General features: G+C 34.3%; 8 protein-coding genes across 9 annotated transcripts in view; 5 read left to right on the top strand and 3 right to left on the bottom strand.

The window, feature by feature from the left end:
* LOC145609231 (uncharacterized) overlaps positions 1–8,347 on the top strand; it is an 11,220-nt gene extending 2,873 nt beyond the window's left edge. Inside the window, exons 3-10 of the mRNA XM_081664769.1 lie at positions 208–396; positions 998–1,090; positions 1,211–1,393; positions 1,523–1,625; positions 1,735–1,920; positions 3,642–5,728; positions 6,797–7,353; positions 7,666–8,347. Of these exons, the coding sequence (XP_081520895.1) occupies positions 208–396; positions 998–1,090; positions 1,211–1,393; positions 1,523–1,625; positions 1,735–1,920; positions 3,642–5,728; positions 6,797–7,353; positions 7,666–7,681 (3,414 nt within the window). The 3' untranslated portion in view covers positions 7,682–8,347. The remainder of the gene's footprint in view (positions 1–207; positions 397–997; positions 1,091–1,210; positions 1,394–1,522; positions 1,626–1,734; positions 1,921–3,641; positions 5,729–6,796; positions 7,354–7,665) is intronic.
* Positions 8,348–13,660: 5,313 nt separating this feature from the next.
* LOC145608224 (putative trehalose-phosphate phosphatase 7) lies at positions 13,661–15,669 on the bottom strand. The gene is made up of 9 exons (XM_081663838.1): positions 15,487–15,669; positions 15,251–15,391; positions 15,067–15,138; positions 14,820–14,945; positions 14,667–14,720; positions 14,442–14,543; positions 14,253–14,330; positions 14,008–14,148; positions 13,661–13,928 (listed from the first exon to the last, which is right to left on the bottom strand). The coding sequence occupies exons 1-9, from the start codon at positions 15,667–15,669 to the stop codon at positions 13,791–13,793; spliced, it is 1,035 nt and encodes a 344-aa protein (XP_081519964.1). The 3' UTR covers positions 13,661–13,790.
* A 10,908-nt stretch (positions 15,670–26,577) lies between these two features.
* On the bottom strand, positions 26,578–35,089 carry LOC145608760 (uncharacterized). Its single transcript, XM_081664362.1, has 3 exons — positions 34,965–35,089; positions 30,354–30,460; positions 26,578–29,523 (listed from the first exon to the last, which is right to left on the bottom strand). The coding sequence occupies exon 3, from the start codon at positions 29,374–29,376 to the stop codon at positions 27,013–27,015; it is 2,364 nt and encodes a 787-aa protein (XP_081520488.1). The 5' UTR covers positions 29,377–29,523; positions 30,354–30,460; positions 34,965–35,089; the 3' UTR covers positions 26,578–27,012.
* A 2,404-nt stretch (positions 35,090–37,493) lies between these two features.
* LOC145608770 (uncharacterized) lies at positions 37,494–42,895 on the top strand. 2 transcript variants are annotated; one of them, XM_081664372.1, is made up of 9 exons: positions 37,494–37,640; positions 38,286–38,338; positions 38,946–39,095; positions 39,208–39,313; positions 39,446–39,628; positions 39,873–40,020; positions 40,841–41,073; positions 41,342–41,434; positions 42,181–42,895. In XM_081664372.1, exons 2-9 carry the CDS (start codon positions 38,327–38,329, stop codon positions 42,249–42,251), a joined length of 996 nt encoding a protein of 331 aa, XP_081520498.1. In that variant the 5' UTR covers positions 37,494–37,640; positions 38,286–38,326; the 3' UTR covers positions 42,252–42,895. The 2 variants fall into 2 exon arrangements, with proteins under 2 accessions (XP_081520498.1, XP_081520497.1); XM_081664371.1 differs by having other exon boundaries at positions 37,495–37,640; positions 38,943–39,095.
* A 3,966-nt stretch (positions 42,896–46,861) lies between these two features.
* Positions 46,862–47,626, top strand: LOC145607505 (valencene synthase-like). The gene is made up of 2 exons (XM_081663135.1): positions 46,862–46,960; positions 47,339–47,626. The coding sequence occupies exons 1-2, from the start codon at positions 46,862–46,864 to the stop codon at positions 47,624–47,626; spliced, it is 387 nt and encodes a 128-aa protein (XP_081519261.1).
* Positions 47,627–47,899: 273 nt separating this feature from the next.
* LOC145607504 (putative sesquiterpene synthase) lies at positions 47,900–49,548 on the top strand. Its single transcript, XM_081663134.1, has 5 exons — positions 47,900–48,155; positions 48,251–48,463; positions 48,624–48,762; positions 48,851–49,105; positions 49,243–49,548. The coding sequence occupies exons 1-5, from the start codon at positions 47,944–47,946 to the stop codon at positions 49,546–49,548; spliced, it is 1,125 nt and encodes a 374-aa protein (XP_081519260.1). The 5' UTR covers positions 47,900–47,943.
* Positions 49,549–50,532: 984 nt separating this feature from the next.
* LOC145606810 (putative protein phosphatase 2C member 13, mitochondrial) lies at positions 50,533–60,563 on the bottom strand. Its single transcript, XM_081662640.1, has 9 exons — positions 60,043–60,563; positions 59,375–59,691; positions 57,716–57,843; positions 55,871–55,969; positions 55,307–55,465; positions 54,416–54,502; positions 52,610–52,701; positions 51,779–51,853; positions 50,533–51,360 (listed from the first exon to the last, which is right to left on the bottom strand). Exons 2-9 carry the CDS (start codon positions 59,641–59,643, stop codon positions 50,896–50,898), a joined length of 1,374 nt encoding a protein of 457 aa, XP_081518766.1. The 5' UTR covers positions 59,644–59,691; positions 60,043–60,563; the 3' UTR covers positions 50,533–50,895.
* A 3,169-nt stretch (positions 60,564–63,732) lies between these two features.
* Positions 63,733–70,486, top strand: LOC145606633 (cyclic nucleotide-gated ion channel 1-like). The gene is made up of 8 exons (XM_081662440.1): positions 63,733–63,914; positions 64,857–64,989; positions 65,774–66,326; positions 67,221–67,433; positions 68,142–68,428; positions 68,551–68,662; positions 68,891–69,127; positions 69,522–70,486. Exons 2-8 carry the CDS (start codon positions 64,961–64,963, stop codon positions 70,221–70,223), a joined length of 2,133 nt encoding a protein of 710 aa, XP_081518566.1. The 5' UTR covers positions 63,733–63,914; positions 64,857–64,960; the 3' UTR covers positions 70,224–70,486.
* The last annotated feature ends 439 nt before the right edge of the window (positions 70,487–70,925 follow it).

The raw sequence follows: 70,925 nt of genomic DNA, 5'->3' as shown, positions 1-70,925 counted from the left end.
TTTTTTCTTCAGTGAAAATATAAATCATGATGCTAGCATGTCGACAATTTCGTATTTTAGAAACTGAGTGAATCATGAACCTGTTGATTGTGATCGAATGATTGTTTACAGCATCGGTATATGCTTAAGTCCTTGATTCTGTACGTACTGCAACAGAAAATTTAAACTTACTATCCTTCTCATCTTGGATCTATGACTTATTGGCAGGTGTTTATCTTTGGTTCCGTACCTCTTAAGACTTACCTACCGGATGGGGATATTGATTTATCTGCTTTTTCTGAAGACCCTAACTTGAAAGATAGTTGGGCTAATAGCGTTCTAGATTTGTTGCGAAGGGAAGAAAAGAATGAGCATGCTGAGTTTCAGGTGAAAGAGGTTCAGTACATTCAAGCTGAGGTAGTTTCTTAGTTTCTTCCGTGTCAAATTTACTTTGTGTTGCTTTGTAGTCTTTTATATACTCGTATATATTACTGAGTGCACTTATAATCCTGTGGCTAAGGTTTTCACATATAGTTGGTAGACTGTAGAGACAAAATCTATGCTGTTTTTGCAGGGACCACTTCATTGTAATTTTTATTTTTTATTTTTTTGGATTGTCAATTTTTGGTCTTTGTCTTGGTTGAACATTCACTTTCTCTTTCTAGCTTTGTGATGTCTTTGATTGAAGAGACACTCCAAATTGTCCTGTACTGGTCTTTAGTCTTGTTGATAAGTTACAGGCTCTAAACGATGTGTGTTAGACAATCTGGACGATCCTTTCTAACTATTAGATTATGTTGGATGAGGGTTGCAACTTGCAAGTCTTTTCTACTGTCATATTAGTAAAATCTAATAATAAAAATATTTACCTAAGTCAATGAACATACAATTCTGGATTTATAGGATGAGATTTTGGTACTTCAATGTAAATGTTGCTATTAAATTTAAATTTGAAAACTCCGTGTTTTTGGCTAATGTTATCAACTAGTATAATACCTTACCTTCGCACATATTGCAGGTTAAGTTAATAAAGTGCCTTGTAGATAACATTGTGGTGGACATATCTTTCAACCAGATTGGCGGTTTGTGTACACTTTGTTTTCTTGAAGAGGTGTGCTTCTATATCCTGGTTATATTGATATATGATGGTAATATGTATGGCTCATATTATTTCTTGATTAATCTAATTAAATGAAATGGCCATTGGTAACCGACTTATTTTGGATTTTAGGTTGACAACTTGATTAACCAAGAGCATTTATTTAAGCGAAGTATCATATTAATCAAGGCCTGGTGTTACTACGAGAGCCGTATACTCGGGGCTCATCATGGACTTATATCGACTTATGCTCTGGAAACCTTGGTTTTGTATATATTTCATGTTTTTAACAATTCCTTTGTTGGGCCACTTGAGGTATGTTTATGCTATTGCCTATGATTTTTCGTATCCTAGATGTATGAATATTTTTCTATATTCCTTAGTCATTTTGTTTTACTTTCATACAGGATTTTTTTTTTAATATACAGTGTTTTCCATGTGTAGGTCCTCTATCGTTTTGTGGAGTTCTTTAGTAAATTTGATTGGGCCAACTTTTGTATTAGCCTCAGGGGTCCAGTACCGATTTGTTCGCTTCCCAGTATCACAGGTAGTTATCATTGCTGCAGAAATTGGTTTTTTATTTTTTATTTTTTTATTTTTTATTTTTATTTTTTTTTTAAGGGTCTGATGTCCAGTCTATGTTTGAATGCTTGCAGCTGATCCTCCTCGAAAGGATGATGCAGAGTTATTGCTGAACGAAATGTTTCTTAATGCTTGTAATAGAGCATATTCTGTCTACGGTGGAGGTCAAGATAACCAAGAGCAACCTTTCATTTCCAAACATTTTAATGTTGTTGATCCCCTGCGTATGAACAACAACCTTGGCCGCAGCGTGAGTAAAGGTATCTGACTAACATAGTGCACTCTCCTTGCCAAACAATTTTTTTTCCTCATGGTTGACTATCTGTTTTGAAATCTGATGCCTCACTAATATCTACTTTAACCATCACATTTTCTATGTACACATTTAGACATGGTTTCTGCTTAATTGTTACATAAGGCTGCTGTAGGTAGTAAGTGACCAATAAGAAGCGTAAGATTGATTTGTGGGCTTCTAGAATTTGAGCTTCCCAAAGGAATGACGAGGGAATTCTCTTTTGATGACAATGTTTATATGTTCCTCTTAATTCCCAATCAGTTAAAACTATCTACTTTATGTTCTTTCTAAAAAAACTTTATTAGTCCAAATATTAATTAGATGATTAGTTTGCCAACTTGCTGATTCAGTATTTTCCAAGTCGTAAGGGATTATTATGTATACCCTTAATGGCTTAATGGCTGATACAGAGCAGATATTTCCAAAGCAAGGCCTTGATGCACCAATTTAAGGTCAGCTGACAGCTGATACGACCGATATAAGACATATAGTGATCATTATTTGGCTTGTCGCACAATATTACAACAAACACTTCTTCGATGCATGATTGTTATTGCAATCACAACCCCAATATTTAAACTGTGAGTGGTACAAACCATGGAAGGAAAAGCTGATTTTAGTGTGTCAACTAAATAAAACACTAATGCCTGAAAAGATCTCCTTGGAACCAAGTGAAGTAAGAGAAAGTACTCTATCCCACATAAAGTCACAGCATGTACACCTACCACAAAAAATTATAATATTATGCTATAGCCACAACTTTTACAATAATATTTAGGTAAGTTGGTCTCTAAAAAAAGCCTTTTCCCATTGTCTTTCCTGAACTTATATATTGAAGCAAGAAATGCTTGTTCATAATATGTTTAAAGCTGAAGACTTAATGAGTTTTGTTAGAGCAGAAAAATATTCATCTGCTGAGGACTTGAGGGAATTATGTGCATGAACACCTTGGAGTCAATTTTCACTAATGTTGGAATCAAGAACTTCGTGGGACTTGTAGTGCTTATCCCTGTCCTTACGCCTAAAGCTAAGCACTTTGTAATTGTAGGTAATTATGGACTTGCAGTAGCATTGTTTGTTCGTTCGTTCTTGACATTTGGTTGATGTACAAACCCTATAATATTATGAACAATTGGCTTAGACTAAAATTATGTAGTACGTACTTTGAATGATGAAGCTTTATATATTGGAATTCATCACTATAAGAGTTCTACAGAATAATGGAGGGTCATTTTAGGCTAATATAATAAGATGATGATATGATGAGATAATTTACTGGCTAAAGGCATTAAAGGAGAGGAATTGAAATCGAGCATAAATATAACCAATGTATTGACAGTTTGACACACTGACACTTATATTGGTGTGTCTGAGGGGTTTTTTTTTTTTTTTTTTTTTTTTTTTTTGGTTAAAACAAGTGTGGAGTGTATGCTTCGTCAAAATAAACCAAAGATTGAATTGACTGAGCTCTCTATGTGTGTTTCAGTGTTTGTGTTTTAGGTTTTGACAAGCCTGATAGTGTTGTTCATTTTCATATTTGAATTCGTCTGTTATACATTCCTTGGTATTTTCCTTATTTCTGTTTCTTGATCACGAGTCTGTCGTTTGGTATTTATCTTGTGGTGAAGAGGATTATCTAACGAGCAATTTTATGCACTTATCATTCTATCTCTATTATATGTACAGGCAACTTTTATAGAATTCGCAGTGCCTTCAGTTTTGGGGCCCAACAGCTGACTAGAATACTCGAGTGCCAGGAAGAGAATATAGTTGCTGTAGTGAACCAGTTCTTTGTGAACACATGGGATAGACATGGGAAACGTGTCCGTCCCGACATACCCGTAATTGATGCGTTTCACTCGCCACTGGGCAACTCCAACCATGGTGGAAATCGCAGAAAGCATATACTTGTTGATAATTTAACAGAGAACTTGAGTCAGTATCCACAGGTTGATGAATATCAAAGCTCTATTGATTTTTTGATGCAGCCTAGTATCCTTCCTGTGAATCAGATAGCTGAGGCCATTGATGTGCACAAAGATTTGCATCCTCCTGGACAGAAGGATTATGAGAAAGAATCAAGAATTCACATGTCTTCTGATTGGGATCAATATTATACTCAGAGGAAAAATCCTACTAAGAAGCAACTGAATGAAAGAGAAAGAATTTGCTTGGCGAATATCTTGCAAAATAAAGGGCATGCCACACCACAGTTTGCTAGGACATCTTCTAGTCCTGAACTGACTAGCTTGTCTAATGAAGCTGCATCTCTACGCAAGCATAAGGCCACCGAAAAGGTAAATGAGGTTGCCAGCTCAAGATTTGAGTACAACAGAAGAATGAGAGACTCTGGCGTGAAGGATAATCCTGTCGTGAATTGTTATGTAAGGAGACCCGCTAGTTCTGCAAAACCTGTAGTTTCTTCAGGTAATGATCCAAATCAGAGACTCCAGGAGGGACAAGACTTTATAAACTTGATGTCTTCTTCTGGGGTTCAGAAACATGGTGGGCCTGTGAATCTAGCTTCTCATCAGTTTGTTTCAATCCCACCTCCTTTTCCTGGAACCATACCCCAAAAATATGCTGGTACAATGTCATTAAATTTTGTGCCTCTTCATTCTGATGGTACCTCTGTAGCACCTTCTTATCGCCAATTAATTCCTGTTGGAATCACACCTGATGAAGAAGTTAGGGGGGTTTTTAATAGTGGTTCAGCATCACTAGAAGTCAATCATCTGGATGATGACCATGATTTCTGGACAAACAGTAAAGCTGATTTGATGAGGGAGGGTGATCATGAAAGCAAGGAGTTTTCTGTTGCTAGTTCTAGATTATCACCTACTTCTCCTGCTAATTCCTATAAGACAAAGGCAACTTCAGACAGTTCTTGGGATGGAAAACCCTCCAGACTAAACAATACAGTGAGATACCCAGGGACAAAGAAGGCAAATTCTTCAAAAAATCCCTCTTCGGTAGTTAAATGCCAATGGCTAATTGAGGAAGGATCTGTTGATCTTACTTATGATGATGATGCTGATGATAAATCTGCTTCCTCATCTGTTACTTCCTCACACATGGAGGTTCATCAGTTACCTGGGTATGGGCAAGCTCATATGAACTATCCAAATTCAATGTTTCCCTTTTCTCCTTTTTTGGTACGGCCTGGTCCACAGCAGGGTATTAGTCACAATCATCCAGTCTTACCAGTTGCCTTTTATCCCGCTGGACTACCTGTGCCTTTTGTCACTATGGTACCTGTATACAATATAAGTGCTGAAACAGGAACCTCTGCAGCACCTGCCAGTCGTGATGATACGGATAGGGAGAAGTCTACCTTCTCCTTGACCCAGTCTAGCCATAGCTCAGATTCAGCTAATGGGCTAGAGCGGTTGAGCCATAGTAATTGCAATGGTTCAACAAAAAGGATTACATCCAGAGAAGATTCTGATGAGTGTGGACCTGACATATTCAACAGCGACTTTGCTAGCCACTGGAAGAATCTTCAGTATGCGCGTTTCTGTCAAAACCCACAATTTCAGCATCCTTTTGTCCATCCTCCCTCTGTTTATGTACCACCAGTACAACTTCAGGGGAATATCCCATTTGATGCTCCTCGATCACCATATTCTGGGAATTCAAGTATCTTTTCTCATCCAGTGCCCATTTCAGAAGCACAGCAGTCAGGTCCCATTAAGCCTGCTAGTGTCTCAAGGCAATATGGTGGAGAATTTCCTAAACACCGCAATGGAACTGGAACTTATTTCCCAAATCCAGTAAGACTCTTTCCAATTAACACTCTATAGGAGCTTTTTATTGTTTTTGACTTTTTGCTGCCTATATTAATGGTTACAATGCACTTCCATGTTCTGATTTAATACTTGCCTTTTTTGCATCTCATGTTTAGAACATGACTGAAATATTTTGCTTTCTTTAATCAAATTGGATTGTCGTATTATTGTGGTGTGTTGGCAGCTTTCTGTTTGGTGGTAATTAAGAGCTCATTATGTCCTTTTCTTATATAATAATCTTTTAACAAGCTTTATCCATCATTTAAAGTTTATTCAGATGATACATGATAGCCTCTCTTTGTTCTGTCTATAATCTTTGACTCCTTGGCCATCAGAAGTCGTTCTTTGATTTGTAAGGAGTGGATAAAGTTACATCTGGGCCATATCAGACCGTGCCTGATACTTGGATAATTATCTTGTTTCCCTATATGTCATAGACCAGATTTTCCGCTCCAAGATTAACACAAATAGCAGTAATTTAAGGCTTAAAGCTTGAGTAATTAAATGCTAATGATTTTGGGAATACAAATTAAGAAGGATAACTATAACTTTAGGCTATAAATCTCAAGGTAGCTTGAGGCTACTACTCTCATGAAGAACTCACTGAACCCACTTAATTTCTGGATAGTCTAATTGCTAAGTTTACTAACATATTTATACTCAAACATCTAAGACTAAGGATGGATTCATGTGACTAATTAGCCAAAATGGCAAAACCATAGTTAGACAATGTAGAAGCTTGATGCTTGCTTTCCTCAAGTTCTTAATGAGTTTTGACATCTTGTTCTTTGTTGTGGTTGACTCAAGTTTCCTCCTTTTCTGCTGCTGCTGTTCCTTGTGCTTCAATTGCCGCATCTTGACCATTGACTTCCTGGTGATCCATCACACTATATTAGCCATAAGAACATGTTACTTCACAACTTGCATCATTTTGCATGTGGTTATTATTTATACTGTCTGTCACTACTCTGTCTTGTACTGTCAGACTTTTAGTGTAGAAGACTATGAGTTTTTACTTTTGCATAATTTGTTTCAATCCATGAAAATTTTCAGAACGTTCTCAGAGATCCTCCCCAATATTCTAACCCCAGACAGTATCAAGGAGACTCCAAACATGACAGGAATGAGCACCATGGGGAGAGGGAAGCAAATTGGAATTCCAGCTCGAAGCCACGATTTTCTGGTCGTGCTCAACCCCGATACCGAAATGACAAGCCAAACTCAAAGATAGACCGGTCAGTTACTAGCTATTCCCAAACTGATAGACCTTGTGATACCTTCCGGAAAAATTCATTGTATCGCTTCCCAAAAGATCCAGCTACTTCAAAATCTTCATGGAATGGCTGTTATGATACTGATTATTCGGTGTATCAGACGTGTTCTGAATACCATAATGAGGTTTCTCAATCTGGAGATGGTCGTCCCCCCTTTGTTATGCTATATCCTTATCCTCAGACCATTGCTTATGATTCCCAGAGCGAACGCCAGTTTGGTTCTGCTGGACGAGAGCAAATTGTAGGAACAGAAGAGGTACAAGAGCAACTGCAAAATTACGAGGGAGATACAGGACCTCCTTCACCAGACTATGCATCTCCCCCAAGGTTCCCGCGGTAAACTGCTTACTCTGCTTGCCCTTCTAAATATTTATTTTGATTATTCCAGAATTGACATGGATAGAAGTGATGTTGCATGTACACTGTACATTGCTATTTTTTCTCCTCGTGAAGTGTATCGCCAATGGTATATGTTACTTGACGTATCTGCTTCTATCTTTGACTCTTAATGTGATAGTCAAACTTGAGGATTGTTGATGACTCCATCCCACCAAATAGTCTACAGTATACCGTGCATATTAATCCTTAGCAGCACGGCTATCCTTGGAATAGTATCTGGCTTGGTGACATCTTTTTCTGAACTTGCAGAGCTGACGGACTTTAAATTTTTGGCCTGAATATTGAGGCGAAGACATGGGTTCTCTTGCTTGGGCATTTCTTATGCCAGTTAAAAGCATATTTTGGAGACCTGCATCCACAGCCTTTTGCGCCAAACATACTAAGAAGATCTTGGATGTTAGTTGCAGTTCCTGCGTATTCCATCAGAGGGCCAATCTCTACTTGAGCTTTGCACCTAAGTCGCTTAAAAAAGAGCGCCTCTGATCAACATTGATGGAGGGATCGATTTGGACATAATTGATGTATCATCATTTTGTGTTTCCCCTGAGGATTCTTCGGAACTGGAGAATTCAGGAGTCGGGTGTCTGGTCTCAAATTCGAAGAGCTTCCATCCTAGTATAGAACAAGGCCTTCGGGAGAAACATGATTCAATTAGTAGTGGAAGTGTTGTTTGCCTATTGAAATGGGCTACTTCCAGCTGTAATTTTATGTAATCTCTAAGCAATTAGCCACTATTGTAATGAAAAATGCTCCAATCAGAGCTTTCAGCTACTTACTCTCAAAGCTACTTTGTTGCAAGTCATTAAATTAGTGGCTACTGTATTTGGCTGCGGTACTACACCTCTCCTATATCTGTCTTGCCTAAAAACCTAGTGAAATTTAGTTAAATTTCAAATATATTAATCCCTCCGTACCTTTTTTTTTCTTATCATTTGGAATCTTGGCACTATTTATAAGTTGAGAAAATCTTCTATAATATTCTCAATATATAAAACTACACATAGTCCTATCGAGTTTTATTTTATTCATTTTTATATTTATAGTAATTTATTAATATATAATTGTTACTCGTTTATATATAAAACTATATATATTCTTGATATGTAACTATAGATATTTATGGTCAAAAATTGTATTGGTAGTGCAATGAAAATAGATAAAACATCTACACTACTGGTAATATATTAAAAGGTGTTATGAAAACTAGTAAATTGACCGTTTTAAGGCAAATTGTATGGTTTCACCCACCAAATTGAACTCCAGGAGGATATTAGAGACCATAGTTAACATCTTGACAGTTTTTATTTCCGGGCGGAAAAAGGTCAAAAGATTCCAAAATTGAAGGCTATTATTCACGTTTTTTTTAAGAAATTTTTGAAGTTACGGGGCCCGGTGGCAAAAAGTCTTGAGATCCTAGGGGATACATCTTAGGGCCATATAATGACGTTTGGAACCATATATGACCATTATATGTTGTCAAAAATGTCCGTGGTAGGCTTGAGTTCACGAAATCGGTGCAAGTATGAAAACGGGTAATTTGACCGTTTTAAGGCAAATTGGATGGTTCCACCACCCAATTATACTCTCGGAGGGTAATAGGGAGTAGGGACCATGGTTAACATCTCGGTAATTTTTATTTTCGGGCAAAAAAGGTCAAAAAAATTCAAAAATTGAAGACTATTATCCACGTTTTTTGAGAAATTTTTGAGGTTACGGGGCCCGGTGGCGAAAAGTCTTGAGATCCTAGGGGATACATCTCAAGGTCATATAATGCCATTTGGAACCATATATGACCATTATATGTTGTCATAACTGTCCGTGGTAGGCTAGAGTTCACGAAATCGGTGCAAGTACGAAAACGGGTAAATTGAATGTTTTAAGGAAAATTGGATGGTTCCACCCACCCAATTGGAATCTTGGAGGGTATTAGAGACCATGATTAACATCTCGAAATTTTTTATTTCCCGGCGAAAAAAGGTCAAAAAATTCAAAAATTGAAGGCTATTATCAATGTTTTTTTGAAATTTTTTTGAGGTTACGGGGCCTGGTGGCGAAAAGTCTTGGGATCCTAAGGTATACATCTAAGGGTCATATAATGCCGTTTGGAATCATATATGACCATTATATGTTGTCAAAAATGTCCGTGGTAGGCTTGAGTTCACGAAATCGGTGCAAGTATGAAAACGGGTAATTTGATCGTTTTAAGGAAAATTGGATGGTTCCACTCAACCAATTAGACTCCCGGAGGGTATAAGGGACCATGGTTAACATCTCGGCCATTTTTATTTCTGGGCGAAAAAAGTAAAAAAAGTTCCAAAATTGAAGGCTATTATCCACGCTTTTTGAGAAATTTTTGAGGTTACAGGGCACGGTGGCGATAAGTCTTGAGATCCTAGAGGATATATCTCATGGTCATATAATGTCGTTTGGAACCATATATGACCATTATATACTGTCATAATTGTCCGTGGTAGGCTTGAGTTCATGAAATCGATGCAAGTGTGAAAACGGATAATTTGACCAAGGCAAATTGGAAGGTTCCACCCAACCAATTAGACTCCTGAAGGGTATTAGGGACCATGATTAACATCTCGGCAATTTTTACTTTCGGGTGAAAAAAGTCAAAAAAATTCCAAAATTGAAGGCTATTATCCACGCTTTTTGAGAAATTTTTGAGGTTGCGGGGCTCGGTGGCGAAAAGTCTTGAGATCCTATAGGATACATCTCATCTCAGGGTCATATAATGACGTTTGGAACCATATATGACCGTTATTTGTTGTCATAACTGTCTGTGGTAGGCTTGAGTTCACGAAACGGGTGCAAGTACTGAAACGGGTAAATTGATTGATTTAAGGCAAATTGGATGGTTCCACCTACCCAATTGGACTCCTGGAGGGTATTAGGGACCATAGTTAACATCTCGCCAGTTTTTTTTTTCGGGCGAAAAAAGGTCAAAAAATTCCAAAATTGAAGGCTATTATCCACGCTTTTTGAGTAATTTTTGAGGTTACGGGGCCCGGTGGCGAAAAGTCTTGAGATCTTAGACGATACATCTTAGGGTCATATAATGACGTTTGGAACCATTTATGATCATTATATGTTGTCAAAAATGTCCGTGGTAGGCTTGAGTTCACGAAATCGGTGCAAATTTGGAACGGGTAAATTGACCGTTTTTAGGCATATTGGATGGTTCCACCCACCAAATTGGACTGCCGGAGGGTATTAGGCACCATGATAAACATCTTGCAATTTTTTAATTTCAGGCGAAAAAAGGTCAAAAAAATTCAAAAATTGAATGCTATTATCCACGTTTTTTTAGGTTACGGGGACTGGTGGCGAAAAGTCTTGAGATCTTAGAGGATACATATTAGGGTCATATAATGTCGTTTGGAACCATATATGACCATTATATCTTGTCAAAAATGTTCGTGGTAAGCTTGAGTTCACGAAATCGGTGCAAGTATGAAAACGGGTAATTTGACCGTTTTAAGTCATATTGGATGGTTCCACTCAACCAATTAGACTCCCGGAGGGTATTAGGGACCATGGTTAACATCTCGGCAATTTTTATTTCCGGGTGACAAAAGTCAAAAAATTCCAAAATTGAAGGCTATTATCCATGCTTTTTGAGAAATTTTTGAGGTTACGGGGCCCGGTGGTGAAAAGTCTTGAGATCCTACCCTAGAGGACACATCTTAGGATCATATAATTTCGTTTGTAATCACATATGACCATTATATGTTGTCATAAATGTCCGTGGTAAGCTTGAGTTCACGAAATATGTGCAAGTACGAAAACGGGTAAATTGATTGTTTTAAGGTAAATTGGATGGTTCCACCCACTCAATTGAACTCGTGGAGGGTATTAGGGACCATGGTTAAAATCTCAGCAATTTTTATTTCCGGGCGAAAAAAGGTAAAAAAAATTCCAAAATTGAAGGCTATTATCCACGCTTTTTGAGAAATTTTTGAGGTTACGGGGCCCGGTGGCGAAAAGTCTTGAGATCCTAGGGGATATATCTCAGGGTCATATATTTTCGTTTGGAACCATATATGACCCTTATATGTTGTAAAAAATGTCTGTGGTAGGCTTGAGTTCACGAAATCGATGCAAGTTGCGGACGTGTAAATACACCGTTTAAAGGCATATTGGATGGTTGCACCCACCCAAATAGACTCCCGGGGTGTATTAGGGTCCATGGTAAGCATCTCGACAATTTTTATTTCCGGGCGAAAAAAGGTCTAAAAATTCCAAAATTGAAGGCTATTATTATCCACGTTATTATTTGAGAATTTTTTGATGTTACGGGGTCCGGTGGCAAAAAGTCTTGAGATCTTAGAGGATACATATTAGGGTCATATAATGTCGTTTGGAACCATATATGACCATTATATCTTGTCAAAAATGTTCGTGGTAAGCTTGAGTTCACGAAATAGGTGCAAGTACAAAAACGGGTAAATTGATTGTTTTAAGGCAAATTGGATGGTTTCACCCACCCAATTGGACTCCTGGAGCGTAATAGGGACCATGTATAACATCTCGGCAATTTTTATTTCCGGGCGAAAAAAGGTCTAAAAATTCCAAAATTGAAGGCTATTATCCACGCTTTTTGAGAAATTTTTGAGGTTACGGGGCCCGATGGAGAAAATTCTTGAGACCCTAGGGGATACATCTCAGGGTCGTATAATTCCGTTTGAAACCATATATGACCATTATATGTTGTCATAACTGTCCGTGGTAGGCTTGAGTTCACAAAATCGGTGCAAGTTGCGGATGTGTAAATTGACCATTTAAAGGCATATTGAATGGTTGCACCCACCCAAATAGACTACCGGGGTGTATTAGGGTCCATGGTAATCATCTCGACAATTTTTATTTCCGAGTCAAAATAAGTAAAAAATTGTGCAAAATTGAAGACTATAATACACTATTTCAGATCAATTTTTGACATTTTTTCGAAAAATGAACTGAATGTGTTGAATGACTTTTGGGATCATATAAGGAGGTTTGAAACCATAAGACACCGATATAGATGTCTATAAAGTAACAAGAATGAGCTTTTACTCTCTTTTGAAATTCATGAAATATAGTGATGTCATATAAGTGTAATAATGTGATGTGACTTGACTATAGTGATGTCATATATTTATAATGATGTCATACCCATAGACGGAGCCATATTTAAGATAATGGGGTCAATTGACCCCACTTATTAACTCACTCTTATAAAAGTTTGCTACATTATTCAATTATATTAAGAAGAAAAAGCAATTATATTACTTATCTTGGTGAAACAATCTACGAGTTCGATCGAAAAATATAAGATACCCAAAGTTGATTAAATATAAGTCAATTAATGTGCGAATACTATATGTGTAAAATACTAAAATTAATACACGCGCGCGCGCTCACATACATATATGTAATATTCCAAAATATAGTATAATAAACATACTTAAGTTTAATTAGAATTTAGTACCAGTATATATTAATTTATTTGAACTATTTTAACTCCTACAACAATTAGTGTATTATTAACTTATTTGAACTCACTTAAATATATTACGAAATATTATATTTACGAAATTAGCGTATTATTAATTTACTACCAGTATATATATTAATTTATTTAAACTCACTTAAATATATTACAAAATACTATATTTACAACTAAAATTCACTTATGTTTTTTTTTTTATTTTTTACTAAGTATACATTTTTTTAGTTGTAAATATAATACTTTGTAATATATTTATTATTAAATAAAGAAAACACTAATTGTGTAATATTAACCTACTATGTGAACTTTTTTTTTTTTCTTTGTTTGTAAGGTATAGTATGTAGTATGGTTGTATTTTGGAGGTGAGAATTAGACAGGTCTTGGCCGCGGATTAGGTGTGTGGTGAGAGGAGGAAAGTGAGGATTACGTGGGTATGGATATTCAAGTGGAGGTGGTGGCAGAGATGAAATTTGACCCACAATAGAGATGAGGATGGCGATGAAGATGTTAGGTGGGGATGGGATGTGAAAGCCAACATCCGTAAACAATGTTATAATTGCCAAGGTAGTAAATGACAAGTTTTCCTCACTTGTAATCATACTGATCAAAAGTCTTGGTGCAAGTAAACTTTGTTCATTCTATGTCAAGAAAACATAGTTTGATGATACAAAAGACTGAAAGAGTGCCGAATTGTCAGCAAAATATCAAAACTTCTAACTTACTAACTAATAGCCCTGTCCTCTATCTTGCACTACTTCTCTAACTTACTTATTCCCTTTAAAGCTATATACAAACTACATATTTCCATAAACAATCACTTGGCCGTCATAAAAAAACTCACTAGCTCAAGTGCTTCCTCTTACTATATAACTTACTAATTTTTTTTCCATTTTGCTAATCTTAGTAGGAATGTTAGTACTTCAGAAGGATCACGCAGAGAATACAACGCCTTTGTCTCCTTAGGATTTTGTGACACTAGAATTGGAAATCCCTGTCCTCTTTTCTGTAATACCTGCAAGAACATTTTGTTACAGTCACGCTGTATTTATCAGCCTATAAAAATTCAAAATGTCGAATGTCAAGGCAAATACCTCGAATGCATCTTCATCTGTTCTATCATCTCCTATGTAGATAGGAAGGACATCACTTGATTCAGCTAGGCCTAGAGTGTCAAGTAAGTATTCCAAAGCGTTACCCTTATTCCATTTTATAGATGGACGTACTTCCCAAACCTGTAAAAGACGCCTTGCATTAGTCTTAAAATCAATTCAAGTGCACAGAACAAATTGAATTCAGTTTATTCAGATGTTCTGAAGTTGAATAGCCTTCATCTTACCATTTTACCAGTAGTAGCATGAAAGCGAGCATGCTTTTTCACAACTTCCTTCACGGTCTTTTTTACATCAGAATGAACCTGCAATTCCCAGACAGTATATCCTTCAGATGAATTTGATGGTACATTTTGTTTAATTATTGTAAAAATTTTGCAGAATTATAATTAGCTCTTATCTACTGCATGAATTACCTTCTCTTCAGCTCTTCGATAGTGAACGGAGATACAGAATCTGTTGTGTTCTACTGTCACCCCTTTCAAATCCTTTGTTGCCTTTTCGAGCTCATCATATATCTATTATGACAATCAAACAAAAGATTCCATTCAAATATTATGTCATGAAAATATAACATCCTGCATAATGAGTATGTCCTATGTTTGTCAGATTTCTTTACAAGAGCCTAGTCATTAGCTTACCTTTTCGATTTCAGGCAGGAATTCTTGAGCAGGTTGAAAGATTACAGAGTTGTCCTGCATTAGTCCATAAGAGAGGTCAATTTATGGCACATTTATTGTATCGAATACCAATTATGTATATTGAATAGAAGAGGAGGCAGAGCTACAACAAACCTTTTCGACACCAACTGGAGGCTGGTAATTGTAGTCACCGGACTTATGCTTCCTTGGCGGAGCCATGATATCCATACCATGGCTCCCGGCATAATATACTTCATCTAACTTAACAAAGCCATGCACCTAACAGAATGTTAAAAGACTTGTATTAGCAAAGCTCACACTCTATAGATGTTTTAGGCACCAGAACATACATTGTATAAAAACAGGGAAAATGATGAAACTAATAAACAGATGAACTTACCTTATCTCGGCTTCTTCCACTGATAATTGCTGTTGGAAAGAACCCTGCAACTTCACGTAATGCTGCTCTCATCTGCACGATAAACACGATGCATCCATATCAGAAAATTTTCAGTAAGATATCTCATAATCTCACTAAGTAAAAAGCCTAATGCATGCTGCATAGGAAGATTATAATCGTTTACCGCATCAGACATGAAGGCTAACTCAGGATCATTAACAATGGGGGAGAGTGTCCCGTCATAGTCTAAAAACATAACGATCTTCTTTCCCTTCGCAGTGTTCATCAGTTCCTCAAATGAGTTCAATGCCGAGGGATGATCAATCTACAAAAACAATGAGGCAGATTATAATACATATAACACCTTACTACAGAAAATGAGAATGATTCAGAACAAAACTTTCTGGATTTTCTACTTACCAACCAGTCTTCATATGTTTCTTCAGCATTTGGTGTTATTGCTTTCTGTTCACATGGTTCAGGTGTCACCATGCTACTCCTTTCATTCCGTACATTCGATGCAAATCCATGAGATTGTGAACTCGAGGGATGTTTGAAAATCCCAATTGCATTGAAGAACTTGTTCAGCTTGTTTCTCATCATCTAATATCATACATCAATTGAAAAAAAAATGTCAGGATTAAGCAAGTCTTTCATCTAGGAAAGGTTACAAGCCCAAAAATTCGATAATGTCAGGCTATATATATTGAAACATAAAAGGCAGAGTAACACCACGCAATTGTTACCTTAAACGAACTTGCTAGCTGATTATTAACACTAGAAGGTACAAGTGTTGTACTTTTTGCTCTATGAAAATCACACCTGCAGCTGAATTTGCAGTTGATGTAAGAATTTTGAATAAAAATGAAAATCTAAAAAGAACAAATACTCTTATTCACCAATCACATGAAGTCATGAAGTTTAAAGACAAATTTATGGATTATCAAGTCACAAACTGACAAGCAAGCTGGCCTAGTAATATTTTATTCTCATTTTCCTAAAAAATTTGGGATCATGAAAGCTCTGTTAGCTTTAATTAATGTTTAGGCTCCTAAGTTTAACAAAAAAAAAAATGTGTTCTCTGGCACTTCTGTCGAAAACAAACCTTAGAAAAGGAAAGATTACTGCATAACACACCAATTTTTAATCAATCGTACGTACTAGCACCATAAAGAAAATCTAGTGTAGGTACAATCGAGAATAATAGACCTTCAAACCAATAGTACTTGAGTAAAACATAATGTTGTTCGCCTAGTCAGATAATCGAGTAAACACAGTATATATCACACTATCACCTACATTAGACTAAACTACCTTGCAGAATTTATGTTTGCAGATAGGATGATTAAGGAATATGGACCAAAACATGCATTGGATAAGTGACTGAATCAAATCATATGTTGTTGTTTTCTGTTTTTTGGTTCGAGGAGGCAAAAGGCTAATGGATCATTCAACCTCCAACTTAGGAAACAAAACTCCTAGCCACTAAACATTGTTTGATTTCGAGTCCTTTTGGTTTTATATTGTGTACGTACCTAAAGCATGGTTCCAATATTGATAATCATTGAGATTATTACTTAAATCACTTACAGTGTGTTTGGATAACATTAGAGGAAGGAAAAGAAGGGGAGGGAGGAGAAGAGGAGGGGAGGGAAAGGGAGGGGAGAGAAGAATGGTGAGTTTTCCTTCCAAATCTCTCCATTGTTGGAGGGATCATTTTCCTACAATTTAATCCCTCCATTTCTCTCCCCTCCAATTCCCTCCCTTCCTCATTTGTTATCCAAATGAAAGATATCACATCACTCCATTTCCCTCCCCTTCTTTTCCTTCCATTTCCTTCTATCCAAACACACCGTTATTCGAGTGATAAGAGACAGAAGTTATTTTAAAACAAGTTTAACAACCTCTGGATTGGCTTTTCAAAATCATGAAAAGCCTTTATAATAAAGAATCATGAAAAGGCAAGAAGCATGTATTCCCCTATCTGCAAAAAGAGTACAATCTCTAATCCTAGTAAAAAATCTCAGTTATACAGAATCTTAAATGGATATGCAGTCCAAATCATTGGGAAATCGATCATGGTGAAAAGCCGAGTAATCAGCTTCAACTGCCAAATAAATTACTCGATTCATCTGACATTACGAATAAATTAACATAAACTGACAGCATTTGCACTTCAGAAACTGATATCATCTGACAGCGCAGACAGTGTAAGTAAAAATTAATGATTTAGATCCACCTTGGGTTTCTAGACTCCAAAATCACAGAAACTCACACATATGGAAACAGATTATCACCTGCGCCGCTTATTATATAGTATAAGCTAATCAATTAAAACTCTACCCCAACTAACCATAAGTTTAAGTATTGGCAGAAAACCTTAAATGAGAAAACAAAACATGGACATGTGATCACACATGGTGAGTTATATATATCAACAGCTCTGTGATTCGCGTATATCATATTCATAATAACAGATTTGGGCACAACTAACAAGAAGTTTCAACGAAAGTGAACAGATTTCCCAAGCTTAAAATATATGCACACATATATGACAGCTTAATAAGTCGCCTTCAGACTATGGAAAATGTGGCATCAGCTATTATGGATGCTAATGCATTATCAATAAGTTAGTTAAGAAATACAGCACCTAAGAACTGACCTCATGACAGCAATGCATACTGACTAAAACTATTCTCCACATAAAACTCAGGATAACAAGTCAACGAAACGTACTCTTCTTGATAATAAAATTCAAGCTGATTTAGAGATGTCTGCCTTAGATTTTTTGTTCATTATAGTTGATTTAACTTATCATTGCAAACGTTTCTATCCATATAGTTTTCGTCTATGACAACTAGCACATCAACTAACGCTCCATACTATAACACCATGGTCCCCCCCAATGGACTCAAAATACCAAAGCAGACTTATAATTCGCGCATACATGATGATCAACAAACAGAATATCAGCTCGATGTAATAGATGCTATTAATATCTCAATCCAAAAACAGGTACAACAGGGTGTGAAAAAGATGTTGCAATGTAATTTAAAAAAAAAACTTATAGAATAAACAACAATTATGAAAGTTGGAACAAAAAAGTAGTTGGATCAATATCATAATATATCATGAAAAAACAAAGCTTGAGATACATGAACCTGGAAGCTGGCACAAAGTTTCTCATCTAAGTCAAGAAATAAATAAATAAATGGCTTACAAGTTACAAGTGTTTATGATGATAACAACTAAATCTTGTCTGACCCAATGGCGGATTTGCTCAAGGAGAAGCTAACAATATAATACATATAGATGATTTTCATTTTGGACTCAGAACACGGAAACATTTCATATAATAGTCGAGTCTAACTCTTGGACAGTACACATACCTATGCCTAACACAAGTACCTTAGCTCGAGTAACATAATTGCCAAATAAATCTAGAACAATAGTGAAGGGTGATGAAATACCTATTGAAGCAGAGTTGCAAATGTGTAGTGAAGTATTTGATTTTTGTTGCTCTTCTTCAAGGAGGAGATAACAGATAACTAGCTAGTTATCCGTACAATATTCCCTAAGTAATCAAGAAATAAAGATTAGCTATATAAAAAACAAGGTTATAACATTAATCATCAAATTAAGAAAGCTTAATATACAATCATTAAGCATTAAAACCTTAGAGTTGGACTGGTTTTGACAGAAACCAAAAGTTAGGCATTTTCTAAAAAAAAGTTTAATGATATGACCACTAATTTATTTCTATATTAATAGGGAAATACCAGATATATATTGGAATTTAGCTTATAATTTCATGCAATTTATTCATAAAATTCCAAACTTTAACCAAAAACCATGAGCACAACCAAGTCTAGATATACCTAATTAAGGAAACTAAACATTGGCAGAAATTGTATTATTAGTAGGAACTATCTAGCAAGAAAATGGGTATTTAAGCAAAATTAAAATCATCATTACACTAATATAGAATATAAATATGAAGATTAATGAGATTGATTTTATATAATGGGTTTTTACAACTTTAATTTCACTATATCATCAAATAGTTTGCTTTCTCTCATTCCTAAAAATGGTCGTGTTTCTATTATAATATGTCCCGAAATAATAAGTCATTTCAGACTTTCGTAGTTTAGTAAACTTTAGCTTAAAACTATAAGTGGCATGATAATCTTGTAAAATTTTAAGTAGAGAAAGTATCTCAATTCAACTCCTTAGGAATGATATACTTTCATATACAACTTTCTTTAATGAAAATGTAGCTTAATTATCAATTAAGAGGGACAAAAAGAGAAATAAACATAAATGTTGTTTAACACAAAAATAGTCTATTTAGGCTTTTATGCGTACTACTGCCTATTAGTTGTGTTTGTCAATTAGCTAACTTGTCTTGTTTGGTTGGCTGGTAGTACTAGTTAAAGGACTAAAATTAAGTGTTACCAAACAAATCCATCATCCATTCCACTGAGATCAATTAATATTTATGTTACTCGAACTCTTACATTTACATTCATCAATCTAACATGAGTATGCATACTTCAACATGTTAATTCAAAGCATAGAATTTTTCACAGATTAACAAAATCAAACTAACACTTTGACATGTACCAGTATCTGATATGAGTTGTCGAGTCCAATTGGCACTTGTTCTAGAAGAAGTAGGACATAACCAAAAGGAAAATTTGCCAAGAATAATACCACCTTTCAGCCATCTTCCAATAACGGAACCACCTTTCGTTTATTTCAAAATAATACCACCTTTGATGCCAATCTTCTATAAATGGAACAAAAAACCGGTGACTTGTTTTACAAGTTGCAATTGACACGTGTCATATTTTTGATTGGCCAAGATTTTTTAAAAATATTTTTCTTTAATAATAATGATTATAAACTTTAAAAAAAAAAAAAAAAAAAAAAAAAAAAAAACTGAAATTTTTTTTTAAAAAAAAATCCTCCCTACCCAACCCCTACTGGTCGGCGATCCACTGGACCACCTCCCCCACCAAACCACTGCCCACCGAAAACCACCCGCTCCTCTACCCCTTTCCATTTCCGACCACCTCTCTTCTTCCGTTTTTCCGATTTTGGCCCCCCTTCCCCTTTCCCTTTTCGTTTTCGACCCCTCCCTTCCCCGTTTTCGATTCCCCTTCCCCTTTTCCGATTTCAGCCACCCTCCCTTCCATTCTCTAATTTCAGGCCTCCCTTCACTTTCCCTTTCCGATTTCACCCCCTCATCCCCTTTCCCTTTCCGATTTCGGTCCCCTTCCCCTTCACGCAATCATAATTTCCGGTAGGTAGGATTTTGGGAGGTGGTTTTGTAGTTTCCGGTAAATAAAGGTTTCGGGGAGGTTGCTTTCGGGAAGGGGAACCGGAATTGGGGAAGGGAAGGGGAGGAGGAGCCAGAAAGTAGGACGAACGAGGGCTGGAAACAGGGGATGGTGGTTTCCGGTGAAAGGAGGTGGCTGGGTAAGGGAACCGATTTTATTAAAAAAAAAATCAAGATTTTTTTTTAAAAAAAATTCATTTATAAAATCAAAATTGTAAAAAAATAAAGAAGCCAATAAAATTATGACACGTGTCACTCGTGACCTATTTAACAGGTTACCAACAGGTCACGTTCCATTTATAGAAGAACCATGTGAAAGGTGGTATTATTTTGAAATAAACGAAAGGTGGTTTCATTATTGGAAGACGGCTGAAAGGTGGTATTATTTTTGGCAAATTTTCCTAACCAAAAAGGGCAAGAATCCAATAGACAAAGTAATAAGCCCTTTTTAACTATCTAGTACAGGAAAGAGTAACTATCAACAATGTCAATTAACTACTAACATTGCCAACCACAGACTCCAAAAGACCAAAAAGCATAAACCAAAACTCCCATTGTCACTTAAACTTGCTAATCTTAAACACCCCACCAAAAATGGACCCCACTTTTTTAGACCCATTAAAACATGAATAAAAACAACAAAGGGCCCCATGCCACGTATGAACCATCACACGTGTATCCTATGTAGCCTATTTTACCACCTTTTTTAACTTTCTAGTCAAATCCAAATAGTCAAAGTATAATAAAATATTATGTCATGTTATATTTTCTACCCTTGATAATTAAAAGGTAGTTAAACATGGGTTACTTGCTCTCTAATGAAAACAACGCAAGATAAGAGAGTAATAAGACAGAGGAGTCACGTGTCGATGACATAAAGGATGGTTTAAGAAGTTGGTTAATTAGGATAATAGGATTAATGTAAATTCGACACATATATAAGCTTACCCTCTTTTAAAGGATGTAAATTGAAACCCTTAAATCATGCATCAATAATCTTATCATCGGTTAATGTGGTTTGAACTAAGAATACAGAATAAACGTGACAACTAAGTTGGAAAAGAAGTAGTAATATTTTATCTTATTAATTTTATTTTTTTTTTTTAATATAAAAAGGTCAACAATAGTGTGTGAGACAAGGATTATCTTAGGGATCTTTTGAGTTATGACCAATTTGTCTATGAGCCTATGAATTAAGGGCAAGGGCAACTTTTGGAGACATAATAAGATATTTAAAAGAGATAAATTAATCTAGAATATAATAGATCACATCAAACTAACTATATAGAATAAGGTACTAATCAAGAAATACGCTTTTACTTTTGAAAATAATATACAATAAATGTTGAAATTCACTTAAAAAATTAAAGAATTGTAAGAGATACAAGTAAAAAAAGTTTTGAAAAAGACTGATACAAGTAGCATTAATAACATATAGAGTAATATATTTGACTTATCATTTATTTTAGACTTGTAATTAAAAATTAAAATATTCAATCCACAATTTATGGAGTAATATTTTTGAGATATTTTGATTGGATTATTATCAAGATCAATGAATTTTCACGCCTAACTAATTTTATAGAGCATTTAAAACGAAATTTGCAATTAATACGGAGTATCATTTTAAAGATCTTTTGATTAGGTAAATTTTTTTTAGGAGTTGTAATTCCAAAAATAATTTAATAATTTATTATTAGCAGTTCAACTATTATATATCCATCACTCATCAATAGTAAAGGACTAAAGGGATCAATAATGCATCATCAGTTTCTACTTATTCTAATTTAATGACCACATAATTCCTTTGACATTAAAATTAAATAATAATTTAATACAATTATTGTACTATGACAAATAATTTATAGTGAAATTTAATACACTCGTACAATAATAATTTAATACACTCGTACCTTAATATGACAAATAATCTCATAACAATAAGAAACTTCCCTATTCATAAAATAATTTATAGTGAAATTTTAGTTTTTACCTAATACCCATATTTAAGCCTCATAAACGGAGTGCATTCTTAGTCACTAAGAAATCGAACTATAACTCTCTCTATCATCTCGAACTCCATAAATTAAACATAATAATTCACATAAGTACAATTCAAAGAAATGTAAAATCTTTCAATTAAATTCTTCTAAAAAAGTTTGAAAAAACAAAAAAATCATAGGATGAATAAATCAAGTACAAAGAACTTTGACTGAGGCAAAAGTCAAACAATATAAATTGGGACCCTTTAAGACTTACAGTCAACATGACACCCCAAAATCCGCCACGTGTACGGCACAACAACCTCTATACTTTTTCCGAAGAATCCGAAATCTACTTAATTTTATCGTACCTCAACTGAAGTAACGGCCAAACAAACACTACTCTCACTATCCTACGTCAATTTCACGCGCTACACTTTCTCAATTTTTATCAATTTTAATAGGATCGTGACTGTCACGTGACAGAAATTCGCGTTAAAATGGTTATTAATGAACTAAAACGAACCTCAACCGTTTTCTCGTTGGGTTCTTTCGCCGTAATTCACGATAAAAAAATTCAAAATTTTTTTAAAAAAGAATTTCATTAATTGGTCGGCGGTTAAAAACCAACGAGAAAAGTTTCGCGGTACGATACACCACCATCACCACCGTAATTAGTTTTTACGGTGGTGTTTGTTATCGCACGGCGAAACATGGGTTTAGAATTGAGAAATCATACAAGAAAATCATATTGAAAAAAGAAAACAATGTGAAATTACACGAAAAAATAATGTGAAAAATAAGAAGAGAGATAAAAAAAATCTTACCGGAAGTCTGAGGAAGTGATGGTTGATAATGGAGGAGAGAGAAGTTGTGAAGAGAGAGAAAGAGAGAAGCGAAAGAGGTAGAAAACAAGGATTTTGTGTTGAAAAAGAGAGGTGGTATTTATAGAGGTTGAGACTAATTAATTAATTAGGAGGGTTTTAGGATTTTATTAGGGGTATTTGCTCCTTCTAATCTTAATTTAATTTAATTTTCATTCAAAAAAAAAATTATTTAATTAAGAAAAATGTTATACATAGCCCTAAGGGTTATGTATAAGCATTAAAAATATTCTAGAAAATTGTTTAAATTTCGGAAATCATGACAAAAACACACTGATTTGCGCATGTTTTTGTCATGAATTCCTATATTATATAATTTTCAAGAGTATATATTTAATGCTTATATGTAGCCCTAAGGGCTATATATAACATTACCCTTTAATTAATTATGGACTAATTATTTTTTGTGATATTTATTAAGTGTATCATGCATGGTTAATTAATTTTATTAACACGCTTGATATCCTAATTAATTTAGGCGTGATTGTGGTGATGAGTATTATTTATGAGCTAACACGTGTTTAATTATCGCTTAAAGTTATTTAATATCTCCGTTTTTAAAGTTTTAGACACTTTAAAAAATGGAGATAGTGTATAACTTTTAGCGATTCTTTTTTTTAAAAAAAAAATAAGTTCATGACACTTCTATTCAAAAAATTAAAAATAGTTCTTGAAAACTTAAAATATGTATCCAAAGTTTGTAAACATTGGCCAATGTATAAATTTTGACTATTTTATATTTCAAAATATAGTCATGTGAGATTTTTTTGGGATTCGTCTCAATTCATTTGTTTCAAATATTAAATTTTCATATTTTTTTTTCACAAATGAAATTGGATATATTAATGGTTAAAAATTGTATTGAAAGTCTATGCATATATTGAGTGTAAAGAACTTTTAAGGACGAAGGTAGTACGGAGTAAATGATAATTCCTTCATCCCATTATATTTTGCACGATTTTTGAGATGTAACTCTGATCTTTAATATCTTTAATTACATAACAACAAAATCATATTAAAAATTGATATGGAAATAAATATGACAATATCTTACATTACCAAAAATAAACTTAATACATCAATGAGAATAATTGGTCAAACATTCTAAAATTTGACCATAAAATAAGAATTGGAAAAAACATTATGAAGCAAAGGTAAGAAATGAAGATGAAAAACTAATTATCTAAGGTAGGATCATTTGAGATTTCTTTCATACATATAAGGATTTAGGGGTATCAATCTAAATTAAAGGTAGGGGTTGTTCTCATACGATTATTTTCAGTTTAGTTTAGTTCAGTTCAGCTCTAATAAGTTCAGTTCAATTCAGCTCTAATAAGTTCACTTCAATTCAGCTCTAATAAGTTCACTTCAATTCAGCTCTAATAAGTTCAATTCAGTTCAATAAGTTAAGTTAAGTTAAGTTCAGTTCAATAAGTTAAGTTAAGTTAAGTTCAGTTCAGTTCTTATCTTAATTTTCTTTTCTCATAAAATATTTAGTTCAATTCAGCTCCAATAAATTCAGCTCAGTTCAGTCAATCAGAACAGGCTTAAAGTCTCTACATAAACCTTGTTACAAATCTTACAATATTGCAACAATTATTGCTTATAAGATGTACTTCCTCTGGTTTTTTTTATATTTGCAACACTTCTTTTTTCACGCTTGCCAATGTATGTTTTCAATCACTAATATCTTTAATTACCAATATGTAAAAATTATAAACCTTAGATATTAAAATTGCCACATGACTATATTTTTACTTAAGTATGAATCGTCAAAGGTTAGTCAAAGTGAAACACATGAATAGTATAAAAGTCAAATGGTTGCAACTAAAAAAAAACGGAGAAAGTATAACATTTACTTTTAAGGCCCCAATTTATTGGGGGCCTATTCTTTGCCACATGCTGGACTTGCTAAGAGTAGGGCATGTTCATTATTATAGCGAGTATTTTAGTAAAGAGCTAAAGAAGTACTTCATACATTGTGGATACTTACGCTGCATTATTTCCCATGCTATGTGGAAATTTCTACACAAACATAACATATTTAGCTATTGCCTAGGAATTTTCATTTCCAAGAAAAATATCTTCCAACCAAAAACAAGCACTTACATTTACTATCAAATCGATTATGATATACTACCAACAAGGTACATCTTTATGAACATCATAAAATCTTGAAGTTAAGAAGTATCAAACACGTGCTCAATGGTAGTTGCGTAACTTTTTATTATATACTCGTAATTGTATATTAGTAAATGGTACTCCAGTACTTCATAATTTCATATGCACAACATTTTTGCAATTTGACCTTGAGAAAACAAATGTCTCAACTTGATTAAGCATTTAACTTAGGAATAGCATATAGGATAACCAAGGTGGTACAATGGTATTTGTTCATAAATGTTGGCTACTAAGGAGTAGACAACTAGCTACTCCCTCTGTCTCTAATTGTTTGCTCCATGCTCATATTTTGTTTTTTTAAGTTTTGTTGAGTAAAATTGATGAGCGAGAAAAGTAATAGGACCTAAAATAATTTTGTGAGAGTGGAGCCATAGTGTCACGGTCCGAGAGCTTGGACCCCGAAACGTGCGGCGCGCTCTAGCCTTTTGGCGGCAAGAACGCTAGCCTTGAGCGGAAGATGGGCTTGTGAGCACAAAGAAACACAAGCGGGTAATTAAATCAAAGAAGCACTCACGTCTATTTGGGCGACGGGGTGCGGGTGGTCGGGGCTTGTGATAGCCGATACTTCAAGGCGAGCACAAGCAGATCCGAACTACGAGTTCTTAGTGCATCAAGTTGGTTTGGAGGGGAGCTATTATGCAAGTTAAACACAATATCTATAAAGGTCTAACAACAAACAAGCATAAAAGCAAGGCAACACTTGGTAGAAGGCTTAAGATTTCATTAATCATTCACCCTCTAAAGAACTTTAATTTGATTACAAGGAGAATCCCTAATGAACACTGAAACTGTAGTAACACAATAACAGGACCTCTAGCTAAGAAAACATAAACTAAATTCTAAGAAAGCATCTAAAGGGAAACTAATACATCAAAAGGAATTGGATTCTAACACATAGTCCCCAGTGACATATGGTATAAGGCAATCCCTAAAGGACATCCTTTTTTAAAAAGTTGGCAAACAAATAGGAACAAGAGGGAGTAATGTTAAGGTGATATGTAAGTACCGTCTCATTAAACAAAAGCTTCACAAAACATACAGACAATGAGCAAGGATTCATATTTGACATGAGGACTATTAGACACTGTAAATGTTAAAGATCAAGTAATAAAGAACACACCGATGAACCCGAATGGAACTCATAAATATTGCAAGGGCCAAAGATCAATCCTGCGTAAATTCACAGCAAGATTTTGTACAGTTTAGATTCCAAACATGCAGGTTTGGAAAAAAAAAATCGCTATCCTAGACCCGATATAGCAAAGAGGTTCCATCTACAGTTCTACATTAATTAACCAACTACAACCAGACCCCTCTCTACTTACCAATATATTCTAAAGAAAAACTATAAAGCATACTTCAAGGTTTTGCTCATGGACATGAGCAAAATCCAGAAAGTAAGCCGGTGTACCCTATACCCCTATTCCCCAAACCAAACAACAATTAAAGGTTACCAAAAAGACAGCTCCTTTGATGCAAATTCTAACCAAGGTTTCATGTCAAAACGCTAGCTAAATTTGTTACGCCTGCTTCATTCAACTAAGAGAGCTAAACCTACCTATTCAGTGCCCAAACCTGAGCCAGAGCCTGTTTCCATTGTATGATCCTTGATATCTGGTGAAGCCTGAAGATATTCCATCGGAGTTGCAGCAGGGTCTAGTTCTACATAACCCTTTGGAGCCTTCGGGCCTTCCGCACCTGTGAGCACATGGCTAGGAACCTGGTGAGAGAATCTAAACATTTCCTCTCTTGGAATCCACCTTACCCCTAGGTCAGGTTGCTTATAGAAGACAGATAGGAAACCAGCAGCTTTCACAAGAGGGGCAACATTCACACCTTGCTCTCCATTGTAGTCATCGAGCACTTCCACCATGTCATAGGCATGTACAACATCTTCTGGAGTATCTTCGTTCCAATCGGCAGACCAGTTCTTGTACAGAGCCCAAATTTCCCCCCTTCGTGGGTATATCTGGATAGCTCCACGGGATCCTTTAGCCCACCCAACTTTGTGAGAGAAAGAGTTTAGTGAATTGCTTATTACTCGTCTACCAATCCAGAAATCCCCACAACTCTTAGTAAAACCATGACCTACCCATTCTAAGGGACCAAACTCGGCGCTGCTTTTTGAGTTCAGCCAGCTAATCCTCACCTGGAATGGATCCAAAGAGATGACCTCATGAATCAAAGCATAGAAACGGGGCATTCCATCATCATTATCATACGCAGCCCACACTTGATTGTCTCCAAAACAACTTTCTGATCTGTCCAAATCAAATACATGAAAATCAGGATCTGGCACAGTCATTGTGACCATCTCAACATCTTCTTTTACTGCTTTACCAGCAGAAGAAAATTTTGAATGATTCCCCAGCTCTTGAATGGCAACATCATTTTCAAGTTTTGACTTCTGCCTTTCCTTTTGTTTCACCTTCTCTCTCTCTTTGGCAGCAGTCATGGCCTCTTCGTCTGACTTCCATTCCTTAAGTTTCTTACGTATCTCCAGAAGAGCTTTCTCAGACAGCATCTTTCTGACTTCTGCGGCTGATAATTCTCTGGTGGCATTATTAATCTTGGGGCTGACTCCTGTGAAAATATTTGACCTTCCTGATTCGGAGTTACCTACGCTTTGGCCAAGAGAAATTCCTTTTCCGGTTTCTCTAATTCCTAGCCCTGGTTGACTTGGAATGCCACCCACAGAATTCTTAGCACGGCCATTCACTTCCCTCATCCTCTTTAGAAGATCCTCTCCGCTTAATACAAATCCAGGATCATTACTCCTCTCCCGTTTACCAGCTGCATTTGCCACCCCATACTCTCTTCTCAATTTTTCAGTCGCCAGCTGCTGCTCACTTGCGGCTTGAGCATTAACAGATGTGGTATTTGGAGCAAAGGAATTATTATAGGTTGTTGTTCCGGACAGAGGGCTCCAACGAGCACTTGCAGCACCAGATGAATTATTAGCCCCAGACACTGAAGGTCTTGAGCTCAAAGGCGGCTTTCGATACTGTTGAGGGCGAATTGGAGAAAGATTTGAAGGTGGAGGTACTTCTACAGCCGCAAAGCCCTCTTCACAATGTGGGCATTTCAGAACCTGATTGAGATAAACTCGCATATACTCATACTGCATCTTGCATCTAGTGCACATAGTCCAGAATGTATCACCTTTCTTAAAGAATGATTGAACTGATGGAGAAGATTTTTTACTGCTACTCTTTGATGCCTTTCCACGTGAAGAGTTGGAACTGGGATGTTTACAAAAACCATTAACTTCGGGTGGGACTGCTGAACTCCCACTATGAGTAGGGACCTTCTGTTGGGAGGAGCTACTGCATTGGTTCCCAAAAGTTTGCTCGGCAGCTCTCTTGGCTCCAAACTGAGTTGGAACCTTTTGATCAGCTGTTCTTCCAGCACTGAATGGCGGCACTGGAACATTAAAATGATTTGAAAATCTGGACTGGGACTGTCCATTGCCTGCAAACCCTGATGAAACACCAGGCTGAGCAGGGACCTTCTGCTGAGCTAATTTGACATTACGCCGGCTATTGTAAAGAGATCTCTTAGCTTTGTCAGATAACAAAGTAAAAGCTTCTGTCACAAGTTGAAAAGCACCCTCAGCACCAACAAACTTATTCTTATCAGGGTGAAGTTGAAGTACCAACTTTCTGTAATGCTTTTTTATAGTCTCGTCATCAGCTACTGGAGTAACACCAAGTATGCCATACAGATCCATCTCTCCATTAATCCTAGCTTCAGATGTTATATATACGTCAAGAGTGGCTATCATTTGTGCAATGCCTTCGAGCCCCTGATATAAAGTCTGAGCCTTCAGTGCAAACTTCTTTGCACCAGCAAAATCTTTCTCTGTAAACTTCCTGACAGCAATATCTTTTGCCCTCATGGCTTCATCTTTATTGCACTCCATCCTTTGCACACTTGCCTCTCCCTTTCCTTGTCAATGTTTCGCTATACTAGGTGCTTGAATCGAGAACCCCTTCCAAATCAGCCACGCTAAATTATTTTATCAGATTGTATAAGTGAAAAAAAGATTCTTGCTTCCATCAACCAAGACCTGCTTTTTTAAACAGACAAAAATGATGAATAAGGGCAATACATGATCACATAGCAAAAGGTAACATAATCCTAAATTCACATGATAAAAACAAGAAAGGAGTAAGAACAAAGCTACGATGCTACTTTACCCAAGATCTGCGGGATGGTATCAAATAAACTAAGGTCAAAGTTTGCAAAGTTAGGGTAGATTTCAACTAATATTGATTTCAACTAAAATTGATACAGACAATAGTTCAAGCTCAAAACCCCTTCCTACCTTATAGTAATTGATTTGAGGCTTTTAATAATTCGTAAGAGTTATAATCTAATTGTATATTTCGTTGCCACCAACATTGCAAAAGGGAATCGTGCGCAGTGACAGACTTTGACCAAAGAACTTTCATAGGCCCGAGATTAAATAAATGCAGAAAGACATAGAGCCCCCGTGACTGGAAAACTAATATGTTAAATTCTTTATATGGTTTAATAGATTAAAGAGGTTACACAAAAACAGGCCCAAAATAAGCCAAGTCAAATAAATAGCACTGGGGAGGGAAACCTTGAATATTCAAGTATCTTGTATATCAGAGAACTACTTCATCCCGAAAATGCTTTCAATTACAATTAATCATATTTAGACAGGATTTTTTTATAAAAATGGAACATCTTTAGACTGGATAGGTAAAAAATATAACATTAACAATTTTTAAGAGGTACAAGGTACAACCCAGAAACAGTTGCATAAACAGAAATGCAATTATGATGATTATATAAGCCATAACAGGGAAGAAAATATTATAAGTTTCTAAGTCTGCATGTTGAAGGAGGTTTGTGGATACGAATACTAACCAGATGGCTTCACTTGAGTCTTCTGAAACATAATTTCATCACTAAACCACAACACCTGAAGCAAGCACTGATGAAGACTATATAATTTATGTTTTTACCAGTCCTACCTGGAAGTCAATATAGAAATGTCTCAGATATGGCATATAAACAACATTTAAAGAAACGAATCATAATGATAGGCTGGTCGGCAAGGCACGTTCATCAACTATCAGGCATTATTCAGTAGTTATAATTAAGAGCTACACGAGAGAAAACATGAATACATGCTAAATGCATTAAATGGCAGTGTGGACTATGTTATGTATTTAAAAAACTTCTGTTAAGGCAACAGACTCAATCAATTATATAATATCTGCGGGAGTAAGGCCTGTAACAATAGTGATTAATAGACAAGTGTAGCTGTGTAAGTGAGCCAACAGCTAGAAGACATCATCAGTGCAATTTAATGCAGACAAACCATAAGAAAATCTCTCATATAGACCCAACAAATTTGAGTACGTTAAGCCCTATAAAAATATGCTGTGATTAAACATGTCACCACGCCAGTGATCCAATGCTGATCAACCCACACAGCAGATTTAAGAACCAAACTAAAGTCAAATCATAATAAGAAACCCTACAGCACAAAAAGCGTTGTATCTATTTTTTCTATGCTTTAAGTGGGAATATTTTATCACACAAACATACTTAGGTTGGTTGATAAAATTCCAAGTGATCAATTAGAAAAAGCTACGAATAGACAAGTGGGCCTGTGTGAGCAAAACAAAGCAAATTTTCTTGTATCTAAGAATAGACAAAGAATATAAGAAGATAACAATAAACAAAACCAATTGGCTTGAGATGCAGGAAAAAACAAAAAAAAAAAAAACAAAAAAACAAAAAAAACAAAAAAACAACACTCTATACATAACTACATTCTTGCTAGAAATGTCTATATATCAAGTCAATAACTACAAATCTGAATAATCAATGCTTCAACATACATATTAAATAGGAAAAAAATGAAACCCATCAACAAGAAAAACTGCAAAGCCAGTTGCAAAACTCCTAATCATGACAGAAAATAAAAAGGTTCCACGTTCCAACAAAATGCGCACACACAAGTTTATAAGTCAATATCTTTTTCAACAGTTACTACCATGAAACATGTTTACATGCATGTAAGATGTAAATACTTATAAGCAAACTTAAAATTACAATAGCTAGTTATTATCTAGCAAGCATCTTATCAACACATGGATATCAAATACATGCATAGATTAAAATAACGAAGCGCAATAGAAGGTGACTTCACCAAGAAAATGCAGATGATCATCTTTATATGCCTGGTAACAAAAAACAACTGTGCACATAGATGAGAGCAATTACATCCTGACACACAACTAACAAATTTATTTGTACAGGAAAAAGTTTAAGCAAAAGAAAATTAAATTAGATAACACAATCAAACTTGTTCAAATAGGAAGTTATGCCTTTATAACCATTCATACATTTTGTAACACTAATAGTAATCCAAAATTAATAAATCTTGATGATTCTATTCGTTAGCTTAACCCCAAAATTAATACAAAAAGTCAAAGATAATTTGCACCAAAAGCAAAAGAATTCAAAAAACAAAAAATCCTTTGGACTCTCCACAGATAAAGCCACATCCGTATTTATGATATTTGTGAACTTATTACTTAAAGCTTAGCTAATTGTACCATATCTGTATTTATCAAGATGCCCACACCTTCAACTATCTCATTACATCATATAATTGAAGTTGGCATCTTATACTTGAATCATATTACCCCATAAGAAATAGAGGCAGTGTGAGGGTGCTACTAAGCTATAAAAGAGAATTGCAAGAGGTGAATGTGGGAGAAAATACGGTTCTTAAAACCTATAAATAATTTCCTAATTTGTTTCTCTTAACAAGAACTATTTTTTTCTAAGAATCTATTACTATTTGATACACACTAAACAGTTGTTCCCAATTTAAGGTAAACTTCTAGTGTTTATTGACACACGTGTACCCCATTTAGCAATATGAGCCTTTGAGATTAATCATCATTAGTAGATTGATTAGGAAAGTCATTGAAACAAGACAAGACCAAATATAAAAAGGAGAATCCAGCTGAGAGAGAGATGTATTAAAAATGCATCCTCAAAGTTATTGCACGAATAAATAAATAATGTGTAAAGACCACGGCCTTTAAACAAGTACTAAACAAGCAATCAAGATCTTCCTTCAAAGAAGACCTGGATTATTTGGCTCATAGTTCAATCAATTATTTCTTCAAATCAGCTGAAAAAGTGTCATATTGTACACTGACCATCATACTAAATACTCATTGACGCAAAAGATTAATCAATTTAATTCACATAATAAAGGTAGATTCATTAAACATTTTCATGAAATAAGAGCAATGCACAGGTGATACTTGTATCATGCGAGTCAATATATCAACAATACCTGTCTGTATACAGATATCATCATCATACTAAAGGCAAGCAACACATGATGAAAAACCATGCATACCAGTGTACAATGCACAACTTACATGTTTCACCAGTGACCCCTCTATGTCTGTGACCTAGATAAACTAAAACAAATCTTCAGCTAAAACCTCAAACAAAATGCTTTTACTGGGTCAATGATACTATTATTATTTTTTTTTTTTTTTTTTTTTGGTGTTTAGAGAGCCACAAGGGCGGGGGTGAGAATCGATCACAGGATCTCCTGGAACCGGGAGGGAGCTCTAACCACTTGAGATATCCCTCACTCTCAGGTCAATGATACAATTAATGATACCAACAAAACCAGTTGATCCAGAAAATAAAACATAAAGAAGTAACAGAATATTCGTGACATTATGGCCAGTCACTGCTTCACAATATAAGTTACACAAAACAGACCCCATGATAGCAGAGGTGAGGCTGATACATTTTATTTTACCTCTTTGATGTACTATTACTCTATCCAAGAAAACCGTCCCCTTTACTGACCAAATTAAACCCCTAACCGAGTAACCGTAAATGCCCTACCATATGCAGGAGCCTTGTGAGAGGAAAAGGCTGAAAGAATCAGGCTTTCCTTCAATATTTGTGTGACAACCTATGAATGTTCCAGGACAATTGCAAGCAATTATTCATAAGAAACAACCAACTCACTCTACTTAGCTCAATAATAAGCAAAAACAAGGAAGCAAACAAGATCCAAAATGATATTTGGATACATAGCCCTAAGAGGCTACTAAGAAAACACTACAAGAAAATCATAAACCTGGTCAAAGTGGCAACCAACAATGCAATAAGTCAATAACAGCTCTTAATTAAGAATTCTGGCAATGGAAAAGGTCTCAGGAGGTGGTTTTGTACTCCAAAATGCCCTTAACATAAGAGAGAACTAACAAGCTCATTAAGTTTTGTCACTTACTATCCCAATTGACTATCACTATTATCCTATACCAATTCCATATGACAATTGCCTAAAAGGTTTAATTGTTAAGAAAAACGAGAAATAATATACTTGAACGTTAGACATGCAAACAAATCAAAATATGTATGCACGTACAGGAAAGTATTCCCAAAATCATGGACAAACAACTCCTTTAATTTCTATGCCAAACCCTTACAGCATAAAATATATATACATATATAATAATAAAAAATAAAAAAAATAAAAAAAAAGGATTCCTTAACAAAAAAACCACCATTCCCAAAAGGAATTTTGTCGTTACGTATCTTCCAACTGATCCATAATTATATGAAAACATAATTTATCCGAAAAGGGAAGCATATTAAGTGACTAGACCGACAAAAGAAATTTTGTTGGTTTTGAAATAAATTCCGCCACTCTTGACTTGGTAACAGAATTACTCAACTCTACACTCATGACACAAACAAACCTCTTTTTCAAAGTTATCTACATGAATTCCAACATTTTTAAAGCCTTTTTCTCAGCATCTCCTAGTATTTCAAATATGAAAATGAATTACCACAGCAGTTCCCGAATGTCACGAAAATCTAAAACATTCTCGAGAACATTCGATGGCAAATTGGCAACCAAATCCAAATGAAATCAAACAAAAATATATATTTATAAAAATAAAAGGAATAACAGAGTTCAACCCTTAACCTTTCAATTTTTCAAAAACTATCAAAAAGGGGCACAGAAGCAAAATTTTAAAAACTGAAAATTCGCCTCGAAAAATTCAGTACAAGACTCAATTCGCTAAATTCATCAACAACTTTACAACTACACAAAAACACCACCAATTCAGATGAAAAATAGCAAAATGTAGATCCTAGCACTTGACAGCCCAAAAAATGGAGGGAAAAATTCCCAATGACAAAAAAACCCAGAAACTTCACTCTACTCCAAAAATTCCTCATTTTTACAATCAAACATTAAATTTCAGCAACTTATCGAACTTAAATTAATGACTAAATTTCACATAGCACCAACAAATTCACACTCAAACCCTAAAAATGTATAATCTGTGCAAACTTAAAAACAAAAAATTACACTTTTAAACTCCAAAAATCAAATTAATTCCATAAATTCAAATATAAATACAATTCACATAAGTAAATGAAGCATAGAAAAATAAAAGAGATTTATACCAAAAATACAGCAACGTCACTGTAGAGTAGTTCAATTCAAAATGCAAGGACCGCCATGAATTTGGAGTTTTTATGTCTCTGGAATATTCGAAAATGACCTGAGTACCAATCTAAGAAGAATAAACAATTTGTCAGCAAAAACAACAAAAAAAAAAAAAAATTCAAAAAATTCTTTAGAGAATGAAAAAAAAAATGAAAATGAAAATGAAAATATATGTTCTTGAACCTTAGATGAATGAATAAAGAATAGAGAGGAAAGTTGAAATATGGGTATTAATGATATTTTAGCATTTTGTATAACAACATTAACCAAATGGAGGGTTTAAATAATAATCATAATTCTCAATTTCCTAGAAGAAAAAGTAACCATGGTTAAATTTTGACTCGGGTTAAGTTAAAGAATTTGGTGTAAGAGGCTGACCAAGGATAAGTTATGACCGTATTTGTAACTGAAGTTACGGTTTTATAATTTAAAAATGGAAGGGTTAACTACGGTTATATTTTAACCTTGACACGTGTTTGAATGTTATGGTTAGGGGACTTAACCTTAGTCAGCTGATATGTGGCAAACTAATCTTATGGTATAAATTATTAGCTAATAATATGATTTTCTACTTTAAAAGTTTATTTGAGATATGTAAATTCATATTGAAAAAAAATGAAAATTCTAACAAAGAATCAAATGAGATATGTAATAAGAATCAAGTGAGATTTTTATTTTTAAAAAATCAAAGGAGATTATTAGTTATTTTGTTGTTAAAAAAAATTGACACAAATCCTACACGATATGATTCCAGTGTTGTATAAATACATCGATAAAGAAGGTTAAAGCTATCTTTAAATCATGAGCGATATTATTAGAGAAAACATAAATAAATATTTATAAAACTTAAAAAAGTTTTAACTATATAGTTAATTTTTAATCTTAAAATGTGTTCAATTTTGTGGTAGGATTAACCTTAGTCAATTATTGCACCAATTATATGTCAAACAAATTATTGCACCAATCATAGGTACGATTTGTTTACTTAAATTGTGATTTGTTTCCATAAAAGTTGATTTGGGACAATATCTTAATTAATATCAAGTTAATGCTAAGAATAATTATACTTACCTTTTGAATTTTTGGGTAGAAAAAAAAAATTATGTAGAGACATTAATATTATAATAATAAAATATGATGGGCCATGTGGCGAGGTGGTAGGAAGGGGTAAAAACGAGGATTTTCATTGTCATAAATAAAACATATCTAAGCATAAATTAGAAATTTAATAAAAAGAATGGTAGAGTAAAAAAAACATTTTATTTTTTAGAATAATTACACTTTTAATTGATTTTGATAGTATTGTAGAACATACTGAGTTAAAGATGTTACACTTTGTTTGAATACAAGAAAATAGAAGGAAAAGAAGAGAAGACAAAGGAAGAGGAGACAAATTCTCTAGTAAATTTCAGAGATTTGGAATGAAAATATAGCTCATCTTCCCCCTACCCCTACGGCCCTACCCCTTTCCCTTCCTCGTCTTTCATTTTCATTCCATTGATCCATTGTTATACAAATAAAACATAAGATTATTTTAACGTAAGTGAACTTCTTCCTGTAACATTTATATTCCATTAATCTCCAATCAAGTAATGCAAATTTAATTTCATATGGAGTACTTCATAGAATAATATAACTTTGGTCAATTGTAAGTTTGTAACCAATGGTATGACACGAGTTATTTACTAATTTTTCAAGCAATACTTCGTACTTTACAAATTTATAAAAACTTAAATTCTATGTCAAATTGTAATGAAATTAAAACTAATTTCAAATAAGACCAAGCATACTTATCATTAGGTTTTTCTTTAGGGATTAAATGTTGACATAACTCATAAGGCATAACATTTTGCAAAAAAGTATAAAGACAGATAAACTAAAATAAAGAATGCTTAGATTTAAGTGATCCACTAAAATTCACTAATACTAATAATGTATTTTCATAAATATTAATGAGTTGTAACAGGTATATAGTATATTGCGGTTAAAAAAAAGTTGCTCTGAATTGACAACGTAGATTTGTGATATGATATGAAGCTTGCTTTAAGGATTCAATTTGCAAAGGGATGGGAAGGAAAAAGATAAAAGGGAGGAGGGGGAGGTAACATTCCATTTTCCTTCCAAATATCTCCAACGATAATGAGATTTTGTTTATTAAAAGGGGAATGAAAATGGATCCTTCCATTTCTCTTCCCTTCCCTCCTTTTGCATTAGAAATCCAAACAGTAAATAATATATCCCTCTTATTCTCTTCTCTAATTTTTCCTTCATTTCTCTCTATCCAAAGACAGTGTTAATAAAATACGAAGGAAGTTAAAAAAAAAAAACGCATAAACACATGGTTAGGTGATGTAATATCCCTGGTTTTATTTTTTTTTTTTAAAAAAATAAAGGTGATGTAATATCCCTAAATTTTATCCTTTAGTAACAAAAATAAAAATTAAAAAAAAAATAAAAATTCTGTAAATTTTATCTTTTTCCTATTCATTTTTAAAGAAAGTTTATACTCCGTACTTGATAGGACTACTAGATTAGATTATACTGACTACTCAATAAAGAAACTGTATGACAGTATGAATCTTTCTCCTTCTCCTTCTCCTTCTTAATTCTTTCGACAAAGTTTGCTATACTATGTGAGTTTTACTTAACTGTTCAATTCTGCTAATTTATTGCTTTTTTTTTTTTTAATTTATTTTATTTTATTTTATTTTCTTATTTTGGCAATTTTGTGCTCAATTATTGAATTTCGATTTGGTGAATTTATACCTTTCTCAGTTATTTCTAAAACCTTGATTTTTTTATGTTGTTGCTGAATTATGTAATTTCCTTTCTTGGGTTGATTTGATCGAATTTTATTGGAAATTCAAGTAATCTTGAGTATTTTGTTTCAGGGTTTAATTTAATTTAAATAAAATAAAGAACCAATTTGATTCTTGGAGGGTGTAATGTAGAATGTAAAAAATTTAAAAAATTAACTAATGATTAAGTAATTGCATAAACTATGAGTTGTTTGATTTGCTTAGTCAAAACCCATGTTTTTGTGTTTTAGAATGTTTGGGCCAATAAAACATGGAATTTACTTACTGTTGATTGATGTTATAAATTATAATGCTGTTTCATATATTATGCTGCTACTTTAAGCTGTGAATATTTGTATTGATTCTTTTAATGGATTTGTAGTTGCCTTATCTGTAAAAAAATCGAATTTCCGAACTTTTTGATAAATTCTGATTGAAGTTGATTGGTGTTCTACTGTTCTGTGTCTGTGATAATTTCAGAACTAAGCAAATCGAGGCGGTTTTGTGTGCTGTGAAGGAAGATGAATTTGCAGGTACCTTAGAATGGAAGATGATTCTGTTACTTTCAAATTTGTTGTTGCCTTGAATCCTTGATGTCACTGTTTTGGTTGGTGGTGTAGAATTTCATGTTTAGAAGTAGAATTAGTTTGATGTTGTAATAAATTTATTTATGTGTTCTTTTAACTAGTGGCGGATCTTGAAGAGTTGTTAATCTTGTTATGGCTTATTTCATATGTTCTCTATTGATTTTTTTGTATGATGGTGGCACACATGAATAGGAGAGAAATAGATAGAGATAAAAAGAAGAACATGTGACGGGGAGAGAGATAGAGAAAGTCAGAAAACACATTACCAACCAATATGGGTTCTCTATAGCTATGAAACTTTTATATCAGGAAATTGTAACAAATTAATAGAGATTGGAGGAAGTATGTAGATTATGGAATCACTTCACTTGTGTAAGTCATTTTTTGTCGAAATTGGTCCAATTACCAACCTGTTGTATTTTTATGTTCAACTTTGGATAGTTGCTGGAGCAGCCTGATGGTTCCTAAGAACTTGTCATTTTCTTGATATGTACTTGGTTGACAAATTAAATTTTTATCATACAAATTACTGAAACTTTTAGTTTGGCAGAAGGTGCCAAAGAGGGAGGAAGAAGAACCAACCGAATTATTGCATGAGCGTGATGGTGAGGATGGATCCACTGCATCCGAGGCTCAAACAGACTCGCCTTCATCTCTCCCAAATGAGGGTCACCGGAAAGTGACATGTGAAGACATTAAATTTGTGAGGATGATATCTGCGTCTATATTAATTTTTTAATAATTGGTAGATCATCGCCTCTCTAATTGTTCTAGATGTTATGTTTATGTTTACTCCTCATTTGAATCTCAATCAGGTCCAAGCTCTGATTGAAAGGTGTCTGCATTTGTACATGACTGAAGATGAAGTGGTAACCATGCTTGTAAATCAATTCAAATTGGAAAAACATTTTATAAATCTTGGTAAGGAAGTTCATGTATTGTTCATACTTTTTTTTTTAAACCAATCCAGTTATCCACTTGTTCAGTTGTCTGTGAAATGCTATACAAACTGTATCTGGATGTATCTACGTATTGACATTTTTTTTTTTTCAGTGTGGCAGAGATTGGAAGATGAAAATCCCGATTTTTTTAATGCTTACAATGTAAAGCTAACTTTGAAGAAGCAGATCATATTATTCAATCAACTGTCGGAGAAGCAGTTCCACTTGACAAAGAAAAGAGATTTCCATAATTCAAAGCAGCCTTCTTCACAAAATGGTCATAGTCACATGCTAGGTAAAATTTTGTGCATGAAGTAACCTTAATCTTCTTAATGAACGCGCTACCGCAGGATTTCAAAGTACATGAAGAACTTTTTTATTATATCGAGCTTAGTAGAAATTCATTTCCCTGTACACACCGCTAAAAAATCAAGGGAAAATTGAACCCTAGAGTAATTATAATCTTTCATCAACTTGCCTTAATTAGATTCATTTTTGCTGGACTTGTTACTCATTTCTTCTGTTTTTTGGTGCTGCAGTAAACTCGTCCTTTGGATATCTTCCCCAGCAGCCTTATTTTCCATCTACCGGTGCTACAGATATGGATTCATTGCCGTATGGGTCTCCATATCATGCGGTAGATGGAGTTCCTGCAGCAGGCAACTTCAATTTCATTAAACAGAATGGGTAAGGAAACCCTTTATTAGCCCATTTTCATAAGCACATGTGGTTTCTTTTTAATAATACCCTCTCTTCTTGATAGTGGTGATTGTTATGTTGTTCCTGGCTCCATTTACATTAGGAATGGTTCCATCAGTGTTGTGGTCGCAGATCATGTCTTACAATATTGATAAATAATGTGTTTACAAGATGGTTTTGTGAACTTCATATGTATTTCCACACTTCAATTGGCTTTTAATTTTTTCGAAAGAAGTTGTGGCTATAAGGTTGCTTATTGACCTGAATTTTAATTACTTGGCAAGTTGGCATCTTCAAATCCCTACCTATAACTAATATTAAAAAATACCTGTGCCCTTTTTGCTTGCACGCTGCTAGAATGGTATTTCATCCTCTTGTAGGACAAGGCTGATTGTTTTGAAGGTTATCATAGATCCCAGTTTAGAGGCTGCGGTTAAGTCCATGAGTAGTTAGACATTGCTGTTTGGAGAAAGAGGGGAAGGAAACGGGGTAATGTTGGGTGTGACGGTGACATATGCCAGTTATGGAAATTTATACATGTTTAGTTTTGAACTTGATATTGTTTGAGGTATCATGCAACAAAGAGTGATGAATTCTGCTATTGGCCTATTAATCCAGTTCTTTACTCTCTATCATACCTCTTCTTGAGGATTGTTGCATATATGCATGTGTCTTTCTGTAGCTTTATCAAAAAATTAACTGAAAGTGCACATTCCTAGCATATTTTCTCTTTTATTTGGTTGCTATATAAGTTATAATGCAGAAGCTTTGCACTTTTATGCCTTACTAACAAGTGTTTGTTGAGCAGAGAGGCTGCTAGTGGCAACCATGAGATGGATATAGAATCCTTTGATCAAGTCTCATATGAACCGCATGAGTTTCAGAGATCGAGTAGTCAATCAATAGAATTTGGTGCGAGTTTTCGGTCCAATATGTACAACATAGAAGGGTTCCAACCTGCTCTGGATGGGGGTGGTGGAATTTCTTTTGATAATCTTGTTTCACACCATAATCTAACAACCAATTTGACCAATATAGGAGGTGATATGCTTTACTTGTAGAGTTGTATCTGTACCTTCTCACTTGTACATTGAGCTCATAAATATGCTTTTGATCTTCTGATAGTATTGGTTTGATGGATAGTATTAGTCTGATGTTTAAATGTCTGTGCTTGTTGCTAATTCAACATTACTGATTATAGATAGGATTATCAGAAGAAATTGCTATACTGTTACACATTTAGTTCAATTGCGTTTCAGCCTTTTCTGGTATGTCATCTAATAATTTTGTGTTTTTTATCGATTCACAGATCTTGCAGCATTCCAGACCAACCAAAATTCCCTATTCCCAAATTCTGAAATATTAGATATCATGGGCGGGTCTTCTGATGAATGTGACATAGGTACTGTTTGCTGCTTGTTTCTTTCTTCTCATCATCTGCTCCTGTAGAAACTCACTTATTTGGTGCTTAGCTTGATAATATATATATTGTGCAACATTAAATAGATCTAATTGCCATATAAAATCTGACCATCCTGGCAATAAGATCCATGTAAATATGTAATGTTGCACAATATGCATCTCTACTTCCGCTGAGAACCCAAAAGACTGAACACAAACTTTTAAATAAAACGAATGTTCAGTTACTGAACATCCGTTATAAAGTGACAATAAAATGTGCAAAAGTTACACTAAAACGCACAAAAGTTACCCTGACATATATAAGAGTTATTTATGCTTCATTGATAAATTTGACAAAAGTGACACTAAATTTGACAAAAGTGACACTAAATCTGACAAAAGTGTACCCGATGTACAGTAAATTACTGAAAACCGGATGTATACAAAATTTTTCCAAGAATGAATCTAAATAAATTTGAAGAAAAATGGATTTGAAAAAATGAAGATATTCACTTGGCAAAGGGATGGTAAAGAAATTTTGGGTTGCTTCATACATGTTAATGTCACTGTTCCTGGCATGCTTTCTTTTCTGAAAGAGAATCTCCAATAGGAAGATAAAATATTATGTTGCAGGCTGCAGCTGGCAGCTTGATTATGTACAGAATGCTGTAATGCCGTGTTTTCCTTTCCCCATTTCTTACTTCGCTGTAAGTAATTGTTGGAATTATTCTGTTATTCTTTTTTCAGCTCAATACTTCATTGCCGATGAAGTTCCCTATCCAGAACCCCTATTTGGAATTGACAAAGGTAAATCATAGCTGGGTGAACTGGGTGATGATAACTGTACTGACCTCGTGATTGCAAACTACATAGGACTGGACGACTGGTATAAAAGTAAGAGATAATGACACCAGAAATCTGAATTGAGGAAGTGAGCTGTCAAATAGATATTCAATTCATTGTTGAAGAAGCTGATTAAACTGATGGACGTTTACAAAGTTTTGGATACTATTTATACTTAACTTCATTGAGCGAAGCTCTCATTCTTTGACATGCTCGGCAATTGTATCTGCTTGGATAATATGCTTGGTGTGCTCTTGGCTTTGCTTTTGTTTGAGGGGGCTGGAATGTCGACTGGTTTTCTACTCGTATATTTTGGAAGTGGTGATATGGGCTCGATTGTGTCTGTAATACGTAGTACTTTTTCATTGCTGAAATCAAGTCGGCCAGTTGAACTTTGAGAAGTTCAGTCATCTATGACCTATTTGTCCAAGATACAAGAAGAAACCTGAAACAGATTCAGGGGAACTATTACACGGATAGGGTGTAATTTATACTGATATTAAGACTTGTTTTTTTTTTTTTTTTGCGCTGTGCAATTTATACCTAATTGCAAAATAAAACATGTTACTCTTACAATGAAAATTTTCCCGCTTAATAGCAAAATACTTCCTTGAAACAACTACAGTGATTGTTTATCTATTGTTAGTTTGCTGTAGTCAAGGCTGGGTTTTGTTTATCTATTTCAAGGAGTTCATTTTTTTTTTTGAGGCAATCAAGGAGTTCATTTGAATGTGTATTGTTGCTTACATTGCTCCATGTTTGAGAGAGTGAAAAGAGCAACAGAAAAAGAACATGCTCAGGTTGCAAGCCAACTAAAATTGGGATCGCTCAAATTTTTTCTTTCTTCCCAACAATCACTTATAAAGTTATACTACGGACTTGTTCTGATTTACTGAACTGAATGTTTTATGAGAAAAGGAAATTAGGAACTGAACTGAATTTAAGCTCAAGAGAACAGGCCCTACGTAGTATACAATGTGTAAATAGTTGATGGCATTAAAAAATGTTTAAATGATTATACTAACGGTAACACCATATCTATGTTCTCGGGTACATAATATGTGTGTTTTTTTGCAAGACCAATTATTTGAACTCTATAGTTGGCTTGGGACTCAATGTGAATTCCGGTATATATGTCAAGAGTTTTTTGAAAGCTACGAAGGCCCCTTTTGGTTGAAGGGATTTGGCTAGAAAAGAAAAGAAAGGAAAAGGTTTTAATATGTTCCCATGTTTGGTTTGATGAATGATATGAAAATTTAAAGGAAAGGAAGGGAAGTGAAAGGAAAGCCTCTTTACAAATTTTCAGCTTTTCTTTCCTCCCAAATTTGAAGGAATTCGACTGGAAAGAGAAATTAAAAGCATATTTCCTTTCTCTTCCCTACATTACATTTCATTTACCAAACATTGGAAATAAAATCTCCTTCTTTTCCTTTCTCTTCCCTTCCTTCCCCATCCTTTCCTTTCTCTTCTCTTCTTTTCCTTTACTAACAATGAACCAAACAAAGCCGAAGTGAAGGCAAAGAGAAATGGAGTCGTGCACCCTAGTGAAGGTTTTCATGTTTTCATCACTCAACTTAATTACAATTTACTCATTTTATTTTGGGATTTTTTTCCTAATTAATTGTTGATGAAGGTAGAATACGAGCTTACTAGTTTAGTAGTCCTTGTATTATAAATTTAGGAAAAGGCTACAATATCAGGATTTTAGAAATGGCGTCCCAATGTACATGTTCTTTAAATCGCTCCATTATTCCTATTGACAATGAAAATTATGTTAATAATCTAACCAATAATCATTAGGGCTTTGACTAGACTACTACTCTATTAGTTAGTCAAGACAACTCAACAAGTAGTATTGCAGACAAGTCAATTACATGCATGTATCTAATTTTCATTCTCAATACAAATCAAGCTTTCAACATCAAACACTGGAATTTTTTTGTAGGTTAAATTACTGAAAAATATTACATACTCAAGAAATTTCAGAATAGCCCATCTAATTAGAAATACAAAGCATAGATCTCATTATACGTAAAAATTATCATTAATATGTGTTTGATTGACTATGGGCCTGTTCAGATTTACTTAATTTCAGTTCAGTTCAGTTCAGTTCAGCTCCAATCAGTTCAGTTCAGTTCAGTTCAGTTCCAATCAGTTCAGTTCAGTTCAGTTCAGCTCTTAATTTCCCTCTCACATAAAATATTCATTTCAGCTCAATTCAGTTCAGTTCAGTTCAGTTCAGTTCCAATCAGTTCAGTTCAGTTCAGTTCAGTTCAGCTCCAATCAGTTCAGTTCAGTTCAGCTCAGTTTAGTAAATATGAACAGGCCCTATATGAAGATGGAGATTCAAGAACATTGATAGTTTCAGGAGTTGTTTGATTAATTCATGTTACTATGCACTAAGTCATCATGTAAAAAATCATGCTCCCTTCCCAAAATGACAACCACATACTTACAAATTGTAGAAGGGCTCATAATGTAATTTGCGGTTGTTTGATTGACACAATATTTTTTTTTTTTTTTTTTAATTTGTGTGTTGAAGAGGGGCAAAACCCCGTACAAAATAATACAGAAAAATTAAGCAACTGACGTGGCAAAGTCACTCCTATGATATTCTCATGACGGAAATATATAGATGAATAATGGTTCCCATGCATGGTATTAGATATTAATTGTCCACATGTTTTTCTCTACAAATTTGCTTACGTAGTATTTACAGTGATCATGTAACCAATTCTTGAGAGTATGATGGTTGAAATATTAAAATTAAAATGGTGCATAAATTTGGTGACAAATAATTTGAGAGATGATTACAATTTAACATGTTTAATGCACATAAAATGGGTTCGGAGTATACAATAGATTAGTGACAGTGTGGTGGTTAACAACTCTTTTATTACTCCCTCCGTCCCCAAATGATAGTCCTCTATGAGCAAATTTAAGTTTCAAAATGTTCACCCCATTTGCTTTTTCCAACAACAATTAATTTTAATTTTTTATACCAAAATTCCCTCAAATTTTGCAACAATATTTGTGCAAATTTAACTTTTTCATACTTTTATTACTTTCTCTTTCTACTTTTTTGCATACCCAATGTCAATTTACTTTTTCAATGTACTTTTACTATTCTTATTTGTGTTTACTAATTCCCGTGAAAAATGTCCAATGTCCATAAGAGACTATCAAAAGGGGACGCAGAGAGTAGTTTTTTCGATCATTTGATATTTTTCTTGCTCATGTTAAAATATATATTAAAAAAAAATTAAAAAAATAAAAATAAAAAATAAAAAACCCTCGTGCACCTGCAATCGATATATTTAAAATATTTAATGTAGCTAGAAGCCTAGAAACGCAACTAGCCAAAGTAGGCATAACATCATGGAATTGTAAAAGGCAGCCAGATATCTTTTATAAGTATTTTATTTATTTGCTGTATTTATTCAAATATTTTATTTTTGTGATATGCTTAAAGAAAGGCAGCCATGTTGGAACAACAAACAAAAGCACCCATGCAGCCAGTTTAGAAATGTAGGATGAATAAATGATGGCAAACTTTGCTGTGCTGCCCTTATTATCCTATTCTAAATTTGATAATTGAAGCACGAGCCTTGAGTATTAATATTCTAAACTAAATAAAGGCATTACACAACATACATAAAATAAATAGGATAATCAATTTCCACTAATTTTAATTGACATACAAATCACACAGTTATTATAAAAATATAACTTCTTTCATGAGAGGATTTCTTATTATTTTCTTTTACTATTGGTAATCATGTTATACTTAGGGCCTGTTCACTTCAACTTAATTTCAATTCAATTCAGCTCCAATTAGTTCAGTTAAGCTCCAATCAATTCAGTTCAGTAAATGTGAACAAACCCTTAATAGTTAAAAAGTATCAGAGTAATGACTTCAATAGCATTGTTAGGATTATGACTGTAAACAAATTCAAACATAAACTTCGCATATTTTATTAGAAGATACATATAGATGAGACAAGAAAGTGAAAATGTTGCAATAAATGCACTAAATTAAGAGTGTTTTCCTAATATATATATATATATTCAGAATTGACTATACTCATATATTTATATATTCATCTTAGCTCGAACTTCTAAAAATCCGAAGAGCACACAATCTTAGAATATCCTTAATCAGTCATCCTAAAAATCTTTTTTTTTTGGAAGGAATCCTAAATCTACTTAAAATAATAGGAGTATTAAATTAGAAAATACACCGTACCCTTACTAAGGGTTAATAATAAAAAAAATACTCTTAGAGTCTTAGATCGACGGCCAAACATCTTCAAAATTTAGTGGCGCAAATCTAAGGGCATGACACTTCCTTTCTCAGTACCAAACACACTTGCTGGAAATTTCCAAGAAATTTTACATTATTATCTTTAGGATATTATTATTCAAACTTCTAATAATAGAAAAAAATTCTACACCTGAAAATTCCTATATAAACATGAGGCACTAACCTTCAACATACCAAAACCTAGTACATTTCCAAATATATCCCAATATAACCACTTCATCAAGTAGGAAAAAACATATACCATTTTAAGAGGTGAAAAAGATGGCTAGTGCAAGTGCAACTTCTGCTTCTCAACCTATTGCTTACTTTCATCCAACCCATTGGGGTGACCAATTCTTACAATTCACACCTCTCGATAAGGTTCATTTAATTTATCCTTTATTCTTCGTCGTATCTGTCAGAAGTATAAGCTAATAATCTTGCATGAGTATGATCTTATTGTATTGTTCTCTGCAACTTATTTTTGTTGAGATTGATTTATAAAACAATAGTAGTTTTTGTTTTACTAATATTTTTTTTGCTACATTAACCCTGTTTTTCTTTTTAAATTTTGTACAAGAGCGAAGATGCAACCTAATATTATTCTTATCAACTTTTTCGCCCTAAGCTAAAAAAATTGTTATTAATTTTAAGTAAACAAACTAAAAAAGAATAACCTTATATGAGTAATCAAACTTTTTACATGTATCTATTGTATGAAAATTTTAACAAACTATTATAACCAATTGGATGATATAGGTAACCCAACTTGAAAAGGAGCAAGAAGTTGAACATCTAAAACAGGAAGTGAGGAAAGAGCTGCTTGCAAGAGTTGCAACTGTTGACAAGCCTTTGGAGCTGCTCGATTTCATTGAAGAAATCGAACGTCTTGGGTTGGCATACTACTTAGAGAAGGAAATCGAGGAAGCTTTAGTTCAAGTCCATGAAAACTACCATGACCAATGTGACAAAGATGATTTGTACCACGTTGCCACTCGATTTCGAATCCTCAGGCAACATGGCTATCATGTGTCAAGTGGTACGTAACAAACAATATAACAATCTTCTTACTATAAAATGAATCTTTTCTACGTGTCATATATAACTTTTATAGTACAGTATATCCAAGTGTATAATGGACATTTAGTAAAAATTGACAACCTTTGATTTGTTGATTTTACTAATTAATTGTGAATCAAACAGATGTTTTCAAGAAGTTTAAGAATGAGCAAGGAGACTTCAAGGATTGCATACTCAACGATGTTCCGGGCCTCCTAAGCTTGTACGAGGCATGTTATGTACGTATACATGAAGATGAAATCCTAGACGAAGCTATCGTCTTTACCACCACTCACCTTAAACTTATGGTAGATAAGTTGAGCTCTCCTTTGGCCGAACAAGTTGCTCATGCCCTAGACCAACCTCTTCACTATGGCTTTGTTCGACTAGAGTCAAAGCATTACATAGGATTTTACGAGCAATTTGCTTCTCACAACAAAACGCTACTCAAATTGGCTAAGTTAGATTTCAACTTACTCCAATTGTTGCATAAACAAGAATTCCAAGATATTTCCAGGTAATGCATATCGTTTTTACCACTAGGTCAAGACCTCATTATTACGGAGGACGATGATTTTGTGCTAACATGCATTAAATTTGATGTTATATTAGTTGGTGGAACGATTTTTACCCGAAGGTACCATTTGTGAGAGATCGATTGGTGGAGGCTTACTTCTGGGTTTTGGGATGCTATTATGAGCGTGAATATTCATCTGCAAGAAAATCATTCATCAAAATTTTCATGATTGTGCAAGTTTTTGACGACGTATTTGATGCATATGGTACCTATGACATTCTAAAACTCCTTGTTGAAGCAGTTCAAAGGTTTGTATATAGACTTTATTAATCAATTAAATAAAAAATTTTACATTGGTCGATTGAAATATGACAACCATGCATAATATTTTAATGATTTTGTTGTTCATAATTGACATATTTTTCATACATTATTGTACTAATATATACTATTTATTAAATTTCTTAGGTGGGACTATAGCTACATAGCCAAGCTGCCAGAATATTTTGATTGTTGTTATCAAAAGCTTCTTGAAACAGTAGATGAAGTGGAGAAGGAACTAGCTAAAGAAGGAAGATCACAAGGTGTAGAATGTTATAAAGAACGGGTATGTTCGGATCAAAATTATCTTACATTTTTATTTGTTATTACAACGAACCCACCTTAAGTCCATGTCTAATATATATGTATTGCAGATGAACCGTGTTTGTGAGGCATGGCTTGAAGAAGCAAAATGGTGCGGCCAAAGGTACACCCCAGGGTTCGACGAGTATGTAGGAGTAGCTAAGATCTCGATTGCCCAAATTCTAGGGTTTGTTTCATCAATGCTTGGCATGGGATCCGTTGCAACCAATGAAGGAATTGCATGGGTGTGCCAAGAACCTATGCCTACATTGGTAGATGCTTCACATGTCATCTTTAGGCTAAAAAATGACCTAGGCAGCACCGAGGTATGTAATAATTAATCATTTTATCTGCCTTTTACCTGACTCACCCCACTGACATCCTGTTCAAATCTTTTTATAATTTTTTTTTGTGCCCTCGTTTATGCCAAAGCTAACACATTAAACGTGCTAAAATATTGCAGTTCGAACAAAACAGCAGAACTCATGTTGTGTCGTGTATCCAATGCTACATGAAGGAACATGTCGACGTGGATGAGGAACAAGTTTATCAAATCATAGAGAAGAAAGTGGATGATGCATGGAAGGATTTTAACCAAGCATTGCTTCGACCATATGTTATCCCAAAACCTTTGAATGATCGAATTCTCCATCTTACTCGCGCTATAATGGTTTTCTACAAGGACAGAACTGATGGCTACACCATTGTTAACCAGATCATACAAGATAAAGTTGCATCAGTCCTTGTTCATCCTATCCCAATGATATAATTAAGATTATTATTACAACTATATGTTTACTATTTTGCTGAATAAAGATGTGTTTTCGGGTAGTTAGATGGATGGATTTTCCTGGCTTTAATCAGGAAATTCATTTGTTTATTTAGTTGTATAACCAAAAAATTTCGGTTGCCTTTTGGCATTAATAAATTACTTCATGAATATATGTATTACCTTTGTTCTTTATTTATTACAATAGTGATTATATTGGGGTTTTGCACTATTATCAGTTTATCACTTTGCCTTTGACCATTTTTTTAAATGTGCTTTTATTTATAGTAAAATGTACTTTTAATACAGTGTTGCAGGAATTTATAAATTTTGACTTTTTTGCATTTTTTTCAAAATGTTTGTCTAATGCATTATGTTTATGGACACATGTTAAGTTACAAAAATAAATAAGAGTATTTTTGTAACAGCTTTATTGTCAAATTAAAAGAAAAGAAAACCCTTTAAAAAGAGATCAAATATGGGAATGGTAAACCCTAAAAAGAAATACCAAGCTTAATCAATTTGGAATAATTAAGTTTAGAAAGATTCTATTTTATTTGTTAATGAATCAAGGAAATGATTCTTAGTTTTCAATGAAACTTTAATACTACTATAAATAAGTAATCTTTTAGGTTTTTTTTTTTTTTTTTTTTTTTTTTGGTGTTTAGAGAGCCACAAGGACGGGGTGAGAATCGATCACCCCGGATCTCCTAGAACTGGAGGAAAGCTCTAACCACTTGAGTTATCCCCCACTCTCATCTTTTAGCCGTTTTTGGTCTTATTGTGTGTCCGCTGGCAAATGTTAGTGAATTTCGTTTACTTTTCCCTTTTTTTTTTTTTTTAAGATGAAAGGTACACAATTACTAATGGTCTCCTAATCATAGGAAATGACCAAAAGTAGTTAGTGATTTCCCTATTTCAGGAAAAGGCCCAAAGTCAATTATAATACTATTATGGAGTACGTACTTATAGACAAAGACGCTCTTGCATAAAAAAATATATACATAAATAGACGAAGACGTTTAAAGATACTAATGATCATTAACAATACTAATGATCATTGTGCATAATAGTACCTAATACCAAACGTTTAAAAAGAAACGGAACAAGGGTAATTTTGGAGGAATTTGCAATTAATTTGGATAGGACAAAGGAGAACATTGTCTGAGATTTAGATGAATAAAGAGAGAAAATGATTTTTTTTTTTTTTAACCTTTCGAATTTAAGAGCTTCAAGGTACTTTTCAATGGTGTCTTCATTCTTGTGAGAGAATAATTTAAAACGTAACATTCAAAATATAACACATATAATATGTTCTCATATAAAATGTGTTCTCAGTCTTTGTTCTTAGCTTCTTTGACCAGGCTCCAGTCCAACCTTGGCTTCTTTACTCTTATCTTGTTGATCAACTTCTTTCATCTGTTCGTCTTGGAGATCCATGTCATTGTTCTGATCTTGTTGGACCTCCATCTCATTATTCTGGTTTTGTTGGAGCTCCAACACACTATTCTGATCTTGTTGGAGCTCTAGGACATTGTTTTGATCTTGTTGGAGCTCTAGGACATTGTTTTGATCCTGTTGGCGCTCGGGTACATGGCTCAATTCTTGTTGGGGCTCAGGTTCTGCACTTATGTCTTGATGGAGCTCAAGTGACTTCTGCTTTTCGAGCTGGGGCCTACCTGCATTGTCATGGTGGAACCTTACCACAATGCAGGTGATATTGTCAGCACTACCACGGTTGAAAGCAGTCTCTGTTAATTTCCTAGCAGCTGCTTCGGGTTCTTCCTCTGCCCAAGCAATTGAAACAGCATCCTGACCACAAAGCAAGCACAAACCACTTCAGTTAATTGGTAGAAAACTTTGAATACAATCTGATGCATTTGGTAGAAAACTATGAATACAAATCTGATGCAACAAACGGAAGACACTGCATAAGTGAGCTAATGGCTAACAACAATAACTTGGAATACAAATAAATAACAGAAAAATGGCCCATAATAAAGTATCCTCTTCAAAGTAGAAACTAGAATCACTAAAAGATTGATAACATAAAAACACAGAATATTACTCTTTTACATGTAAGAAAGAGTCTGCTCAAATTGACACATTTAACATACATAATTAAAAGTAGCCACCCTTAATTTTTAAAAGATCGATATTTCTTTTAGAACATAACCAGAAATTCAGAAAATTAGCATATAGCAAATTAATTGTCAAGAACAGAGCATACCTCATTTGGGACAACATCCCAAAGGCCATCACTGGCAAGCACAAGTAATTCAAGTTCTTCATTGATCTCTTGTTCCTGAGACAGTAAACTAATCATTAGTGATGATTCAATGTAAACTTCCTACACTGCTACACCCACAAAGAAAAATCACCACAAATTACACTATTATTTAAAGGTACACAAACAAACATAATTCAAATAATCAGAATAGTTGACAGTCCACATTATAGAAGTCTGAACACCTTCAGAAGAATGAAATCAACATGGGACGCCCTTTACATCAATTATATCCATGAATTTATAGTCCCTCACAGTCCCAAACCAACAGAAGGACGAGAGCCCAATCCATCAGAAGATTAATAAAGAAAAGATACCCAAGATGCCAAATTCAAGTCTACTTAGAAAAAAAAAAAAAAAGAAAGAAAAAAGAGAATCACATTTGAAAAAGATGGAAAACATTGTCCAGGAGGAAGATGGATTACCACAGACATTAGATAGGATATCCCGTGTAAAGGCTAACAGAAGCTAATTGATACCTCCATGACTTCACTTATGACCTTACACCAAAGTTTGGGTCTAACCAAAAGTTTGCTATATCAATAAATCAAAAGAATTAAGACACAACAGAGACTACACTAGAAAGAATTAAGACACAACAGAGACTGTATTAGAAAGAAACATTTATCTGAACCTCAATATCATTGTTCATAACAGTGATATGTACCCTACTCAAGAATTTTTTTTTTGCAGATTTCACCAACCATTCTGTACGATCAGTGGATGATGTTCAAACAGTCAACCTATATAGTTGTCAGGTCTTAAGAGTTTTACCTGAATTTCAGGTTCTGCCACAACAAATTGTTTCAACATGCGATTGCCAAAAGCACGAGACATGGCTAATACACCTCCAACTCTCCAAGTCCCTGAAAAGGCAATATAAAGGTTAAATGAGGTGCTGATAATGAAAATTAACATTTACAGACTCGATGCTTGACAACACTTCAAAAAAGAATTGTAAGAGATTGAATCACACATGTTATCTATACAGACTTGCATCCGTACAAGTTTCGAAAATTTAACTAGTTGACAAATTTGAACTCATTTTAGTAAGATGGATCTTGTTGTAAAGGTGGAGTGGAGCCAAGTATAGCTCACAATAAGCCAAATTTGTAGATAATCTTGCTCCCATTAAACAAAGAAGAATCACAAACAGAACAAGTTGCAAATAAATTTACAACTGCATAATTAACAAATATCAAAGCAATAATCAAATATCAGCGTCTCCCAACACAAGTATATATCTAATCAAGGTACAGGATAAATCATCTCTCAGATTGTTACTTTTCAATACTTCACAATTTCCCCAGTAATCTCTCTATTTTTTCAACTAGTATAAGTCTCAAAACTACCACATACCAGAAACACAACAACACTGAATGCCTAATAGCTCAACTTAGGTCACAGACTGATATCAATCTGTCAATTTTTAGTGGACGAATTTCACTATTCATTGGCATTTGGGTTATACTAGACTAAATTAGCACTGCTGATAAAACTGCATGCGGTTCTAATTTCTTGTGCAGATAAACACTCATTGCATAGGATTAATGGTTGGCTGGAAATACCGTCTTATAGCAAAGTAGGCACTAAGGCTGCAGATATCCACTTCCTCCCCAACCACATAAGGAGCTGAAACCTCTTTAGAGGCATTGGCACGATATCAGCAAAAGAAAAAGGCAGCCAAATGGCAGATAATCAGTAAGCAACTCACCTGCAGGATCATTTTCCAATTTCCATACTGCCAAATGCAAGGCTGAATGAAAACTATCAGAAACCAACTGCTAATATAATGACGCTAGTGTAAGTTCAGAAGTCACCACTCAGCCAAAATAACTATGAATTAAGAGTCTAAGTAGTTCAAGGGCAAGTGGCAACTCACTGGAAATACAAATTGCAAATCAAACAATTACCTTCGTCACAGCAGAAAGTCCAAATAGGCCTATACGAAACTTTCTTTTGGAAACCATTCCAAAACCTTTTGTTGAATGATACAGTATTCATTCCAAACCGTTTTGTTAAATGATACAGTATTAAACCACCAAAATATCCAAAGGAGAATTTGAGAAAGGTTATCATGATTCAGAAATTTGAGAAAATAACTACCACACAGGTCAACAAGACAGCCTATCTAATATTCTGTTACATCCTTTATCTCCTTTCTTTCTACAGGGCAAGGTATCTGATAATCTGATGTATCTACAGCTTAGCAACTGCAGAAATCTCTAGGGAACCAACCAACACCAATCGATCTTCAGTAACACAAGATATGCAAGGAATAAGAGACAAACTCCATAATTGGTACACAAGACATCTACAACTCTAAAAAGAGAGAGAATATGTTAAAAAAGAAAAAATCTCAGATAATCATGCCCAAGAAAAAAGCTATGCACCTAGCACATAGCACCGCAGCAGCATTTCTTGAGAACACACCAATCTAGAAAAGACATTTTCTTATATGATAGATGTCCCTTTGAGCAGCCTCCCCAAAAAGATCAATTTGGTCATCAGGCAATAATTATACAAGGATGATAGAAATCTATAGAGAATTAAAAGTCCTCTGATAAATGTTGATCTCACCTGCCCACATTACAACACCACCTGCACTCTCTATTCTCTTCCGCTCATCAAGTCTGTTTGGCTTGTGATCTTCAGAAAGGGCTATTGCTGTTCAGATAAAGGACGTAAAATATCAAGGACCTCCAAATCCATTCAACATAGGCTAAAGACAAGAAATGAACAGTAAAATATTTATGTTGCACAAACATGCATAGCACATAATCATATAAGGATGTACCCTATATATAAGACAGCTTATAATCATTTTTCGGAAAGCTTACAAATTATTGCATCAAAAAAAGGTTTTGCTAAATGAGCAAGAACTTCATTTGCTTTGCATGGTCACTCCATTAATATCCACATGAAAGTACATTCCAACTTTTGAGCACTCTTCTTTATCTAGAATTTTCAATTTCAACATCACCTTTAAGTCAAAAGGTCAAAGAAAAACAAATCAAAATGGAGCTTCTCTTTTGTTTCATTAGAAAATTCTTCTCTCTTTTTAAATTATACGGAGTATCATTTATCCCAGCCATACAAGTGACAAAGATTCATTGGCTATGTACACCCTGCAAACATTATTTCTAATATTTTAGTTGAGTTGGTTCAGAGTTTAATGTTAATAGCCATCTCCAGTATATTAGGAATAATCAAATCCCAAAAGTCCTCTTTAGTAAACCAAGATACAGTTTTTTTTTTTGAAAGAACCAAGATACAGTTTAGTTACTGTAGCAGTTTTCAAAATTACTGGGGATATTTCAAGAAACATGATCTCCACCTCATACAATCATAAATAATTTTCATTAAAAAGCAACAGGTTTTTTTATTTTCACAAAAATACCATACAAGAATACACTGGAAACTACTTTGTATTCCACAAATTTTAGCAAAACAAATATTCACACATTTTACCTTTTCCAGCCTTCGATATTACTGTGCGTGAATCTCCAACATTAGCAACATAAAGATGGTTTTCAACGAGTACCGCTGTTGAAGCTGTGGACCCATCGTCCCTGAATGTATCCTTTTCAGAATCCAAGAACTCCACATCAGTTTTCTTGTATGTTTCACCTGGGGCATTGACCACTTATCAGATAACAAACAGGATATAGTTTCAGCAAAAGCAAAGCACAATCTGTTTTTTTATTTTATAAAGATGGGACAAGAGTTTCTTCTATGAAGTAACTTCTTATGTTCATATAACTTGAAATTAAATATAAATGTACATTTTGAGCCTCTATATTATATGTCAGGAATTATATTACACATTGGCACATGAACAACGTACACAACTACCACATGCAAGTAACCTAATTAACAGTATCCATTGGAAACCAATCAAGAAAAGTGGCCTTCTTAACAGTTGAAAGATACAGAAGTTTATGAAATATGCAACTGTACGTTCATAGAAACAATGCAGCCACATGAGCACCAATATTCATTCAACACACAACAGACAGCGAAATAGGAACGTACTTATAGCCACTTTAGTGTCCTCAATAAATTTTGGATGTTTCATGAGATTCTCAAAGAGATAATCCTTTAAGTACTCAGCTGCACGAGAACCACCATGACCTACACAACAAATAAATTTGTTAACCATAGATCCCATAGGAAATTTTCACTTTCCTTGGTACTTGCTATTCCTGGCAATAGTACCAAGTACATAGAACCTAGCACAACACAAGTCATAAACTAACTCATAACAGGCATATATAGTTAACGCTAATTATAATTGAATAAATTCCTGCCATGTACTGTACCAGCTAAAATGCACAGCATTCCTACAGAATTGCGTAAGTTAATAAGAATGTGGCAGCACATAAAAATTATAAATAGTTTGGCCTAGTCATGCAGTAAAAGAGCTGCCAAATTTAAAGATATTAAGATGCAACTTTTAAAAACAATTGTAAAATATAAGGTTAATAGAAAAAATATTTCTGATTCAGTACAGACACCATTATGCTTATCACATCATAAGTAACAAAGCAAATAAAGCTATTCCATGTTGAACCATATACCACAGATACAAACAATCTATAGTATAATCCAATGCTTTTAACTTAATTTCCTTTTCTCCCTTCTCTCAGGTTCACTTTCCTCAAGTTGAAATTCCAACAATCTATCCTCCCTCATCTGGAAACTTTTTTCTCTTCTCATATGCAACTTGTTGTAAGCTCCAGCATATATCACCTTAAAGCGGGCCAAATTGTCAAGTAGAACCATAGACATACAGTAACAAAACTCTGTCAAGAAAGCAGCAACTCCACATCTCATGGGTCTAAATTGGACCTCACAGCCATAGCTGCAGTAATTGACTAGAGGAGAAATCTACAACTTGATATGCCATTCAAGAGAATCAAGACTGAGACATACTACTTCCTCCGTTTCTTCATAGAAGCATCACTTTCTACATAAGGAACCTTCAAATCTGATGCAACACTTTCTTTTTAAGTATATTAATTCTCTATATCTCTCTTATATCACATTGGTACTCTTTTTTCTTACCCTCTATCTCTCTCATAGTCTCATCTCCAAAAACTGACAAGAAATTCATGTCATCTAAAACGAAATGGAAAAAGATTACATTTAGACATACCATTTAGCATCTTATCTACTTGTGATGAAAAAACCAAAAAATAAAGTTCCAAACTTTGAAGCACCTACAATATGAATACAAGTTTTTAAGAGCTCAACAATGTTAATATGTGCAATGACTTGCAGAATGCATCTACATTTGCTTCACAAAATGGCCTTTAAATCACTAAAAGGTCTTGACCGGACAAAATCCTACCGCTACACTCTTTAACTAATTCAACTAACAGTACTTACTGTATTATCTATGTTGATCACATGTGAATAACCTTCGGCATATCTACCGGCTAACTTAATGAGACTCTAGAATAAGAGCCATCTCTTTTATCTCAACGTAATAATAAATTTGCATTTATTGATTGAATTTTCCTACTTATCAGAGATCCAACTTAAAGTACACATTAACTTCGTGCAATAGAATCTTTAGCATAAAGGTGGAAAGAGAGAGGAGGGAAGATATGCCCTATACTAAGATTACTAACAGGCCGCAAATACACAGCTTCAATGTCAAAGACATTCAAGGTAATAAAAGCTAATAAGTACTGCAGAATGCGGCAATCAAATTCACATACTGCAAAAGAAAGATACCTAACCCCAAAGTATGATAAGAGTGAATGAGGCTTGAGAGGATAATATGCAAGATGCATCTAAACATGCACTTTAACATGGTTCAAATTCTTCAAAAACAGAATGCTATAAGCGAGCTGCAAGTATAGAATATCTGACCATCAAAAATTCCAAAGAGGCACACAGTCTTCCCATTCTTTTTAGACATTTTGACATCAAAAAAATCTTCCATGCTAGCTCTCTTTCCCCGGAAGCTTGAATATCCACAGCTTAACTTTCCATCTTCACTGTCACACAAGAAGAAAATCAAGAAGTACAATGCAACTTAATAACAGAAATGAAAGAATAATTTATTCAAAATGTAATACTATAGCAGAAAGATAAAAAATCAACACATTAAGAAATAACATTGGCACATCAAAGTCCTATTGTCAAACAGGCTTTGAAGAAGGAGAACAAATAAAAAATCGAGTCCAATTTAATCTACATAAATGCCACAATAAATTTTTTTATTCTTTTTTAAGTTAACTGTGGATAGTCATGTAGAGCAGGAGAGCCTTTTTCTAATGACTCATCCAATGCAACACTTTGCTTATAATCATGAAAGGATGGGAACAAACACCCAATTGTGCAAAGTAAATGATAACATTAAGGGGTGAAAAAATACCTAAACAGGAAAACACATAGTTATAGAGGTCCAGGCCTTTCAAATGCCAATTTCTAAGTGAGGTCAAGCTTTTAAGCCTGTACCTACTTGGATGCTATGCCAAAATACACTGTTTAATGTTTTCTGCAGAATGTGTGCCAAAGAAGTGCTCTTTCATTTCAATACTACGAAATACATCTTAAAATAACAAGAAAAATCCCCTTACACAAGGAAAACATCAGAAAACAATGATACCTTTGTCTCTTGATATAAGAAAATTGTTTTAGGGGTAGCTTTCAAAAATTGTAAATAAGAAGAGGACTTGTCCATTGTTAACCAAAATTAAGGGGCGTGCTGTGTTCATTCAACCCAAGTATGATGTGAAACCTTAATTCAAAGCTATGAAAGCACTACTAACAAGATCAGCTATAATTCAGGAACAACTGGGAAATAGGTGGCTAAATTTGTTGAGGCGACCCTAGGAGCCATTAATATTTTTAAATTAAAAAAAGGATGTAAAATTAGACATGAAACAAACAATAGGATGCTATAAAATTCAATGAAAGCCATGTTTGGTAGTGACCAGTAGACCTGTGACATAAACTTGCTAAGCCCCTATGCCAATAAAATAATACAAAATAAGATAGTCATAAACAGCAAAGGCATTAAAATATTCTCTTTTCAGCCCTTGGAAGAGAATTGGAAAAAGAAAAAAAATTTATTCATGGTCACTACTAGTATTCATGATAAGTGATTCACCACCCGAAAACAGTGAGATAACTCACCACAGTCAATAGTCTCATCCATAAGGAAGTGGAAGTGGTAGTGTGAGCTATAAGCATAAGTGCATAACAAGTACAAAAATGGAGAGCGTTCAGATAGTAGCTTTATTAAACTGCATAACATTTTCCATGATCAGAATAGAACCAGAAGAATCTACATCAGAAATGCCATATGCTTCACCTAGTTTAATTATAATCAACAATAATCAGCAATGACTGAGATTCAAATGTAACAGAAAACATCAACTTGACTATCTAAGCAATCCTTTGCCATAAACAATTATTTACACTGATACTTGTAATATACAGCCTGTCATTAAGTTCTACACAATCAAGTTCCTGCATGGAATGTATAAAAATTCTTGAATATATCTGCACAAAGATATTCACCTTTTGCATCCACCACTAGCATAGCCACCATTCTCCCCTTTCTCTGGCAAGACACCCACTACGGAACCCCGATTTTGCATGGAACTAGTATCAACCATCATTTTTCCACAAGCCTTGAACCTTCTAATCTCACAATTCAAGGAATACAAGGGACTACGTTTGTCATGCAAAACTCGCCCCGTAACTCCTAGCCATACACTTCCTCTGGAAAGAACCCCGATGCACCCGACTTGAATTATAACATTTCTTATAGAACTGCTGCATATCATCTACTTCAACCAAACTGGCCTAACTTTCTCTGCCGATAACAAACACATCTGCATAATTCCATCAACATATATTATATATAAGTGACAATTCTATGAGTCCAAAACATAAGTTATCTAACCTAAACTGAAACAACATCCAAATTTCAAGCTGTAAAACTTCTACCACTTCACTTGATCATCATATTATCTGTGCAAACAGGATTTCAGGCTGAAATCAACATATTACACTCTCTTTATCACTCAACTGATCAAATAACATCAAATTATTACTATAAATAATCATAAGACATGACATCGAAACAACACGAAACCTCGGAAATTCAAATAAACACAATCAGATAACAAAACTTCCAGTTGAATTGAAACAAAACACAAAAACTAAGTGCGAAATGAACTTACATTAGCACGACGTTACTCCTTGGGCAATCAGCAACCCAACTTCCAAAAAAACAATATAATCGAATCAAATTGAGACGAAAATTTACAATATCAAACAATAATTACAGATCCACCAAACAATTTCCCCAAATTTTAATCAAATTAATATGATAGTAACCAAAAAAATTCAATCAATCAAACAATCAAAAAAAGCGAAGAAAAAACAAATAAAATCGAATCAATAGCAGAAAATACCGATCTACGCCTGCGATTATTATGGATAAAATTAAAAATTAATGAGAATCAAGAAGAATCTATAGGAAGAAAAGGCAAAATTCGTTTGAATTTCCTCTCTCTAGAAAATGATAGAGAGAGAATCTGGATTCTGGAACCCTAGAGAGAGAAAGAGAAAAAGGTGATCTGGGAGCGTGATGAAATTTGCAGTTATTGAGAGAGTGAGTGAGGAATGGAGGAGATAGAGAGAGAAACTGAGAGATTAAGAGAGAGAAAGAGAGAAAAAAAGGGAAAGTTTTAAAGTGTGAATTTTTGGCAAAGAAGAAGACTGACACCGTGGCATTATTCATGCATCTACTGTTAACAGCTTTGATTGGGAAGGAATAAGGATGAACGGATGATGGATAGATTGACAGGGTGCATCATGGCCTCATGGGCTCATGCCCATTTTGCGTTTTGATCCGACCTCGGCCGTGCCCGTGCTATTGCATTGGATATATTCATACGAAATTGTATTGAAAAACGACAATTTATATACGTAGTACTACTTTCTCCATTCTTTTTTACTTGATCCGTTTTGACTTTTACATTATTGGTCCATTTTCCACATTGTTCATCAGTCAAACTAACTCATCTGGTCAAGTAAAAAAGAACGGAGGAAGTATATATTAAAAACTGTTCCTAAAATCGTTTATTTGCCACATCATCCCCTCAATCCCTCCTTAACAAGAGTTGTGTCATGTCATCTATCACTCAACAAGTATTGTGTTACATCACTAAACAACACGTCATCATCACTTTCGTACATTAAACTTGAGGGAAATAAGATCAAACACCTAACCATCTTAGCCAATAATAAATCATGTCATCCTTGTAAATAAATACAACTCTAAATAGTAGGTGCAAAGTAAAAAGGAGAAACTAGATATGCAACTTGGAAAAAAAATTAAGAGATTAACATTTCCTAAATACTCGTAATTGAGAGTTAAAAATTGTCTTCAATTAATAACACTTTTTAAATAGTGTTAATTAGTAACATTATGTTTAACATTTGTGCACGACATATTCAAATAACCTATGCTTTATCATCATAATACCAAAATTATAATATATATTTAACAAAATAAAAATAAAATAAAATAGGATGATAAACCAAATTTCATAAAGAAAAAAAAAATTAATCAAAGCGGTAACCCGGTACAACGCGCGGGCCGTACACTAGTTTGTTAATGAATTGAAAGTTATAAGAAGACATTTTTTATGAGGGAATGCATTAAATTATACTTTCTTTGTATTTTATTACTTGATCCATTTTACTATGCATATAGTTTTAGAAGAAATAATATAAAGTGATGATATGAAGTATATGAAATAAATGAGGTTGGTGGAAGAATAAAATATGATAGTTGAGAATTGAGATGAGAGAAAATCTAGAAATATTAAAGTACTCCATATGATAATTAAGGGTCCACTAGGGAATAATAAACTAGTAAAATATTGTAAAAAGTTTTCAAATAAAGAAATAGAGCAAGTAAAAAATAAGCCTATAAAACAAAAATGTAGAACAAATAATAAAATACGGAGGGAGTACCAACTATTCAATGCTAAATTGCTTGCTAGTTTTCCATAGTTCATAGCATTGTAGCAACCATAGAGGCTTAACTAGTTTTGGAACCGTGCAGTGCAATACACGAATTTATAAAGTGTGATTTATTAATAATAATAGTCGATTGAAATAGAGTTAATTGAACTTAAATGACTTATGTAATTCTTTTTTTTTTTATTGAAATTTAAATTTATTAATGTCTATCCTTTACAAATCTTATACATAAATAAAATTTGTTAAAAGAGTTTTAATTTTTTTTAATAGAATTTTAAAAAATAAATTTTTTTTTAAAAAAAAAGCATTTTGGAGGGAAAATTTTTCACAAAATTATGCCAAGTGTCCCTTCCGGTGATTACTTTAGTATATAGACAATATAGTATATGGTATAGATAGATCACATGAGTTCTCTAAAAAAATTCATAAAATGTTTATACATTCCTCCATTGGCTGTAGATTCATGCCATATTTAGTCCAAAATAATCAAGCATATACTTCGTATGATCTAACAACAGAGCAAGCCATGTTGTAAATAGATTTACCAGACTAGACCAAAACAGCAGCGTTAATAACTTGCATGCGTCAACCTCTCTCTTTATTTTGTATCCTAAATGAGATTTTCATACTTCAATATTAGGTGTTTGTGTCCAAATATGGCTGTTTGGGGCGGTCCATTTAATGGTCATTAACAAGCCCAATATTCATACATCCCATAAGGCCCTAATTTTAAAGTTCAGGGAGACCGGAGACGAGCCTCTCCATGCCTAAGCTCGATCAGCTATCTAATCCACTTAGACATGCTTACTTGGCATCTTCTACTTGGTTATTATTATTATTATTATTATTTTTAATTAAACAGCTCGGATTGATGCCACTTAAAAAGAGTTTTTCGAAGAGCTTACAAAAAAAAAAAAAAAAACTTTTCAAGGCGAACGTTGGTGAATGTTGGTGGTTTACAAGATGAAGCAATATTATTGGGAAGAAGGAGCAAGAAAGAGATGAGAATGGAGGGGAATGACAATAGAACAAATTATTTGTTGAAGAAGAATACCAAACCTTTAAAAAAATAGTACATTAAAAATCATAAAATATTCATAAAGTTTCTTATATTTACCTATTTGCTATTTTGAGATACAAGTCTTGTATCTCATATTGAGATACTTATTGAGATACTGGGGTTTCCTCAGAGGATACCCTATCCTAGCACTCTTACTTACTAAGATAGTAAGATCAAATTCACCTTATAAAAACTCACTTTATATGTGATTACATCGCACCAACCAAAGCTTAGCCAAACAATTAGAGTTTGAATTGTTGACTTGTTATGAGTTCATATTTTGTAGTTGGTGTAAACATACAGTAAGGGTAATGATGTAGATAAGATTCAATTTAATGTCTTGTATAGCACCCAAAACTTTAACCAACTAAACTAGTTGACATACACTTAACTTTTATGACGTATATAAAACGCTCACTTTCATTGAGCTTGACCTATAAACTAGATTGGATTGACTTATTAGTCGAACATATTCTAATGAGTGTTGTATTATCCACATAACACAATTGATTAAGAATCAAAATTGCAAAATTAGTTTGCTAAAACTACACCCCCTTTGATAATTTTGTTCTAATTACACGTGGGCCCACAAAACACAAGGACTATGTCAAACCCTTTTGACGGTTTGACCCTTTCCTTCCCATCCTCTATCTCCTGTCTATTTCACATTTTGTCATCCATTTGCATTTTATTACTTTTCAATTGGTAGAAAATTCATCATTTTGGTCGTTTAAACCAATAATTATTTCAAAAAAACCATATTATTGAAATTTAATCCATTTTAATATGTCATATACAGTATTATAAAGTAAAACAAAAAGGTTGGTACTATTGATCTTGAAGGTCTCCACGAAACTTCCGTTTCTCTTCCCATTAAGAAATTGTCACTGAAACTTCAAAATACTCCATTATTTTTCTTTTAAATCCATCAATATTTATTCAAAGTTTAATTCTTTATCTTTTCATCACACTTTGCCCAAATCCCTACTGTCTGGTTTGGTAAGTTTAGTTTATTTTTTTAATTATTTTATTTTCAAGTTTGCATTTTTTCAGTGATTTAATATACTTTAAGTTGTACTATGTAGTAATTACTTGTTGTTCTTTAATCAAGTAATTTGCTTTAATTGCGGGTTTAATTTCATATTCTGTGTAGTATGTTTGGTTGTTGGTTTGATTAAGTTATTGATTTGTTTTTAATTTTTAATTTTTTTGTTTAATTAAATAGTGACAGTGGTAGGAATATATGTTTGTTTGAAATTAATTATGGGTTTTGCATTTTGTGCTTTAATTTGATTATTTCAAAGTATTATACTCCTTAATAGTCGTAATTTATTAAATGTAACTGAATTTTCAATTTGTTATATTAATGGGTCATTGTTACTTTCTTAATTCTCTAATTTCACATGGTATTGCTTGATGTTGGTGCATTTACAGTATGTATCTGGGTTTGTGAATAATCATAATTTAGTGTTTTTTTTAGGGTGCTGTGTTGTGTTGTGTTGTGTTGTAGTGAAGGGTGTTGGTGTTTGTGGCGCGGCGGGGTGGAGGAGTTGTGTAGTTTGATTTGGAGTTTGGGGCTAAAGTTGTATTCCTCTTGACCCTTCTTATCAGTGATTAATGAGGCTGCTCGAGTCGCTTGAAATGGTGTACTGGTTGCTTTGATTTCATGGTTTGTAGCCTGTTTTGACACACTTAACCTTTAATTCTAAGAGTCCACGCTTTAATTGGGGCGTGTGTTTTGCATCTAGGCTCTAGGTTCCATATTGCCTTAGTGTTAGGAGAAAATTGGCTGGATTTTAGGGATTTGGTTCATAGGTTGATTGTTTGCTGTTATTTGAATTAATTGCTGACTAATTTTGAGTTTTAAGGAAGTGAACTGTATATTAAAACTCTTAGGTGTCATATATAATGATTCTTGACAATTTGTTTGTTTCATTGCAGAAATTGAAAGGAAACAGGAGACTTAAGTTCATGGAGCAATTATTTCCTACTTAGGATCATAATTTTAACAATTTTTTCTGGTGATTGTGTTACCAGCTAAAGTGATGAAGTACAACCAGGAGAAGCTTGTCAGGTTGGATTTCTATTAGGTTTTTTTTTCTTAATTTTTTCTTAATTTTTATATTTTTTTTATTTTAGTTTAGTGGGTTGGTTATTCATTGATCAAGGATCGGTTCTTTGCATTTTGTATTTACCTCCCCATAATTTTATTTTTATAATGCGGAAAGAGCTAGGTCTATGTCTTACCTCATTTCGGTTTGTTTTCATTTTTTCCAATTTGCCAGAGGATGCAAGTAGTGTGCAACTTGAATAAGTTTTTTAAGTTATGATTGATATCTAGCCTATGTTTCATGTCTTGTACATTACCTGCATTTGTAATTCTTATTCTTTTTCACCACATCAATGGATTCTGTCCAAACGACCCCCAGTGTCATCAACAGTCATATGGGAATTGATAGTGTTTATCACAAATTGGAGGGAGTATTTTCTGTAAGGGCGCGCTGATGGGTATGGGAGGATAGTTGTACTTCAGCCATCTTAAGTGTTAGTTGTTATTTTACAAACAGTTTCAAAGCCATAGTTGTGCAATCATTGCGGTTGTATCTTAGCACTTTCTATATCTTTAACGATGCTTTGTTTGGCTACACTTCTTGATAGTGCTTTTCATATTTTCCCAGTTATAATTGAAGGTAATGCTTATTATTCAATCCCTTGTTAATTTTGTCTGTATACTCGTACTTATTAAGAAACTCCCCCCCCCCCCCCCCCCAAAATAAAAAAAAAGGTTTTTATTTGACTGTCACTTTTAAATTAGCTCGTAAATGGGCTGAACTGACTGCCTAGGGTGTCTACTTCAGGTTTCAGGACTGGGTTCCTCAGAAAAGTGCTGATGGGCAGTTTTACGTGCAAGATGACATTCGATTTGGCAATTTTAGAAGGGCAATAGGCTCGATCTCTCATAGGTTCAAAAGAGGATGCAGATCCTTTCCTCAACGTTTTAAATGGATCAGCAAATCTCTAAGTGGCAGTTCTTTACGCGAGTCATGGCCTAAAAAGAAAGTGTTAGACCCACAAGGCGCCTTTCTTCAGAGATGGAATAAGATATTTGTATTATCCTGTTTTATTGCAGTCTCAATAGATCCTTTATTCTTCTACATCCCTGTTGTTAATGATGAGAAAAAATGCCTGGATTTGGACCATAAGTTAGAGATAACAGCCAGCGTTTTGCGGTCCTTCACTGATATTTTTTACTTGCTTCATATCATCTTTCAATTTCGAACTGGTTTTATTGCTCCCTCTTCTCGGGTATTTGGCAGAGGGGTTTTAGTTGAAGATGCTAAGGCAATTGCAAAAAGATATCTTTCTTCATACTTCTGGATTGACATTCTTGCTGTACTTCCCTTACCACAGGCATGCATTACTTTTCCTTAAAACTAACCATACATGTTCTTTTTTCTTTTTTTTTTTTTTTGTAAAAAAATTTGGTATTCTGCTTGGCCATTGCTAAGATTGTGGTTTGTGTTAATCGTCCTTTTTTCTTCTTCGTTAGTATTCCCTTTATTCATTCCCTTTACTTCCTCTATAGTCCTTGATCTTCAAGGAATTACCGTACTATAGAGATATATATTCAGTTGTTCTGGCTGTATTGGAAGAAACAACTGATAGGAAATAAGGAGGCTCTATCTTTTTTTGATGGTCGCCACCTTAGAGATTATTCTGAATGAATTGCAGTTTGCTTACAAACAAATAATGTTTTGTTTGACTGTGCTTCCCACATGTAGTGAAAATAGCTTGACTGAAATAATTTTATTCCTTTATGAAATTAATTGTGTCAGATGTTTTTTTTTCGATGAAATTTATGCTTCTGTATATTTCAGTCTAAACTTGTTCCTCCCATGCAATAATGAGTTATTCATGCGGTAATTGCTAGAGAACATATTGTTCTTAAGTGACTTTTATAGGAAGTTGGTTTTAAGTTTTTTTTGTTCCCTCTGTCCTTGTAAATTTGGTTGGGGAATTTTTTTTATTTTTCTTGAAGTATTTGAGTTTAAAATCCATTACTATAATTAAGTAATTTTTTTTATGTCTACCTTTTTATTGCTATCTTTCTTTAAGATTGTTTGTAAGGCTGTATTTTGGGTAGATTGGAAATTAATGTTTATCTAAATTTTGAAAGTGGACCTATATTGGGAATGCCTAAAATAGATTGATTTGTGGTTTGTTATTTATGGGCCGACATAGTATTTTTGTAATACCTTATTTTATTTGGTTGGTTAATTGTGGCACTTATACTATTATTTGCAGGCGGCAATCTTAATTATCATACCCAAATTAGGAGGCTTCAGATCAGCAAACACAAAAAACTTGCTAAAGTTTATTGTAGTCTTTCAGTATGTTCCAAGGATTCTTAGAGTTTTCCCACTATACAAAGAAGTTACTAGAACCTCTGGCATCTTGACTGAAACAGCATGGGCTAGTGCGGCTTTTAATCTCTTGCTTTACATGCTCGCAAGTCATGTGAGTGAGAAATTACACAACAACTTCTACTTGTTTTCATTTTGTTCTGCTTTTCTAATTTGAGAAAGGGTGGTATATGAATTTTGTGAATCTAATGTATAAGTTCGTATTGAATGGTGTTTCATTTTGCATATACAATGAATTTTTTTGGTTGTACATGTTTGTTTGAAGAGTTTCTCTATGATATAGATGTTGACGCATTTCCTGTGTTAAATACTATGTTAATTGTTGTTTATCTTCCACTTGGTATCATCACTTGCTGTTATTATGCCATTTTTTTTCTCCACATTTGATGATTATGGATTACTGTCTTTTTAGACTACCACTAGACAGAAATGCATGTTTCAGGCTTGTTTGTTAGTATTTAAAATTTCAATTACTTTTTTGAAACTAAAGCATGTTTGGGAACTAGGAAATGTGGTATTATGTTTTCAATCGTAGCATAACTGGTATTTATGGCCCTTTTTATGTTCACTATACAACTTGCTATATAATATGAAATTTCAAAATCAAGTTGGTAGGATTACTGAACATGGCTTTATAGGTTTTTTCCCCTTCTTTTTGACACCTATGTTTTTCAAATAGGTTTGGACTTGGATAATCATGTGGTTTTCTTCTTTGATGTTCCTTTTAGTTTATATTAGCTTATTTCCTAAATAATGTTTCATGTTTCATTTTTAATCCTCTATCTTTGTTGATTCTCATTAGGTAGTTGGAGCTTTTTGGTACTTATTTTCTATTGAACGGGAAACTACTTGCTGGAAAAAAGCCTGTAGAACACTCCAACTATCTCATTGTGATATTGGTTCTTTATATTGTGGCGTGGGATCTGGCAATAACACTTATTTGAATGAGTACTGCTCTATCGACCCTGATAATCCAGGTCCCTTTGATTTTGGAATGTTTTTCAATGCCCTTACATCTGGTGTAGTGGTGACAAAGGATTTCCCAAAGAAATTCCTATTCTGTTTCTGGTGGGGCCTACAAAATCTGAGGTTAGCACAAATATTTTTCTTGATTTCCTTATATTTGGACTGTGATTTTTCTGTAGAAAAATATTTGTTTCGAGTATTGAATCCTGGCTATGTTGACATTGTTTGATTTTTCCCATTTGCAGCTCACTTGGTCAAAACCTCAAAACCAGTACCTATATCTGGGAGAATTGTTTTGCCATTTTGATTGCCATTGCTGGTCTGGTGCTGTTTGCATTTCTTATTGGAAATATGCAGGTGGGTTTTGAATATTTCTTTTTCTTTTTTTTTTTTCGTACCAAGTATATATGGCATAGTAGATTGTGGACTTAAAAGCCAACTAACTTGAGAACTTTCTCCACTGATTGTGCTGAAATGCCTCAACTTTATTTTGTAAAGCTTTCTAAGTCGTAGTGCATTTTGCTTCTTAGTTATGTTAAACATTTGTCTTCAGAAATGTTTTAATATTACTTTATGGTATGACAGACGTATCTGCAATCTATAACAACACGACTTGAGGAAATGAGAGTGAAAAAACGAGATGCAGAGCAGTGGATGTCACATCGTCTTCTCCCTCAGGATTTAAGGGATAGGATAAGGCGGTATGAACAATACAAGTGGCAAGAAACAAGAGGTGTGGATGAAGAGAGGTTAATCCAGAACCTTCCAAAGGATTTACGGAGGGACATTAAGCGTCACCTTTGCTTGGATCTGGTTACTAGAGTGAGTTTCCTTGTTGCTCTTTCATTATGAAAATAAACTGAATTGCCAAATACATGCTTATGTTTTGCTTACGACCCTTTTTCATCCGTAGTACCCCCGCATCCCCATTATCAACTCTCTCTTTCCTCCTCTCCGTCTTTGCCCTATTCCCTCCCCCTCCTGTTCTCCACCATAGTGCATTTCCTCTTCTTTAACTCCCCCTACTGCGAAGGAGGGGAAGGGTGCTTTGGTGGGGAGGGGAGGGAAGAGGGAAAGGGACTCAGGTAGGCTGTGTTTGGGGGCAGTGGAGTAGTAGAGACAGTTGAAAGAGGGTGGGTAGGAAATTTTTTTGGTGGCTAATAACATGTAAATCAAATGTATTGATCCGATCTCATTTTTTGCTATCGCCTTCTAGGTTCCAATGTTTGAGAAAATGGACGATCAGCTGCTGGATGCAATGTGTGACTTCCTCAAGCCAGTGCTTTATACAGAAGATAGTTATGTCATCCGGGAAGGAGACCCGGTGGATGCAATGGTCTTTGTTATGCGTGGCAAACTGCTAACTATAACTACTAATGGTGGACGAACAGGGTTTTTCAATTCTGAATATTTGAAAGCTGGTGATTTCTGTGGTGAGGAACTACTCACCTGGGCCCTAGACCCTCGCCCATCATCCAACTTGCCTCTTTCAACTCGAACAGTCCAGACCCTAACAGAAGTTGAAGCTTTTGCTTTAATGGCTGAAGACTTGAAATTTGTGGCCTCTCAATTCCGAAGACTTCACAGCAAGCAACTTCGCCACACTTTCAGGCTTTATTCCCAACAATGGAGGACTTGGGCGGCTTGCTTTATACAGGCAGCCTGGAGGCGGTATCATAGGAAGAAGATGGAGCAGTCACTTAAGGAAGAGGAGGATCGTTTACAAGATGCATTGGCAAGGGAAGCTGGTAGCTCCTCTCCGAGTTTGGGTGCTACAATTTATGCCTCAAGGTTTGCTGCAAATGCGCTTCGTCTGTTACGGAAGAATGGGGCACGCAAAGCAAGGTTGCCAGAGAGAATATCACCCATGCTACTTCAGAAGCCAACAGAGCCAGATTTCTCAGTCGAAGATCAGTAGGAAAATGAAGCTGGAGGGAAGGGAGTCCGTATTAGTTAGTTTGCGTTGTTTAGTGGTGTATTATGATGTTAGGAGTCTTAGGACCAATTCTAACACATTGTTTGAGCTAAGATGTGTATATTGTATATCTGCATTTAATCTACGTCAATGTTTTGGTTAGCAAGCAGAGAAAGGTATGGCTAATGAATCTGTATATATTGTGCTAATCTGCTTATCATGGAACTAACTACTGTGATTAATGACATACTGACTAGTTGAATTAATTGTAGTCTTGCTACTATTGAACTTTATAGTTGGGGTGGTTACATAAGAGTCGGATTGTGTTTGGAGGAATTGCAAATTCGCAATGATTGATCTACCAATGCTTGTGAACTTTGCCTCATTTTTGCCATTAAACTGTTAGTTCAGTGCTAATAAAAGGGGTGGCAACACAGAGTTGGACTGCAATTGGATGAATAACCAGTCGCGGACTCGCGGTGATTGATCTATATAATGTTTGTTTAGAATGGTGACTCGGTTATTATTGTCTTTGTTCAGTGCAAGTCATGATACTATCGGGATTTTCTAGGCCCTTAAATATGGGAAGATCAATTACACAAAAATATCTAATGAAATGTCATTAAATCCGTATTAATGTGTACTTATCAAATGATGGAATTTTCATATTTCATAACTGTTTTTAATTACTGTGACTAGCATTGT

This window comes from Chenopodium album, chromosome 23 (genome assembly GCF_948465745.1).
Source record: "Chenopodium album chromosome 23, dcCheAlbu1.1, whole genome shotgun sequence".
Classification (NCBI taxonomy): domain Eukaryota; kingdom Viridiplantae; phylum Streptophyta; class Magnoliopsida; order Caryophyllales; family Amaranthaceae; genus Chenopodium; species Chenopodium album.
This window is presented reverse-complemented; position numbering and strand designations above follow the sequence as displayed.

Excerpts from the sequence above, each read along its gene's own strand:
- LOC145608224 (XM_081663838.1), bottom strand. The coding sequence starts at position 15,669 with ATGATGAGAAACAAGCTGAACAAGTTCTTCAATGCAATTGGGATTTTC. Across the intron at positions 14,946-15,066 it reads GTGGAAGAAGCCGAGATAAG|GTGCATGGCTTTGTTAAGTT; the intron begins GTAAGTTCATCT and ends ACATTCTGTTAG. Across the intron at positions 14,331-14,441 it reads ATCGAAGAGCTGAAGAGAAG|GTTCATTCTGATGTAAAAAA; the intron begins GTAATTCATGCA and ends TGGGAATTGCAG.
- LOC145607504 (XM_081663134.1), top strand. The coding sequence starts at position 47,944 with ATGGTAGATAAGTTGAGCTCTCCTTTGGCCGAACAAGTTGCTCATGCC. Across the intron at positions 48,156-48,250 it reads GAATTCCAAGATATTTCCAG|TTGGTGGAACGATTTTTACC; the intron begins GTAATGCATATC and ends ATGTTATATTAG. Across the intron at positions 48,763-48,850 it reads TAGAATGTTATAAAGAACGG|ATGAACCGTGTTTGTGAGGC; the intron begins GTATGTTCGGAT and ends TATGTATTGCAG.
- LOC145607505 (XM_081663135.1), top strand. The coding sequence starts at position 46,862 with ATGGCTAGTGCAAGTGCAACTTCTGCTTCTCAACCTATTGCTTACTTT. Across the intron at positions 46,961-47,338 it reads AATTCACACCTCTCGATAAG|GTAACCCAACTTGAAAAGGA; the intron begins GTTCATTTAATT and ends TGGATGATATAG.
- LOC145606633 (XM_081662440.1), top strand. The coding sequence starts at position 64,961 with ATGAAGTACAACCAGGAGAAGCTTGTCAG. Across the intron at positions 68,429-68,550 it reads TGGGGCCTACAAAATCTGAG|CTCACTTGGTCAAAACCTCA; the intron begins GTTAGCACAAAT and ends TCCCATTTGCAG. Across the intron at positions 69,128-69,521 it reads GCTTGGATCTGGTTACTAGA|GTTCCAATGTTTGAGAAAAT; the intron begins GTGAGTTTCCTT and ends ATCGCCTTCTAG.
- LOC145608760 (XM_081664362.1), bottom strand. The coding sequence starts at position 29,376 with ATGGAGTGCAATAAAGATGAAGCCATGAGGGCAAAAGATATTGCTGTC.
- LOC145606810 (XM_081662640.1), bottom strand. The coding sequence starts at position 59,643 with ATGATATGCAGCAGTTCTATAAGAAATGTTATAATTCAAGTCGGGTGC. Across the intron at positions 55,970-57,715 it reads CCTCTTTGGAATTTTTGATG|GTCATGGTGGTTCTCGTGCA; the intron begins GTCAGATATTCT and ends TTTGTTGTGTAG. Across the intron at positions 51,361-51,778 it reads GGGATGTTGTCCCAAATGAG|GATGCTGTTTCAATTGCTTG; the intron begins GTATGCTCTGTT and ends CTTTGTGGTCAG.
- LOC145608770 (XM_081664371.1), top strand. Across the intron at positions 41,074-41,341 it reads CAATTTGACCAATATAGGAG|ATCTTGCAGCATTCCAGACC; the intron begins GTGATATGCTTT and ends ATCGATTCACAG. Across the intron at positions 41,435-42,180 it reads TTCTGATGAATGTGACATAG|CTCAATACTTCATTGCCGAT; the intron begins GTACTGTTTGCT and ends TTCTTTTTTCAG.